This window comes from Juglans regia, chromosome 5 (genome assembly GCF_001411555.2).
Source record: "Juglans regia cultivar Chandler chromosome 5, Walnut 2.0, whole genome shotgun sequence".
NCBI classification, from domain to species: Eukaryota; Viridiplantae; Streptophyta; class Magnoliopsida; order Fagales; family Juglandaceae; genus Juglans; species Juglans regia.
The window spans coordinates 20350921-20423009 of NC_049905.1; the positions used below are offsets into that span (position 1 = coordinate 20350921).

General features: G+C 33.5%; 6 protein-coding genes and 1 pseudogene across 10 annotated transcripts; 5 read left to right on the plus strand and 2 right to left on the minus strand.

Moving 5' to 3' along the window:
- The first annotated feature begins 4053 nt into the window (after positions 1–4053).
- LOC108981176 (putative disease resistance protein At3g14460) lies at positions 4054–7283 on the plus strand. Its single transcript, XM_035690091.1, has 3 exons — positions 4054–5151; positions 5334–5700; positions 5845–7283. Exons 1-3 carry the CDS (start codon positions 4054–4056, stop codon positions 7281–7283), a joined length of 2904 nt encoding a protein of 967 aa, XP_035545984.1.
- A 15148-nt stretch (positions 7284–22431) lies between these two features.
- Positions 22432–26541, plus strand: LOC108981177 (putative disease resistance RPP13-like protein 1). The gene has a single exon (XM_018952265.2). It carries the CDS (start codon positions 22512–22514, stop codon positions 26391–26393), a length of 3882 nt encoding a protein of 1293 aa, XP_018807810.2. The 5' UTR covers positions 22432–22511; the 3' UTR covers positions 26394–26541.
- A 162-nt stretch (positions 26542–26703) lies between these two features.
- Positions 26704–33041, minus strand: LOC108981179 (annotated as a pseudogene).
- A 15922-nt stretch (positions 33042–48963) lies between these two features.
- LOC109011271 (glucan endo-1,3-beta-glucosidase-like) lies at positions 48964–50837 on the plus strand. The gene is made up of 2 exons (XM_018992389.2): positions 48964–49267; positions 49709–50837. The coding sequence occupies exons 1-2, from the start codon at positions 49177–49179 to the stop codon at positions 50665–50667; spliced, it is 1050 nt and encodes a 349-aa protein (XP_018847934.1). The 5' UTR covers positions 48964–49176; the 3' UTR covers positions 50668–50837.
- A 910-nt stretch (positions 50838–51747) lies between these two features.
- Positions 51748–54020, minus strand: LOC108996796. Of its 3 annotated transcripts, XM_035690402.1 has the most exons (4): positions 53861–54020; positions 53677–53763; positions 53072–53114; positions 51748–52099 (listed from the first exon to the last, which is right to left on the minus strand). In XM_035690402.1, exons 2-4 carry the CDS (start codon positions 53713–53715, stop codon positions 51864–51866), a joined length of 318 nt encoding a protein of 105 aa, XP_035546295.1. In that variant the 5' UTR covers positions 53716–53763; positions 53861–54020; the 3' UTR covers positions 51748–51863. The 3 variants fall into 3 exon arrangements, with proteins under 3 accessions (XP_035546295.1, XP_035546294.1, XP_035546293.1); XM_035690401.1 differs by having other exon boundaries at positions 51748–52096; positions 53677–54020; XM_035690400.1 differs by having other exon boundaries at positions 53677–54020.
- Positions 54021–58885: 4865 nt separating this feature from the next.
- On the plus strand, positions 58886–60699 carry LOC118348395 (glucan endo-1,3-beta-glucosidase-like). Of its 3 annotated transcripts, none has more exons than XR_004801490.1 (3): positions 58886–59097; positions 59540–60548; positions 60581–60699. XR_004801490.1 is itself a non-coding variant. In XM_035689952.1 (3 exons), the coding sequence occupies exons 1-2, from the start codon at positions 59007–59009 to the stop codon at positions 60493–60495; spliced, it is 1047 nt and encodes a 348-aa protein (XP_035545845.1). In that variant the 5' UTR covers positions 58886–59006; the 3' UTR covers positions 60496–60542; positions 60581–60699. The 3 variants fall into 3 exon arrangements, 2 of the variants coding, with proteins under 2 accessions (XP_035545845.1, XP_035545844.1); XM_035689952.1 differs by having other exon boundaries at positions 59540–60542; XM_035689951.1 differs by having other exon boundaries at positions 59540–60699.
- A 4671-nt stretch (positions 60700–65370) lies between these two features.
- Positions 65371–69317, plus strand: LOC118348460 (glucan endo-1,3-beta-glucosidase, acidic-like). The gene is made up of 2 exons (XM_035690092.1): positions 65371–65467; positions 68884–69317. Exons 1-2 carry the CDS (start codon positions 65371–65373, stop codon positions 69315–69317), a joined length of 531 nt encoding a protein of 176 aa, XP_035545985.1.
- The last annotated feature ends 2772 nt before the right edge of the window (positions 69318–72089 follow it).

Below are 72089 nucleotides of genomic sequence, written 5' to 3' on the forward strand. Positions count from 1 at the left end.
GATAGCTCAAATGCTTCATCAAACTCCGGAGCCCAAGCAAACGGCCTATATGGCCTATATGGAATCCCAATCACATCACAAGATTCTCGGGAAAGGGCTTTGTTAAAATCTCCTTCGGATGACATGCGAACGAAAACATGCCTAGGATGTTGCATTGCAGAAACCGCTGGCATGGATGAGAGACCCCACCTGCTAGGGATGAATGCCCTCACTGCATCAAGAGAAGGTCTTTGCCTCAAGAACTTTAAAACCATGGAAAAGCGAAAGGGTTCAGTCGTCATCTCAACCTCCTCTACTGAAAACATAAACATACTTCACCATTGATAACTTTCGGTTGACGGAATGGAACTGCTACCTCAGGCAACGGCTGAGGCACCGTAGAGATCACATCAACAAACGAACGAGGCTAGCCAGCCGGAGGCAGCAGAGTAACAGCGACCGCCATGCAGGCAACATAAAACCTAGGGCGCAGAAAAAATTTCTAAACCCTAGTAGAGCGTTTTCGTATAAGGAAAGTTTTTTGTTCCAATCCACTACTTATTAATTAAATAAAATAAATTATTTTGAGTATTTTAAATAATAATGCGATGCAAGCATGCACTCAATTAAATTGAATTATGAAAAATGTTACTCATCATCTTAATTCTCATCATTCTTTGATGTGGTATTATATGATTAGATATTATTTAATATATTTCATTTGTAAACCTATCATCTAATACCATATCATGGGATAATGAGTGAATGATAAGAATATAGATGATCATGAATATAATTCTTTTTGTATAAAATATTAATTATATTGATTAGTGATGCCATAAGATATTTTGTAGTTAATGTTTAATGGAACTAAACTTATTAATTATTTTAAGTTTTATTAAATAACATATCACTGATTTGTGCTTAGTTGACAAGGTCGGTCCAATGGCTTTTAAAGAAAGAAACTACATATCAGTCATTATTCACTCTCACACTTTATATCTATCGTATGTTTTTCATAGGGTGTGAGGGTTTTTTCATAGGATATGGGGTGTAGAAGTGAATAGTGACTAATGAAAAGAATTTTTCTACTCATAAAATTATATTACTGGTCATTGACGTGACCGGGTGTAATTGGGTGGTGTTGGACCGTTACTGTAGGAAGGATGTTTCAATCTTTTATATTGACATATCACATTTGATAAACGAAAAAAATTAAAAATTAAAAAATTATAGATGTAATTATGTGAAGATGATGAATATTTTTTTTTTCCTTAAACATAGTGCGATGAAAGTTTAGAATGTCAGTTATTTTCAAACCAGTTGAAAATTCACTGCATGTATTATCGTGATTAGTGTTTTTTTAACAAGAATTATTCATGAGAAATCAAAAAAAGGAAAAGAAAAATTATCATCAACTCATGCTCCTCTACTACTCCTATAGTATATATTTGGTTTATTTGTATCTCTATTCTCTTTCCAAAATTTCCTTTTAGATTGAAAATATCAACTATACCGTTTAACGGTTGAGAAATTATATTTGCAGTTATACAGTGCATAATCGTCGCACACTCCTTTTAAAAAAGTGGAGTAAACATGAGAGACCCACATAAAAAAATTAATTTTTTAATAATAAACCTCATTATTTTTTCAAATGAGTGTGCGGCACTTATATAATCCATGTCTATATCTAGCAATATTACTCTTTCTGGCTACCAACGTGATGCACGCCCCCTTGTAGCAAATTCAAAGGCCGCCAATATACACCTTCAAGCCTAACACCGGCACGTGCAAAGAGTATACACGCTATAAAATGGACTCTAGTGCCTCAGATCTGCTAGATACAACCTTCATCGACCCTCCACTATCGACACATAAGCCCCATGCACCAATACAATGCCGCGTGGCACATCTTAACACACACAAAAAAATTTTTATTTTAAATTTACCTAATATTTTTTTTTAAAATACACATTTTAATACTTCAAATATCATCTCTCAAATGACAATTTTGGAAGCACAACTCCTTGTACCAAGTGGCTCTGTGCTTCCTTTGCTATAAAGGAATGGACAGACGAAATTGCAATAAGAAATTGAAGTAAAAGTTTGGAGTATTGATAGATCATGGAGACATTGAATACATTTTGCCAAAAGGAATCCTTGACTCATTGGCATTAGCTAGCTGATGATGCTCAACAAGGATTTGTCGGCCTATCGCTCTCAAGCCGGATTATAGTTAAATTATCTAAATAAATAAATAAACGGTTGAGAGGGGACGACAATGCATTAATGCTCCACATGCGAGCTTGGCCCACTGAAAAGGACGACCATTCCCAACTTGAATTTCCAGTCTTTTTTCATTTTAAATTCTATTTTTTTATTAGAGAAATATTTTTGATATTAGTGTTGGGATATTTTCTTCAGAAACTATAGCTATATTTAAATGTTGAATTGAGTTCAATTGAATTATATTTTTTATAAATAGAATGAAGTTGAGTAGTGAAGAGAATTGTGTGAGGTCCATCTAAATTGAGTTTAAAATATGTCTGAATATTAAAATGAGTTTAATACTTTTTATAAGAAATTGAAAAAGATTATGGATCTCACGTATAAAGATATTTTAAGTTGAAAAAGGTTGTAGATCCCACGTATAAGAAGGTTTTGAATTGGGATTAGTTTAATAATTTGAGAGTTAAATTTTTAGATATTAGATTGATCAGCTTAAAATTAGACTGAACTCAATTGAGTTTAGAAACCAAACACAGAATTTGTAGCTAAGGATTGTGACGTAATTTTTGCTAATTAAAATTTAGATTATATGTCCATTAAAACTTCTACGTTAGATTAAGCATCGGTATATAAATTTGTTAAGTTACAATAAGTTAAAGGAATTTTATATTATTTCTCATTCCTTTGTGAATATATTATATGTATATTTTAATATTTTGTATTTCAAAATGAATTTAATTTAGGTTGATAGATGGATTTTATGTATTTTAATATACAGATGGTTGGAAATTATGAAAATAAAAAATAAATGTATTTAAAAAATAAATATTGCATTACGAAGTAGATTAAAAAAATAGTATTATTTTATAATTTTAGAAAATGAGATGACTAATCCAATGGCTCAAGTTTTGAAAAAAAGCCAAAAAATTATTTTCCAGCTGGACAATGATATAATGACAATTATTTCACAATTTTATCCCAATTTTTTTTCATTGATAATGAGATATGACGTACATGGACCAAATTAGCCCTTACTTTGTGCAGAGATGAGGGTCCAGTAATGGCTCTTAAATAACTGGGGTCATTGACTTGACCTGGTGGCGTTGGAACAATGCAGTAGGCAGTTTCCTCCACATATAGTACTCATTGCCGAATATTGCGTGCAACCACATTTTACTATCTGCTCTTTGCAATCTCACCTTCCAGCTTTCTTTTGCTTTTTCCCCTTTCAAAGAACAAAACATGGCCGAATTAGTGGGAGGAACACTTCTCTCTGCCTTCCTTCAAGTATTATTTGATAGGATGGCATCTCGCGAGTTTGTTGAGTTCTTACGGGGACGAAAACCCAGTGATGAACTCTTGTACAAGTTGAAGAATGTATTGCTATCTGTGGGAGCAGTTCTCGAAGATGCCGAGGACAAACAAGTTACCAATTTTAGTGTGAAAATGTGGCTTCATGAGCTAAAGGATGCAGTCTATGATGCAGAGGATGTCTTGGATAAAATTGCAACTAAAGCCTTAAAATCCAAATTGGATACGGAATTTGGAACCAATATTGCAAGTAAGGTACGAAACTCCATCCAAACATCTCTTTCTTTTAAGAAGATAGAAGAAAGGATAAAAGGGGTACTTGGGAGATTAGAAAGTCTAGCAAGTCAACAGAATGTCATGGGTCTAGTACAAGCTAGTACCGTCAAAAGGAAATCATCTGAAAGATTGCCCACTACTTCTTTGGTAGAAGATTCAGATATTTGTGGTAGAAATGATGATAAGGATGAAATAATTAATAAGTTACTTCCTGATGATGCTAGTGACAATAAGATAGGTGTGATTGCCATAGTCGGCATGGGGGGACTAGGCAAGTCCACCCTTGCTCAGCTTGTATACAATGACAAAAAGGTCCAAAAGCATTTTGACCTTGTAGCATGGGTTTGTGTTTCAGAGGAATTTGATGTGTTTAAATTAACGAAAACAATTCTGGAATCAGTGGTGGCTTCTTGGACGACATGTAACATTCAAGATCTAAATCAGCTTCAACTTAAACTAAAGGAGAAATTGATGGGAAAGAAATTCCTATTGATCTTGGATGATGTTTGGAATAGGAGTTACACTGAATGTGAGATATTAAGTAACTCCTTTAAATCTGGGGCACAAGGAAGTAGGATCATCATAACAACGCGCGATGTTGAAGTTGCATCAGCCATGCGTGCTTTTGAAATCCATCATCTAAAGGAGTTACAAGACGAGGATTGTTGGAAACTATTTGCGAGACATGCATTTCTGCATGATGCTAACTCCTATATGCATTCAAAGTTTGAAGAGTTAGGTCGACAAATTGTTAAAAAATGTAAAGGGCTACCTTTAGCAATAAAAACAATTGGGGCCCTACTGCGATCCAAAGTTGATGTTAGTGACTGGGATAAGGTTTTGAATAGTGAGATTTGGAGTTTGTCAAATGAAATTCTTCCTGCTCTAAGATTAAGCTATAAACACCTTCCCTCATATATAAAACTGTGTTTTGCTTACTGTTCGATATTTCCAAAAGACCATCCCTTCAAGAAAGATGAATTAGTTTTATTATGGATGGCAGAAGGTCTTCTCCACGAAATTGAAAACAAAACAATGGAAGAAGTTGGTAATGATTACTTTGTCACTCTTGTATCAAGATCATTATTTCAGAAGTCGAGTGAAGATGAACTATGCTTTGTGATGCATGATCTCATCAACGACTTGGCAAAATTTGTGTCTGGTGAATTTACATTTAGGTTGGAGGTTGATAGCCGTTCTCAGCTAAATATTAACAAGACTCGTCATGTGTCGTGTGCTAAAGTTTCTTATGAGAACTTTAAGAAGTTCGAGGGTCTTCAAGAAGCTACGCAATTGCGTACATTTTTGGCATTAGAATCGTCAAGAGCTTGTTACTACGCAACTAAAAATTGTTGCGTGATTTATTGCCAATGTTAAGTTGTTTGCGGGTGCTCTCCCTATCTAATTACTGGGAGATGTGCGAGTTGCTGGATTCAATTGGAAAAATTACACAGTTATGTTATTTGGACATTTCTCATACGACAATTAGAAGGTTGCCTGATTCTTTATGTAAGTTGTACAATTTGCAAACATTGAAGTTATATGATTGTCGAGATCTTGAAACATTGCCAAGAGACATGCAAAAACTAGTTAATTTACGCCATCTTGATTTGACTGGAACTCGCTTCATAATCGAGATGCCGATACATATGGGCAAACTAAAATTTCTCCAGACATTAACCAAGTTTGTCGTTAGCAAACGCACTGGATGTAGCATTAGAGAATTGGGAGAGCTTGAAAATCTTCGAGGAGCATTTTCTATCTTGTATCTTGAAAATGTCGAATCTTTCAAAGATGCAGAAGGTGCATGCTTGAGGAATAAAATGGATCTTAAAGAGTTGGCATTAAACTGGAAAAAAGGTTCAACTATTGAGATTTCAGAAAGTCAAAGAGATGTACTCAACGGTCTGCAACCACATAGAAACCTGAAAAGTCTCACTATAAATGACTACATGGGTGGAAGTTTTCCAAATTGGGTAGGGGATCATTCCTTCCCTTATGTAACGTCTATTCATTAGGAAAACTGTAAATATTGTTTCAGCTTACCAGCACTTGGGCACCTACCCTCTTTACAAAACCTCTCTATTGTTGGTTTTGATGGAATTGTAGCAGTGGGTGAAGAGTTTTACGGAAGTACTGGTTCTTCTTCTATTAAGCCGTTTGGGGCATTAAAAGTTTTGAGATTTGGGCAGATGTTGAATTGGGAGAAATGGATTTCCTTTGGTGCTGAAAATATAGGAGCTTTCCATCGTCTCGAGAAGCTTTCTATTTGGGGATGCTCAAAGCTAACGGGAGATTTGCCCATTCACCTTCATTCTTTGGGTTTCCTTGAGATTATAGATTGTCCCAATATGCTGGCTTCACTCCCAAGGACTTCGGCTATATGTCAATTGAAGCTAACAAATTGTGGGGAGGATATATTAAGGGAACTGCCAATTCATGTTACAAAGAAGGTCGTAATTGGAGGATTTGATGCAGTGGATATGGGTGACTTTTTCTCACATATGTCTCTTCCAGTAGGTGGTCTACCATCTACATTAAAAACTCTTGAAATAAACTATTGCAAGAAGTTGGGGCTCCCAAAAAACTTGGACTATTCATGCCTTGATGTGTTGAACTTGATCAGTTGTGATTCTCCCCGGTCCTTTCCAATGGATTTATTCCCAAATGTTAAGGATCTGAAAATCGGAATTTGTGGGAATCTAGAATATCTTACAGTTGCAGAACAAGTACATCAACATGATTTAGTGGCCTTGTCGTCTCTAATTATCGAAGAGTGTCCTAATTTTGTGTCATTTCCGAGAGGAGGATTGCACACCACCAACCTTGGGAGCTTACGGATCAGTAATTGTGAGAGCTTGAGATCGCTACCTGACAAGATGCACATGCTCCTTCCATCTCTTACTGAATTTTCTATACGAGAGTGTACAAATATTGAGACGTTTCCAGAAGGGGGCTTGCCTTCCAGTCTGAATGAACTTTATATTAGGTATTGTGAGAAACTCGTTGATAGTCAGATGGGGTGGAGTTTGCAAAATCTTGCCTCTCTTACAGATTTGGAAATTATAGGCGGATCGAAATTAGATGTGGTGTCTTTTCCAGAGATCGGATGGCTTCCCACAAATTTGACGACTCTTAAAATTTCTGAATTCCCAAATTTGACATTGTTCAACAAGAATGGATTTGAGAACATCACCTCTCTAAAACGTTTGTCAATCGACTACTGTCCAAAGCTAGAGAGCATGCCAGAAGAGGTGCTTCAATGCCTCTCCTCACTTAAAATTTTGTCTATCTGGAACTGTCCAAATCTGGAGTACCGCATGTTAGAAGAGGAGCTTCAACACCTCACTTCCCTTTCTGTTCTAGAGATCAAAAATTGTCCTTTATTAACGAAGAGAAGGTGGTGGGAAAGAAGAAAAGGAAAAGAATGGCGGCGCAAGCTTGCTCACATCCCCATCAAATTAGTTGACCGGGAATTGATTGACTGAGCCAACCAAAAGTCTATGATCAGAACATGGGTACGTGAAGTATTTACTCTTTTATACCATTTTGATCTCGTATGTTTAGCTTTGCTTAGACCCAGTTTTTTATGAATCACACAATACATAGAGAGAGCATTAGTAAAGATCATGAGTTGCCAACCACTATATGAACGATAGAAGTATTAAATTATTTTTTTATGCTAATTTTTAAAAAATAAACTAAAAAAATATGCGGCACTTACACAAATCATAATTGTAAATATCAGGAAAGTGCTATTGAGATGTTAAGAAATTAAGCAATAAATTAGTTGATTTCGTAAATAGTTGAATAATTTTATATATATATATATATATATTTAGTGCCAACTTCAATGAACTCCCAAGAACTACTTACAATTAATAGTTCAATAATTGAATATACAGTGCTATTACATAAGTTGGGAATTAAAACATGACATCTTAGAATTCTCTCCTATACCTACTCAAATCTTACTTCAAACTATATATTTTTCATGTTCTTCCCAGTGTACACACAAGTACTATTAGGCCCACAGCAAGAGAAATCAAATAGCAAAAAATAAACGCCTTTAGGAAAGAGCGATGGATTAGGTAAATATTTTACTTTCTTAGAGTGTGTAAGCCGCATGTATTAGGTAAATATTTCACTAGATCTGGATGTCAAATGCACATGTCTATTATCTTACCACGAGCCAAAACCATCGCATGTGACACCCCGTATTTTAGTGTATTTTAATTGAATGGGTATTTTAATTAATTTAAATATTGGTTCTCTTATTTTAAATTTATCGGATCTCTCGTTGGTTTATTTTTATGATTTTTAATTTGTGAAAATTATTTTGATATGCTTTCTTAATATTAATTATTGTTTTGCATTTAAATTGCTCTTTAATTTAAATTAGTCATTTGTAGGCTTTAAAATTATTGTGTTGTTGGATTTTTATTATTATTTTATTTTAGCTAATTACTGCGTTTTAATTATTTTATTCAACTTAATGTTTTGAAATTCTTTTCATTTGATCAATTTTGTGATCCAAGTTGTGAGGACGGGACCTCATTTCTTTCCCGCCCGTTACCGACACCACCCCTCCCATTCTCTTCCCTTCCGGCAGTTGACCACCCCCACTCTATTTTTAGCTCCTCCCTCACCGCCGTCATCCCCACGCGCAACTCCAAGCCACAGCACCCTTATTGCTCTAGCGCTGTCGTCGCGCCACCGTTGGCCACCATATTTTCACCACAACATCGGCGGCCTCCCAGCTATCTAACCCACCCATCCTTAGCCCCGATCCGCCACCGGTGAAGCTCCTCCATCTCCATTTTCGATTTGAGCTTTGTGGACTCCAGCTGCCACCCACGGCCAACGACCACCACTACTAGCCCCACCAATACCTCTAAGTCCTTCCCTAGTAATCCCAAGTCTTCGTTTGTCCCCGTTCAAAAGTTGGGTTTTTGAGACCCACGACCCTTGTCCATTTTGCACTCTTACATTATTGTGCCACCACTTCTAGCACCTTCGTGATCCTTCAAAGATTATATTATAGCGTTGTAAGTATTTTTTCAAAAAATTTTTGAGATTTAAATGTATTTCTATACTAACTCATATTTATTGTGAACTGGTTGGTTGTGCCGGACTGAGTCCGAGGAGTAAGGGGTTCGGTTGGATTGGTGGATAGAGTTATTGTGTGAGAGGATTATGCTGGGATTTGTCGACTGTTGGATATTTGTGTCGTGTCATGTACATTGCATAATTGCACGCATGTTCGTGTTTGTAAATGAAAATGAGATTTTCGTATAATTGCATACATGTTCATGTGTATATTTGAAAACTGGATTTTTATGTGAGAAATGGTTATTGGGTGCGTGTGTATCACGACCCCAAGCCGAGATGGGGCATCATCTGGGTGGATCTCCTCTGGTCACTTGAGAGCAAAATATACTGAGTGACGTCCCCTGGGTTGTCGTTGGGCGACAACGGCATTGGACGGGATGGTAACGCTCTCGTGCCGACTCCGTGGCCCCTCTTGCTGGCGGAGGTTAGGGGATGCTTGGCCACAAATATGTTGGGCGCGGAACTGGGCATCGCTCGTTACGAAGTCACTCAAACGGTCGTTACCAATGGTGTGACGAAGCGAGTCAGGCTGTGCATATGATCATTAGGAGAGATCATGGTGCATACGGTTAAATTGGATATTGGGTCATTTTCTGGGAAAATTGTGGTTTTTGATAAATTGATATGTGGACCATTTTATGGGAAATGGTGGATTTCTACATGGGCCGTTTTCTGGGAGAATGACAAGTTTTGGGCCTAATCCATATTTCATCATATGCATGCAAAAATGTTGGTTGCATTAATGCATTTTTATTTCTTGGGTTGCTTGGTTGATTACATACTGAGACTTATAATCTCACGGTATTCGATACCCTCTGGTACCGTTTTATGGTATTGTAGATTTTTATGTAGATAATGCTGATGTTGAGGTTGAGGATGTGACTCCGCCAGAGGAGTGATTTGGGATTACTCGCTCGTGTTTTGGATTTGTTTCCCGCTTGTTGAAACATGTATTTTGGTATTATAATGTTTTATGGGATAACTGTTTTTTTTTTTAAGCTTTGGTCTCGATTCTCGAGTTTCCGTACGTGGGGGTCGGGGGCGCCACATCGCAACCTTTGTGACTGTCCACACACCTCCCGAAAAAACTACCAAATGACTGCTATCATCAAGCTGTGTTACAAAGATCAGGTTTTCTTCAATTCGAGAGTGTCTAACTTTTTGCTAAGTCCACACATACCTATGATATGCAAATCTCACTCCCACTACCTACAGTTTGCCGGAGCTGAACTTATTAATTAACTAAGTTTTATTAAATAATATGTTAGTGATTTGTGTAGATCAGATGACCACGTCGGTTCAATACTCATAAATTACTGGTCATTGATTTGTGTAATCGGGTGTATAAAAGAATATGTTCATCATTTTACGTTTTTCAAAATTATAGTGATTAGTTTTTTTTTACAAGAATTATTCATGAGGGATCAGAAATTAAAAAGAAAATTAACTCTCTAGCTAACTTCTCTCTACAGACTGATCTTCCAAGGATCTCTCTCCTCCTCACTCTCATCCACTCCTTGCTCCTCTACTACTCCTATAGTATATATTTGATTTATTTTTATGTTTATTTTGGATGAAATAGTAATTAGATTTTTTAAATTTTAAAAATTTTTAATTCCTTAAATAATATGTTCCGTAAATTCGACTAAGGAATCCTGTGAAAGAACTTCCGTGCTTATGGAACTTCTATCTGATTGGCCTTTGTGGTTAATTACTTTTGTTGTTAAACTACCTTAATATATAATTTTTTATATATATATAAGATTAATTTCCATATAAGTGCTCCTAGTTCTCTTCGTACAGAAATAAACTGTGGCCATGTTTAGATACAGAAACGGTTTTATTTTAGCTCATCTCATCTCATTATTACAAATTTTTTAAATTCTTACACAAAATATAATAAATAATTTAATTTTTTTAAATCTTAAAATAATAATAATATTAAAAAATAATATTCTAACAATATTTTATTCAACTTTCATTTAAAATCATCTTATCTAATCTCAATATCTAAACTATTTCTTAGTAAGAAAAACGAGTGTTTTTTATTTTTCTTATTTGTTTGTGATCGAGGCTCATAAATTTTATATTGATAAATTTTATGTAATCGGTTGGTGTTGGACCGTTGGTGCAGGAAAGGTTTTAATTTAATTTTATATAGATAAATTTTTTTTCTTGGGAAAGGTATTATTAGATCATGACTGCTAGTTGTCCCATGGATCGCTATAGATTGACAATCGATCCAAATACAATTTTTTTTTTATTAAATGATTAAGGAAGTGTTTTCTAATAATATTGTATTATTTTAAAAAACTTTTAAGGATATAAAAAAAAATGAATAAAAAAAATCAAATAACTTTATCGGGAGAATTTGTCGGGCAACACTCTCGGTGGGTGCAACATGACTCTTAGATCATATATATATATATATAGGACAATGCAAGGGTGCCTACCAAATGTTCCCACTAAATGTGTACACTAGTTCAAATGAGTTTTTTATTTTTATTTTCTTTTTTTTTAAGCATTTTTTAAACATCTTTAACCATTAAAAAAATATAAAATTTTAAATATAAATTTGCTAATAGTCAGTTCCTTAACCATTAAAAAAATAAAAAAATATATGAGTGGACATATTTGGTGGACATATTTGATAATCATATTATCATTTTCAATATATATTCTTAGACATATTGCGATGAAAGTTCATAATGTCACTTATTTTCGAATCAATTGAATATTCACTATATTATTATGAATGTTGCGCGACATAACCAATGTGATTACTTCTGGCATTCTAACTGAGCCATGTAAGTTGAGCAGCATGTTAAAATTTTAGGAGTATTTTAGTTATAATAAAGTCATACTACGATTGGGTATTATGAAATAGTTTTTACCTTAACATTTTTTATTATGCAAGTGAAGGTTGTGAGAAAGTTATTTAAGGTTACACTTAGGCCTCCTTTGGAATACATTTCAGCTCATCTAATTTCAAAATTTCTGAGAATTTCCTTCCCAATTATCACTGATCACAAAAATACATTTCAATTTCAAATCTTTAACTTTTTCATCTAAATAAAATACAAAAAAACAATTCAAGTCTTTTAAATTCTAAAATAAAAATTATATTAAAAAAATTATATTCTAATAATATTTTAACTTTATAATCTTTTTATTCAATTTTTTCTCTCTCGTTTTTCAAAACTCAATAAAACATCACAACACAAATCATTTTACCACTATTCACAAATCATTTTACTACCATTAACAAATTTTTCATCTCATCTTATTCTCCAAACAAGGTCGTACTTGGGGATTAAATAGTGAGAAAATCAAAATAAAAAATGGTGAAGTACTCATATTATTACCATCAAATAATCAAGAAAAGTTTTACTAATCTGCCTTTTAATTGCCATCATGGTTACATCGTGACAATCATAGCAATCACCTAACAAAAAAATATGTTATATAGATTATATCTGTAAAGCAATTTATCTATACTGCAAGAAAAGAGACACAACTAAAATGAGTGAAAAAGTGGGCAGTGTGGTGGGCGTGCTAATTTCACCCCGATAGAAAAGGGTGGGACTAAGGTGTAATTTTACTTGCCCCTTCCATGTGCTAAGCAACCCCAGGCCTTTCCATCTCAGACAATGGTGCAAAAATTGTTTTGATATTTACAAACTTAAGTAACAAAATAATCAGTGGATTGTTTGTTCCCATAAATTTCTTGATGCTCAAACAAATGCACTAAACAGAACAATAATGGTATATTTCTCTGAACTTAGCATGTTTTGGGAATTAATGTGTATATATATATATCATTTATTTGATTGGCTGCAAATTAAATGGTATGAATGAAAAGAGAATCTCATGCATATGTAGCAGCTCAATTATATTTTAAATGGGCTTGAAGTATGTACATAAAATGAGAGTAAATTGTAGGATGAATAAAAGGAGCTCAATTGATTGGTTGCAAATTAAATGGAATGAATAAAAGGAGAATCTTAGACATATGTAGGAACTCAATTACAATATAAATGAGCCTGAAGTATGTACATAAAATGAGAGTGAACTGTATCTTCTATCACCATTAGAAATTCAGTTTTCAATATCGCTCTAATCCTATGTTTTAATGCAACTCGACCACGATCCAGGAAGTAGTTTGTGAGACAATGACCCAAATTCTAAGAGGAAAAATACTACGTGGACGAGGTGGGGGCTTATGGAGGTTTGGACCTTCGTCAGTTAGAGAAGAGTCACAATCACCACCACCAAATGCATGGACAATGAGAGACCACATGACTGACTCCTCCTCGGATGACCCAACTCAACCACCGATGTGGTTTTTGGAAATTGAATTTCTGGATCCGATGGTAGAGATAGGTACCTCCAATAGCTTCATACTTCTAAAAAGCAACTTCGCTTAATGGTTTCTAGATTTTTTTAACCTATCAATCAATCTACTATATGGTGTGCCTTTGTTCTTAGACACAATATATAGTGTTGACATATTTGTTTTGAGATGGAGCTTTTAGTATCCGTGAGTAAGAAACATGGTCGTAGACAGTCAAGGAGCACAAAATTTGACAACCTTTGCAAGATTGAACCGATTCCTTTGCTCATCAAGGACGAAGATACTAAAATCTCACGCAAGAATACGACTACATTTGTTTGAAGGGTCACATGGATAGTAAAACATCATGCTGACATGAGCTTCCATCGTTGGAATGATGTGCCCGATAATGAAAATGAGGAGTTGTGTAGTTGCATCCGAGTACGGAAAGCTCATTTCTTGCTATTATATGAATGTCCATTATGAACATAATTAGACATTTAATAATTCCTTTTTTATAATCCAACCCTCTAGGTTGATTTTATAATACAATGGGAAAAGAAAAACCATCGCAAGACAATTACAAACCAATTATGAAATTGATTCAATTTCTCCCACTATGAGTGAAATTACCCAAGTACCCCTATAACAGCGAAAATATTTACAAATTCACTCAACAAATTGGTTAGTCGTCCAACATGCAATTAATTTATTAATTAAGCAATAACATAAAATAAACAAAGTGCGTAATACCAAGATTGGTATCAACTTGAAACCCTTTAAAGAACTCTTTAAAGGTAAAATCTTATGGGACAGCCAAAACCAGAAAAGTCAATTTTATTATTTAAAAATCAATTACAAGTAAAACTCAATTACAAAATCTTTATCAATTGACACTCGTACTTAACTAGACAAATGACCCATTTGTCTTCTACCGCAGTAGCAGCCAGAACCTCTGACAATCTTTAAACATTGACTTTTCTCCTGAAACTCCGGTGGCTGAATTCAATCACCTCAACTCCAACATGGAGTATGCACACACTCAAAAAGAGAGATAAAACACTAGATTTCTCACACTCAAGTACCACTCTCTGAGAGAAATAGTACGAAAATTCTCCAAGGAATTTTCTCACCAAAATATGCACTAGAAAATGCCCTAAAAAATATGCAGATCTGAATCTCTACCGATCCTAACCAATAGGATCCCTTAAATAAACAATCTAAAAATCAATTCCAATTGCAGTAGGATTTTACTGACGGAACAAATCTGATTGGAGTTTAATCCGCAGTAGGACTCTACTGACGGAATGAGTCTGGTAGGAATTTGATCTGCAGTAGGACTCTGCTGATAAAAGGGCTCTGCTGGGAACGAGTTTGCTAACGCATATGTTGACACTTGGTGCTAAATCTTCTCATCAGATATAGTTTCCAATCAACCGGATAATTTCAAACCCCTTGAACTTCGGATACACACTCTCATTACTTATCTAAGATATTATCTAATAACTGCTTAATTCAAATTAAATGGTCTTAGATAAAGATAAAATATTTACATTCATCTAATCTCAACAATCTCCCAACTTAAATAAATCTCTATCGTCCTAGTCATCTAATCATAATCAACCACTTTTACATTTACAATGAGCTACATGTCCACAATGGTTATGAAAGTCATAAAGGAGCACTGGTAGGAGGAACCCTACTTGGTGGATCAAGCGGTCTGCTGAAAGTTATACATGAGATGGAGAAGTATGGAGTCCAAGGTAATGATGATGTCTTAATGATTTAAGTCTTGAATTCACGATTTAAGCTTCTGCCTCTTACAGTTTTACTAATATCAAATTGCCAAGAAATCGAGTTGTTTCTTGAAGGGGGCATGCCTTCTAATCTTGAGAGACTTTGCGTCATAAATTGTGAAAAACTCGCTGCCAATCGGGTGGGATGGGGTTTGCAAAATTGTACTTCCCTTGTATCATTTGTATTCAAGGGCAAATCAGAAAATGTTGTCTTTTCCAGAGGCAAGGTTGCTTCCCGCAAGTCTGACCAATCTTCATATCCTTGATTTCCAAATTTGAGATCGTTAGACAAGAAAGGGATTCAATACGTCACCTCTCTTAGTAACTTAGAGATCAGAGACTGCCCTAAGCTGAAGAGCATGTCAGAAGAGGGGCTGCTCCCCTTGATTTATGTTCTTTTAATTACAAACTGCCCTTTGTTGAACAAACAGTGGCAAAAGAGAAAAGGAAAAGAATAACACAATATTGTTCACATCCCCTGCAAATTTGTTGAAGAAGATTTGATGGACTGAACCAAAAAGTCTAGCGAAACATTTGTCAATCTCAGTTATAATATCAACTTCTACACGAGTGAGGGTACGTGTTCATTTCAACCAGCCAATTCTATAGCTTGTGAAATTCATAATTCTGATGACTGTTTTTATAACTCTCTGTTCTATATATAAAGTTCATTTGGAAGCTCAAAAATGGTACAAAAATCCTATTATCAATTTACATTGGTGAATGTAGTAACGTTAATGGTTTCAATGCAGTAATTTTGGTTAATTTCTTTTGGTGCTTAGTCAAATCTAAATAACTCAAGTAGTGGCTGAGAAGAAACAAAGTAATTTTGGTTCCAAGTCGATGTCAGAGGGACCAGAGTAAATTGATATTTGAAATTATCACCAACATTGGGACTCAAGACCATGACCATTTACACCGAAGGTTTTGACTTGTGATGATCAATTTGCCAAAATCCAATGGATCAGCAATTGCTTCATCTCATCTCTAGTTTGATTGAAGTTAATAATTTAATGTTGCTCGAGTCACTTCTTGGGGGTAAAAAAAGAAAAGAGAAGTTGCTCTTAATTTGCAAGATGTTTTGGGTTGCTTGTCAGGCAGTGGCATATATGCACATTTTAGTGTGGATTAGTAGGAGTTTTTCCTTTCCTATATATTATTTTTAGTTAATGTGAATTAGTGTTTTCACAACCCATATCAAAGCACATCTTTGGATTTCAGGATACCTGAAAGAATATATAAACCAAGGTGAGATACACAACAGGCAACAACTTCAGCCTTTGTAGAAGTCAAATTCCAAAAGCTCTCTAGTGATTAAGGAAGTGTTTTAGAACTATCTTCATATTTATGCTATCAAGTGTTTTATGCTTCCTGAGTTTAAATGAACATTTCATGTACATGCATCTTGCAATCCCCCTTTCATTTTCATTGATATCTTTAGCATTTTTGTTTTATAATGATTTGAAGGTGTCATCGAATATTTTTGTAAGACTCCGATACAAAGATTTCTGCTAGTATGTTGTACTTGATAATACATGCTTACAGGTTTTGTATTTTGATTGCCACTTCAGATCATCAAATGGCCGGCTTATCTATAAAGTTATTTCAAGCCCAAAGAAATTTCCAAACAGTGGATATGTCCCATTTCTCTGCCAAAAGGAATTATAAAAATGTAATATCACAAGTTGACATGGCTTCATGTGATCTACCAAATCTACTTCATAATAGAAATAACTTTACAACCTGGCGAACCACATGAAGTCACCTTAGTTTGCGGAATTACTTTTGTGTAAACTTTTTGTGGCTAAAGCATTTCTCTAAAATTATGACTTCAATTTCTCAAAACCTCAACTTCACTTGGTTGTGAGTAAGTTATTTGAGCTTACACTTAGGTTTCGTTTGGAAATAAATTTCATCTCATCCCATTTTAAAATTTCTCATACTTTCGTACTCAAATACAAATACTTTTCAATTTCTAATTTTTAACTTTATCATCTAATCATTACAATTTTTTCAAACTTCCAAACAAAATACAAAAAAAAATTCAATTTTATCAAATTTTAATAATATTTGAAATGCATAATACCCATAGTGTTTATAATAAACGCTGGTTTCTGATTCATTTAATTGATTGGTTGCATATTAAATGGAATGAATAAAAGGAGAAACTCATACATATGTAGGAGCTCAATTACAATTTTTTCCCACGAAGAATGTATTTTTCACGTTAACAAATTCAACGTATATGAATTTCTTTTACTGTGATTCATTGGCATTCGCTAATAGATTATTAGCGCCATCAAAACCAAATAATTTGCAGCAACAAAATTATTTGCAACAATAAAAACGGCGCCGGCAATAATAGTTTTTATGGAAATATTTTTACATTTACGGCACCGCTACTTAGCCGCAAATGTGATTTTTTACCACTCGGTCTTTTTTGCGGCAAAAATATAACACATTTGTGAAGACCGATGTCGCTACAGATATTTATGATTTGCGGCAACATATCTATTTGCAACACTAAAAAGGGAGCAATAGGATTAGAATACTTCATTTACGGCAATATGTTTAAATTGTGGCACCAATGCTCAGCCCCAAATGTGATTTTTTTCCTACCATCTACTCCATCATTTGGGTTGAAATTGTAACACATTTGTGGCGACAAAATTCGCCACAAATATTTATGACAAAATTGTAACGCAATTGGCCACATGATGGTCTATCTTCATGTGTAATTACCTGCCTCACAATCTTAACAAGCTAAAACAAAATAAAGGGAAACTGTTCTCAGAAAGATGGTAGGCTAAATACAAGAAGCATTAGTTTGGTGATCAGAAGACATCTCCTTCCAACTCTTTCACCCAATTCAAATGAGTGTGATGAGATATTTAGAAAGGGGATAGGAAAAACAGAACAAAAAACTGTAATTGGAGTTCCATTCACTACCTCAAATATCAAATGCTCATGCTGCACTCCCGACCTTAAGTAAATATCTCACATTCTAAGAAATAGTTTCAGAGAAATTAAATCAAATGATAACTACAGAAAATTATCATTACGATCTAAAACTGCTGACAACTACTACGAAATGCAAGTGATGAAAGGATGATTGATATTTTGGAATGCAAACTTGAAGAACAATCGGTCAGTTATAAGGGAATGGAAAAGGATCATATCATCACCCATGACTTTGCATTTTTCCTTCTTTTTTCAAGCTATCATCACCCTTGGCTAGGTTCTTTTTCTTTTCTTTTTTTACTTTTTTAATTTATTGAAGGCTTTCAAAAGGGGGGAGGTGTGAACACATACAAGACCAGAATAAAAAGTATTTTCAATATCTAGGCATCTCTATCAAATCACTGATTTCCTTCTTCAACAGATGACTTGAGTCGACAAAGCCCAAACAAGTTTCTTTTTACCAGGTGGAACTTCACCAAAGAAGGGCATTTTGAGGTTACCCCTAGGGAGTAAACCTGAAAGAATGATGTACAAAGTAATCCAAGGAACCTCTTAATGAGGAATCAAACACAGGATCTTTGAGTCCACAACTCAACCCATCCTTGCCTTTGAACACTAGGCTGCACGCTACAGACAAGTAAGTGCAAGAATGCCCAGACATGTAATTACCATAAGTTTCAAAATATCAGCAATCGCGGAAATGAATAACATCAATCCATTCAGAACAGCATTGAGCAAACTATAAATTTTTTTACATGTACAGACGAAAGAAGCACAATCTAAGCTCAATATGAAACTCTTAATGCTCTGTTTCTACCAAAGTTTAAACCATCTCAACTCAACTCATCTCATTTAATCTAACATTTAATCTAACAATGTTGAAATCAACAAAAAAACAAAAGAAGCACAAGCTTTTTAAGTCTTTTTGCGTATTTAAGGAAGCTCAATATGACAATTACCCATATTTTTATTTCCTAGCATCCCAGATTTTTAGTAAGTCTTTTTATATATTTGAGGAAGCGGAATATTAACAAGTAAATTGGCAACAGGATTAAAACAAAGAAAAACATACGAAGGATCTCATGTGTTGACTAAACATAGATGCATGTACCTTAGGGCTTAGTGCGTTCGTGCGTGTGTGGGGAAATATTAGAATTAATTAGATCTCTAAATTTCCATACTCAAGATCACATGCTAGTTGAAACTCTTAATGCCCTTTTCCTATCTCAACTCATATCTTCTCATCTCATCTAATAATATTTAAAAATTTTAATAATATTAAAAAATTATATTATAATAATATTTGAAAAATAATAGTTACAGTTGTGAGTGTGCAAGCGTCGTGTAATCACTTTGAAAAAAGTGAATAAATACAAAACTCTCATGAAAACAAAATTAATTTTGTAATAGTGGACCACATTCTTTTTCAAAACGACTATTACATGGCGCTTGCACACTTCACGACTATTCGTAGCATTACTAATAATATTTTTATCAACTTTTATCTCATCTCATCTCATTTATATAACCACGAGTAAATCTTGCTTGAATTGACCGGTGGTTATCGTTAATTACTATCTGTTCATCGTTCTCTTCCATCATGTAATGCCAACCTCTAAGCATATATATAATTAAGGACATAATTTGGATATCAAATTCCGTACCAATTCCGTGACCTCTTGTCTGGCGAGGTTAGAGGATGCTTGACCATATACTCGTTGGGCGCGGAATTAGGCATCACTCGTTATGAAGTCTCATGCACGGATGTTACCCATGGTGTGACGATGAGAGCTAGGGTGTGCGGACGGTCCATAGGGGAGACCGTGGTGCATGCATAATTTCATAATAAAGGTTATGACTGGGTTAAATGGATTTTTTGGCGTGAGTGATTAAAAGTGTATTTTTGGAAAAAAAGAATGTGGTTTTGTTTTTCTGCATATTTTTCTGTATGGGGACGTGTGATTATATTAATGTGTATTAAATCTCTTGAATGTTGTTTTGGTTAATTACTTGCTGAGATGTCATAATCTCATTGTGATGTTTTACCCTACGGTTTCGTCTTATGGTGTCGTAGAATCTGACCCAGAGCCCGAGTATAAACCTAAGGGCCGACTCCGCCAGAGGCTTGAGTTGCTAAGTTATTGTTCAGCATTATGGGATTTGTTTCTCTTATGTTATTTCCTGTCTTTAATTTATCTTTCGAATGACTGTATAATCCTTGTAAAGTTACTTTACTATTTTTGAACAATTATGGTACTTAATAAAGAAAGACCTTTTATTTCTCCGCTGCGAATATTATTTTGTACACTTATTGCATGACGTACACACTCTGAGCACTGGTCGTTTGGGTGCATAATTCGTATGGTCATCATCCCGATGTCATGAACTCCACAAGAATAACACGTGAGGTCGAGGGCGCCACATTATATTACTGGTCATTGAAATTATAAAATTATATTACTGGTCATTGATGTGATTGGGTGTAATCGGGTGGTGTTAGACTATTGCCGTAGGAAGGACGTTTCAATCTTTTATATTGATATATCACATGTTGTTAAAAGAAAAAAATAAAAATTTAAAAAATTATATATAATGTATGATGTGAATACGATGAATATTTTTTTTTTTCTTAAACATGGTGCAATGAAAGTTCAAATATCAATTATTTTCGAACCAATTGAATATTCATTGTATTATATCGTAATTAGTGTTTTTTTAACAATAATTATTCATGTAGGATCAGAAAAAAAAAAAAATTATCATCCGTATATATTTGGTTTATTTTTATGTCTAATTTCTTTCTCAATTTTCTTTTCAAGTTGACAATATCAAATTACAATTTCATGATCGAGACATGATATTTACAGTTATAAAATATATAAGTGCCGCGTAATCTTTTTAAAAAATGAAGTTAACAAGAGATCCACATAAAAAAAAAAAAAAAAAATTAGATTGTGTAAGTATTGTATTTTTTTTTTTTTTAAAAGTGAGGTCTGTTATTAAAAAAAATTAAAATTATATCTTGCAATATTACCCTTTTTCGCTACCAACGTGTTGCACGCCGCCTGTAGCAAATTCAGAGGCCGCCAATATACATCTTCAAGCCTAACATCGGCACGTACGTACAAATAGTATACGCATTATAAAGTGAACTTTGGTGCCTCAGATCTGCTAGATACAACCTTCATTCGACCCCCTCCACTATTGACACATAAGCTCATGCACCGATACAATGCCGCGGGGCACATCTTTACACACAATCTTTTAGTTTGAAAAAAAAAAAAATTTGACTTTTTAGTTAAGAAAATAATTTTTCTATAGATCTTAAATTTACTTAATATTTTTTTAAAAAAAATAAATCTTTTAATACTTCAAATATAATCTCTCAAAAGATAATATTGGAAGCACAACTCCTTATACCAAGTGGCTATGAAACTAATTTAAAAGGAATGGACAGATGAAATTAAAATAAGAAATTGAATCAAAGTTGGAGTATTGATAGATGGAGACATTGAATACAATGTTGCCGCCAAAAGGACTCCTTGGCAATAGATGATGCTGCTCAACAAGGATTTGTTGGCCTATCGCTCTCAAGCCTGATTATAATTAATTAAATTATCTAAATAAATAAATAAACGGTTGAGAGGGGACGTCAATGCATTAATGCTTGTATTCTGCCCACCACATGCGAGCTTGGCCCAATGAAAAGGACGACCATTCCCAACCTGAATTTCCATTTTTTTTTTAAATTCTATTTTTTTGTTTATAGAAATATCATTCATATTAGATTAAACATTGGTATATAAATTTGATTTTGACGTAATTTTAGCTAAAATGTCCCTTAAAACTTCCACCTTAGATTAAACATTGGTATATAAATTTGATTATGAGCTACAGCAATTCAATAAATGTGTTAACTTACAGTAATTAAGTTTAAGGAATTTTATATTATTTCTCATTCTTCTGTGAATATATTATGTGTTTATTTTAATATTTTGTATTTGAAAATGAAGTTAATTTAGGTTGATAGATGGATTTTATGTATTTTAATATATAGATGGTTGGAAATTATGAAAATAAAAAATAAAATGGATTTAAAAAATAAATATTGCATTAACTAAGTAGATTAAAAAAATATTATTATTTTATAATTTTAGAAAATGAGATGTCTAATCCAATAATTCAAGTTTTGAAAAAAAGCCAAAACATATTTTCCAGCTGAAAAATGATATAATTACAATTATTTCAGAATTTATCCCAATTTTTTTTTTCATTAATAATATGACATGGACCACATTAGCCATAACTTTGTGCAGATATGAGGTTCCAATAATGGCTCTTAAACAACTGGGGTCATTGACTTGACCTGGTGCAATCAGGATCAATGCAGTAGGCTGTTTCCTCCACATATAGTATTCATTGCCAAATATTGCAGCTTGCAACCACATTTTACTCTCTGCTCTTTGCAATCTTACCTTTCTTCATTTGCTTTTTCCCCTTTCAAAGAACAAAACATGGCCGAATTAGTGGGAGGAGCACTTCTCTCTGCCTTCCTTCAAGTATTATTTGATAGGATGGCATCCCGCGAGTTTATTGATTTCCTAAGGGGACGAAAACCTAGTGAGGAACTCTTGTACAAGTTGAAGAATGTATTGCTATCTGTGGGAGCGGTGCTCGAAGATGCCGAGGACAAACAAGTTACCAATTCTAGTGTGAAAATGTGGCATAATGACCTGAAGGATGCTGTCTATGATGCAGAGGATGTCTTGGATAAGATTGCAACTAAAGCCTTACAATCCAAATTAGATGCAGAATTTGGAACCACTCCAAGTAAGGTACGAAACTACATCCAAACTTCTCGTTTTTTCAAGAAGATAGAAGAAAGGATAAAAGTGGTACTTGGCAGATTAGAAAATCTAGCAAGTCAACAGAATGTCATGGGTCTAGTACAAGCTAGTACTGTCGGAAGGAAAGCATCTGAAAGATTGCCCACTACTTCTTTGGTAGACGATTCAGAAATTTGTGGTAGAAATGATGATAAGGATGAAATAATTAATAAGTTACTTCCTGATAATGCTAGTGACAATAAGATAGGTGTGATTGCCATAGTCGGCATGGGGGGATTGGGCAAGACCACCCTTGCTCAGCTTGTATACAATGACAACAGAGTTCAAGAGCATTTTGACCTTGTAGCATGGGTTTGTGTTTCAGAGGAATTTGATATGTTTAATGTAATGAAAACGATTCTCGAAGCAATAACTTCTTCGACCAGTGATATTAAAGATCTAAATCGGCTTCAACTTCAAGTAAAGGAAAGATTGAACGGAAAGAAATTCCTATTAATTTTGGATGATGTTTGGAATAGGAATTACAGTGATTGGGAGATATTAAGCAACCCCTTGAAATCTGGAGCAAAAGGAAGTAGGATCATTGTAACAACGCGTGATATCGATGTTGCATCAACCATGCGTGCTTTTGCAACCCATCATCTAAGGAAGTTACAAGAGGACGATTGTTGGTCACTATTTGCAAGACATGCATTTCATGATGCTAACTCCTATACAAATTCAGACTTTGAAGAGTTAGGTCGACAAATTGTTGAAAAATGTAAAGGTCTACCTTTAGCAATCAAGGTAATTGGGGCCCTCTTGCGATCCAAAGATGATGTTAGTGAATGGGATAAGGTTTTGAATAGTGAGATTTGGAGTTTGTCAAATGAAATTCTTCCTGCTCTAAGATTAAGTTATAAACACCTTCCCTCGTATATAAAACGGAGCTTTGCTTACTGTTCAATATTTCCGAAAGACCATCCCTTCAAGAAAGATGAATTAGTTTTATTATGGATGGCAGAAGGTTTTCTCCACGAAACTGAAAAAAGAACAATGGAAGCAGTTGGTAATTATTACTTTGAAACTCTTGTATCAAGATCATTATTTCAGAAGTCGAATGAAGATGAGCTATGTTTTGTGATGCATGATCTCATCAATGACTTGGCAAAATTTGTGTCTGGCGAATTTACATTTAGGTTGGAGGTTGATAGCCGTTCTCATCGAAATGTTAACAAGACTCGTCATGTGTCGTATGCTAGAGATACGTATGAAAATTTTAACAAGTTCGAGGCTCTTCAAGAATCTACGCAATTGCGTACATTTTTGGCATTACAATCGTATAAAATTTGTTTCTCCATAACTAAAAAGTTGTTGCATGATTTATTGCCAATGTTAAGTTGTTTACGGGTGCTCACCCTATCTAAGTACTGGAATATGCGCGTTTTGCCTGAATCAATTGGAAAAATTACACAGTTGCGTTATTTGGACATTTCTTGTATGAGACTTAAACGGTTGCCTGATTCTTTATGCAAGTTGTACAATTTGCAAACACTGAAGTTATCTCACTGTCCAGATCTTGAAACATTGCCAAGAGACATGCAAAAACTCGTTAATTTACGCCATCTTGATTTGACTGAAACTCCCTGCATAATGGAGATGCCGATGCATACGGGCAAACTAAAATGTCTCCAGACATTAACCAAGTTTGTCGTTAGCAAACGCACTGGTTGTAGCATTAGAGAATTGGGAAAACTTGCAAATCTTCGAGGAGCACTTTCTATCTTGGGTCTTGAAAATGTTGAATCTTTCACCGATGCACAAGGTGCATGCTTGAGGAATAAAATGGACCTTAAAGAGTTGGCATTAAACTGGAAAGAATGTTCAAATACTGAAAATTCAGAAAGTCAAAGAGATGTACTCAACGGTCTGCAACCACATAGAAACCTGAAAAGTCTCACTATAAATTACTACATGGGTGAAAGTTTTCCAAATTGGGCAGGGGATCATTCCTTCCCTTATATAACGTCTATTCATTTGAGAAACTGTAAATATTGTTGCAGCTTACCAGCACTTGGGCAGCTACCCTCTTTACAAAACCTCTCTATTGTTGGTTTCGATGGAATTGTAGCAGTGGGTGAAGAGTTTTACGGAAGTACTGGTTCTTCTTCTATTAAGCCGTTTGGGGCATTAAAAGTTTTGAGATTTTTGCAGATGTTGAATTGGGAGAAATGGATTTCTTGTGCTGAAAATGAAGGAGGAGTTTTCCATCGTCTCGAGGAGCTTTATATTGTCGAATGCTCAAAGCTAACAGGAGATTTGCCCATTCACCTTCCTTCTTTGGGTATCCTTGAGATTATAGACTGTCCGAAGATGCTGGCTTCACTCCCAAGGGCTCCGGCTATATGTCAATTGAAGCTAGCAAATTGTAGGGAGGATATATTAAGGGAACTGCCAATTCATGTTATGAAGGAGCTCAGAATTGGAGAATTTGATGCTGTGGATATGGGTGACTTTTTCTTGCATATGTCTCTTCCAGTGGGTGGTCTACCCTCTACCTTAAAAACTGTTGAAATAAACAATTGTAAGAAGTTAGGGCTCCCAATAAACTTGGACTATTCATGCCTTGAAGTTTTGAAGTTGTTCAGTTGTGATTCTCTCCGGTCCATTCCAATGGATTTATTCCTAAATGTTAAGCATATGATAATCCGAAGTTGTAGGGATCTAGAATCTCTTACAGTTGCAGAACAACATCAACATGATTTAGTGGCCTTGTCGTCTCTAACTATCGACTCTTGTCCTAATTTTGTGTCATTTCCGAGAGGAGGATTGCACGCCACCAACCTTGGATTCTTAGAGATCAATTCTTGTGAGAGTTTGAGATTGCTACCTGAAAAGATGCAGATGCTCCTTCCATCTCTTACTCGATTTCATATACAACGGTGTACAAATATTGAGACGCTTCCAGAAGAGGGCTTGCCTTCAAGTCTGAATGAACTTTATATTAAGTATTGTGAGAAACTCGTTGAGAGTCGGATGGGATGGAGTTTGCAAAATCTTGCCTCTCTTGCAGATTTGCAAATAATAGGTGGATCAAAATTAGATGTGGTGTCTTTTCCGGAGAAGGGGTTGCTTCCCACAAATCTGATTATTCTTCGGATTTCTGGATTCCCAAATTTGATGATGTTGGACAAGAATGGGTTTGAGAACCTCACCTCTCTTAAATATTTGTATATCTATAACTGCCCAAAGCTGGAGTGCATGCCAGAAGAGGGGCTTCAACACCTCACCTCACTTGTGTATTTGTCAATCTCCAACTGTCCAAAGCTGGAGTGCATCTCAAAAGAGGGGCTTCAACACCTCACCTCACTTGAATATTTGTCAATCACGGACTGTCCAAAGCTGGAGTACTGCAAGTTAGAAGAGTGGCTTCAACACCTCACTTCCCTTTCCGTTCTAAAGATCAGTAATTGTCTTTCATTAACGAAGAGAAGAAAAGGAATAAAAGAATGGCGACGCAAGCTTGCTCACATCCCCAACAAAATAGTTGACGGAGAATTGATTGAGTGAGCTAAGCCAACCAAAAGTCTATATATGATCAAAACAAGGATACGTTAGGTATTTACTCTTTGATAGATGTTATAGCATTTTGATCTCGTATGTTTAGCTTAATTTGCTTAGACCCAGTTTTTGATGAATCACACACTAATAAGTTACGAGTTTAGGGAGTTTGGATTTGCTCCAAATTGTAATGTTTCAAAGTGATAAAGACATGAAGTGAATTCTACAATATCTATCAAACAATTCTGTCATAACAAATGAAGATTATAAAACCCACTTCGTGTGTCTTGTAATCAAAGACACGGGATGGAAAATTCAAAAGGCAAAAAGACACTGGGAAAGGAAAATTTTATAAAGAACATCATTTTCACATTGCCAACATCAATCTATCAATGGATGGAAATTTCAGAAAAAACGAAAATTATATGTGGGCAGTCCTTCCTTTATACAAGAAGATATAGAAAAATAATTCTACATTTACGGGGGCTATTTGTATGTAATTGAACATATATTCATAGCAACTGTACGCTATCCTCATACAGTGTCCTTTGAATATGTGCCAGCAAGGAGAGCTGCTCCAATGCCTGGTCCATCTTCGATTATATTAAGAATGACATGTGGAACAATGTCTTCCCCCAATATTTCCCGCAAAGCTTCATGCAGGTATTCCCTAAACATTGTATAACTTGTATACAAACTCCCTTGAATAGCAACTACTGTTCTTCTCATTTTAACATCAGTTCTAGTCCTTCCACTTGTGATGCCACCACTTCCATCCCGGCCTATCTTTTTCAAGATTCCCCCGATACCAGCAGCTGCCAATCTAGCAGCTCTACGGGTCACCGCATTGCATAACTTTACAATGAGCTTTCTAACCTTTAAAGGGACATCAGGAATCTGAAATGAAAAAGCCTACCGAGTAAACAAGTCATTCTTCCAAGGAAACAGAAACACTAAATTGATTAGTGGCATCTACCTCCAGAACATCTTTCAAGATTCTTGCTACTTCTATCAATTCAGGGGAGTCATCTTCATGCATGGCAGAAATCATTCGCGTCCTAAAATTGAAAAGGGGGATACCATGAAAATCTATAGCATTCAAAAGGCCTGTTAAACTGCATTACAAGCGTGACAATATCGTATATATTTTTCAGTAGAAATGCTTGGTCTACAAAGGGATCTTACAAAAAGAAATAATTTACAAAATGATGTGGCTTAATATGATATATTTGATTGTATTTTTCAGATAATGATTCAAATATTATGTTGAGATGGCCCCTTTTTCAAGTTATTGCAATTGCCCACATGTTCTACCTACATAAGTGTTACCTGCCTCACAATCTTAAAAAGCTAAAACAAAATAAAAGGAAACCATTCTCAGAATGATGACAGGCTAATAAATACAAGTATTAGTTTGGTCAGAAGCCATCTCCTTCCAACTCATTCAACTAATTCAAAAGAGTGTGATGAGAATCATGAGATATTTATAAAGGGGAAAAACAAAACAAAAAACAGTAATTGGAGTTCCATTCACCACCTTAAATATCTCATGCTCATTCTACGAACTAGTTTCTTTCTTTCTTAATTTTTTTTTAAAAAAAACTAGTTTCAGAAATGATCAAATGACAACTACAGAAAACTTTCATTATAAACTAAAACTGCCATCGACTACAACGAAATGCAAGTGACAAAAGGATGATTGATATTTTGGAATGGAAACTTGAGGAACAATAGGTCATTCGCAAGGGAATGGAAAAGGATATTGGTGATGAAGTGTGCCAAACCCAAGAAAGATCATGTATCATCACCCATGGCTTTGTTTTTTCCCCATCTTTTTTCTTATTCATTGAAATAATCTGGAGAAAATAAGAGAAGAGAAAGACAAAGGAGAGGAAAGTTGTTTCTATCATCACCCTTGGCTACGCTTTTTTTTAACCTTTTTTTTTTTATTGAAGGCTTTCAAATGGAGGGAGGTGAAAACACACAAGACCAGAATAAAAATATTTCCAATACCCAGGCATCTCTATCAAATCAGTGATTTCTTTCTTCAACAGATGACTTGAGTCACAGCCCAGAAAGATAAAGGTTATCACCATTGGCTTCATTCTTTTTTTCATATAACTTTTATTCATTGAAGGCTTTCAGAAGGGGTAGGAGTGAGCACATACATGAGTAGCAGATCATGTGCAGAATTAAAATATGTCAAGCATCAAGGCATCTATATTCATGCAAGATAATTTTATGTCTCGCATGCTTGTGCAACAGTTTCCATCCCACTAAATCTGTCTTCAGCTCCTCGGATTCGAGGATTTGTTCCAACTCACAGGCTTTACGGCATTCAATTAAATCACTGTCATCTGTGAATAAAGGCAACAGAAAAAAAAAAAAAAGCCCAGACAAGTTTCCTTTTACTATGGAACTTCACCAAAGTAGGGCCCTTTGGGCTTACCCGTAGGAAGTAAACCTGCAAGAATCATGTAATAACTAATCCAAGGAAACTCCTAGTGAGGAATCAAACACAGGATCTTTGAGTCTACAACTCATCCCAAACCTGCCTATGACCACTAGGCTGCACCCTGACAAGTGCAAGAATGCCCAGACACGTAATTACCATAAGGTTCAAAAACTAGTTATTCCTTTTGAAACGGACAAAGAAACAAAGCATCAGCAATCATGGAGATTAATAACATCAATCCATTCAGAACAGCATTGAGCAAACTATAAAATTTTTCACACGCACAGACAAAAGAAGCACAGTCTAAGCTCAATACCCATATGGTATAGCTCAGGTAGGTCAACATTTTATTTCCTATCATCCAAAATTTTTAATAGTCCTTTCGTATATTTGAGGAAGCTGAATATGCATGTTTACATAGCATTACAAGTCAATTGGTAACATGACAAAAACAAAGAAAAACATAAGAAGGATCTATATGACAACACGTACCATAGCGTGTTTGTGCATGTGTTTTTTTTGGGGGGGGTGTTGGTTTGAGAGAGAAAGAGCACCTAAAAATAAATGGCACTGATAATCTGGAAGGAACAGTTCCAAATATTTCCCACTCTTGTGACATTCTCAGAAGCACTCTCCTCACAACCTCACCAAGATACATTCCTGATATCATTTTCTCAAAACCCTGCATCCAAAAAGATTAGGTTTGAGTTAATCCCAAAACAGTAAGCAACAAAAAGGGTAAGCAATCGAACCTTACCTGGTCATTTGGACTAGATCTATGGGAATCTAAGTCCGTGTCATAAGAAGTTCTCGGCAAAGGAGATGACCAGAAATTTCCCCATTCCATATTGATGACCTGATCAGAAGAAAGATGACTCAACATGAACAAGAATATACAAAGTAAATCAACTTGTCAGATGAAGAGTCAGATGATGTCTGCATAGAAACAAAAGAAAGGATACCATGCCTCCAGAAGTTGTGAGAAGCCCTTGACACTTGATGATAGCATCTGTCCGCTCCCAGTAGCAGGCATTTGTACCTGTACCAAATATCACTGCAGCACCAGTGTCGTCATCGTGATAATGTCCAAGTGTAATGTTCCCACAGTATCATTGACCTAATTAGAAAGATGAATGAAATCATGTTCAAAAAACCAGTCACTCGCACAACCATGGTAGTCAATAAAAACAAGCCAATCACATGTCTGGCTGCACGCATGTCAATCTTATGCATGTCTCCAGAAGTTGAAAACAGTCAGTACATCACCATTTAGGGTGTCATAACAACCATAGCTACAGCCACAATTAGCTATTACTATTGATTGGCTACAAACCTTTTTATGATATAGTCACTATTGACTATATCATAACGAGCACAACTTATTAAAAAGGAGAAAAAGAATGCAACATAATGAGGTCATTAATGCTCAATATCCTTTGTGCAAAATATTACAGACATGTTATCGCATTTTCGTTCAAGTTATTACTCAGGCATGTCATCACATCCAACAATTTAAAATTTTTCACTCATTACACCAATTAATTAAATGCCATTTGATCCTCAATGCACGGTTAAGAGACCAATACGACATAAATTAGTCAAGGATGCTCAGGGAGTACTCACCAGTACTGCTACCTGCATATTCAGTCTTTGTCGGCTCATTGCTTGTTCTAAGCATTCTGTCACCTCCCTTGGAACCTGACAACCAGATAAAAAAATATACATATTTCAATATGTCACTAAAACAAATTATGAGAAATGCAGTATAATGTTCATATAGGATTATGCTAAAATTTGATATTGAAAGAACTGTTAAGACCACAGCTTAATTTGGCAAGAAGAGCCTAGCATATTCTCAATCAAAATTTAGCTTGACTTGAAACTACTACCATTCCAATTCCTGAATCAACAGAAGCATCTAGGCAATCAACTTTCACAAAGTTTCCCATGATTATGGATCACTGTGAAAAGTACATGAAATTAACCTGACTAACCATGTCTTCAATGTGAAACCCTTTTGTCCATTTAATCAGAATGCCCGATGAAACAGATCTTTGCTTCACTGGAAAAGGGAATGTAAATCCAAGTTTCCCTCTTCCGCTAACTAGAGTTTTTGAACCATCTTCTCCTCTATCAACAAACTCCTTTATTGCTGAAGCAATTAAATCAAAGAGGTTCTACAGGAAATAAAAGCACATAGTAGAATAACATCAACACATCATAATATTTCATAGTAGTTCTAAATATAGATACAATATTTGAGTTACAAAGTCAATGACCTCACTAGTGCTGGTCATCAGATGTGAGGGAATGGCTTGTTGTTCCACATGCGGTTCCAGGATTGAGGACCTTCGACCTCCTAGCTGAACCCGCAAGACCCTAAAATTAGTATCCCCAACATCTAGTGCATAATAAGTTCCTTTCTCACTCCTGATGAAAAAGGTAATGTCAATTTTACCATGGTATTAAATGCAAGATCTTGACAGCGATGGGAACAATATGGTCATTGCATGCATCATGACAAACAAAACCAATGCAGACATGGAAGCAATAAAATCATGTTTTATTACGCCTTCAAACATGAATCCTGAACCAAAGTTTTTTTATTGTAACTGAATCCTGAACCAAAATTATGTCTTAGTTGAAGTTAAATGGCACCTATAAACATCAGAGAACTCAGGGCAAGACAAAGCCCCAAATTGCAATTTGATCGAATGAAAGGCTAGTGCACGATCAGTGTGGCTTTTGGAATCTAATGCAGCATTCCTATGAAACTTCTCTCACATTTACGGACATGTATTTTTTCAAATTTTTCTGTAAACCATATTCTTAGATTTTCCAAACAAAACATTCCCATGTATAGTGGACGAATTAATCACAATTTTGGAATGTCAAACCGACATATACAACTATATTGAGTATATATCTAGATTGGTATGGTGAACGACTTCAAAACATCCCAATCTTAAAAGCCATGTAGAAGTATCTCCTAAAAGAACCAACCAAATACATCAAGAAGACCGGAAATAGAGTAAAAGGATAGCAAAAAGACCTGCACTTCTTTGAAAACAAAAACAAAAAAAAAAAATCCAGATAGATGGAGAATTTTGAATAAAAGAGCAGCAGAAAAAATAAAACGAAACAACAAAAAATGACAAATTCGCAACGAAACCAAGACAAAAGTTCAAACATAGGAGAAAGTGACAATACAACACCACTGAAGTGAACTTGGGAGGGAAAGCAAAGAACATATAATGTCACAGGAATTGAGCTACTCGATCGATGAACAACAAAATTATTACAAAGAAATAGTGACAAAACTGTTACGGGAATCAAATAGAGACGGACTTCGATACAATAAAAGTAAAAGGGAATCATAGAGAAATAAAAAGCCCAAAAAGAAACACAAAAGTGTAAAAAGATAACAAAAAGATCAAAACAACAGTTAGACCAAAGCGATGAAAGAACAATTATCAAATTCCAAAAAAAAAAATCTTGTCAAAAAGGATAGAAAGATTCAAGAAAGACTAAGAAAGAGACCATTCAATCCTAAACCAAATAACAGCGATCAAAAAAGATAGCCAAATAAGATTATGTGATTACCCATTGGGGAGACGATCGACGAAGGTGAGCAACATTTTGAGCTTGGAGCCACCCTCGGAGGCTAGGCCAGCGTGCATCTCCACGGCCATGGCGTCCACCACCTGCTTAAGCTTCCCAACCGGGGTCGCGCACCTTTCCTCCAGCTCCGCCAGCACCCCCAACACTCTCCTCCACTTCCTCCTGCTCCTCACTCTTCTCCCCACCACCACCGACGCAACCGCGCACGCCGCCACCGCCACCGTCACCGCCAACCCCAACACCATTAACCTCCCCATCCACCGCCTCCGATCACTCACACCATCCAGATGTGGCGCCTTTTGGCCTCCCTCGTATGACTTCCCCAAAACCACGTCGTCTCGACATGCGCACGCGGAGACAGCTCCCGCCGCCCTTTACCTTTCTTTGCCAGACTATCAAACCTCAGTCAAGACGACAACGTTGCTCGGTATCTTTCTTTCGACGTGCCTGAAAGCTCTCCTGAAGTACACCGGACAGTTTATCCGGCGTAGTTTGTCGGCGAGAGTCGCCCGCGAAGCTGTCTAGATGGATGACCAGCTTGAGAGAGAGAGAGAGAGAGAGGGAGGAGAGAGAGAGACGAGGCTTTGTACTAAAGTTGCAACGTTGGAAAGCGAGGTTGAGGGATACTTATAGAGGGTAACACAATGACGGATTTGCCCCCATAAAATTTCTCTAATGTGAGATTTATTAGACTTTATAGTACTGTTTTTGTTTTTTTTAAATGATAGTTATTGTAAAAGTGTCGGGTAATTATTTTTAAAAGTAAATAAATAAATATGAAATTTAAATAATAAATAATAAAATTTTTTTTTAAATGACTGTAAGACGATTGTATATAATATATTTTTTTTTTTTAACCATTACCAATGGGATTAACTTTTTCGCTTTTTGTGCTAAATTGCCTGAATTTCTCTATAGTGAAATTATGTTATTGGGTATAATTCTTTTTCATTTTTTATCACTCATAATTATCTGAAATTCATTTATTATTCTTGGTTAATAAATATCATTTATCATCAATTTAATCATCAGCGTCCTCTAGTGATTAAAACATTAAGATGATAGTGAGAACGCTCTCCTATTATTTATTATTTTATACCTATTTTTTATTATTATTCGTAAAATATTTAAAATCACTTTACTATTATTGATGTTTTGGTAGTTGATTGAGAAATACTTTTATCTATAAAAAGACTACATAAAATTAAATTTACAAATTAATATAATTTTATGCAGTACGTTAAATTGTAAAACAAATCTAACATATTATATAAAATCATGTCAGTTTATAAATTTTCTTTTATGAAATATTTTTGTGACTATAACACTTCTCGTGTTGATTAACACTTAATGCTAAAAAATAGTAAATGAGATCCATTATTAATAAATGATATTTGGAATTAAAGTTATCATTAAGGATGATAAATATCAATTTAATCAATTTTCTATTATTATTTTAAGTGGTTTCCGAATGGAATTGTATATTAATGATAATTAAGGAATTTGGATATGAAGATTGAGCTTACTTTGAATCATAAAGGAATTAATATAATTATATTAATTGCAACTTCTTAATGGTGCAAGAAAATAATTTTTTTTTTAAATGATAGGGTTACTACTCTCCTACTACTCATTTATTATTTTTTTTGTATTTAATTTTTTATTTTACTTAATGGTTAAGGAAGTGACTATTAGTAAATTTATATATATTTTTAATTTTTTCTTAATAATTAAGAATGTTAAAAAAATACTTAAAATAAAATGATAAAAAAAATAAATACACTATAAATAATAAATGAATAGTAAGTAGGTAAGTAACCCTATCACTATTTTTTTTTTTCCCCCGAAAAGTCTTCTAATTAAGATGATTGGTCCGTGCTAGTTAGGAAATACTTATCTGGCTTTAAATGGAAGGATTAGACCCATGACCTTTCCGCTCGTTAATACAATAATGTAGAAACAAAAAAAAAAATTTTTTGATACTATAATTAATATATAAGCGTCACTCAAAACTAAATTCATAAATTCATATTCCAATTACATTATTATTTCGAATCACAAAATTTCCAAATTTATTAAAAGAAAATCAGCTCTAATATTAACATATCTCAATTTATCTTGAGAAGTGTTGCAGATACAAATAGATTATATAAAAATAAATTTATAAATTGATGTAATTTTGTGTAATTCGTTAAACATACTTTACGATAAAAATAATTTTATAATCTAAAGTATCTTATTAAAATACGTCATTTTGTATATTTATTTTTATATAATTTCTTTATATTTAAAGAAATTTTTATTTATCATTAATAGTTCTATGGCATATAATATTTCGTGAAGATGTGGTACTTAAGATGAACATCCCCGTACTCCGATTTCCAAAGAAGGAGAGGATAGATTTATTCACGAAGTCCTCCAATTTGGCTTTTTAAAAAGCAAAATAAGGAAAGGGTAGAAAAGGCACTGAAAAGTGAATAAGGAAATAAGCCCACGTTTTTTAAAAACAAAAAAGAAAGAAGGAAAGAAAAAGAAAAAAAACAAATTAAACGGCGACGGTAGCTGCGTATCAACGGCCGTACAGCCAGCTGTGTCCCGCTAAGTTACAGCTGTGCTCACAAGTAAAAAGCCCACACCCTCTCCCGACTCCCTCCCTCCCTCGCACTGCCAATACCTTACACCCTTTTTTATTTTATTTATATTTGGCCAGCTCTAACTATTATCACGTGCAAGACAATGCACACGTGTAAAAATACGTACGACGACTTTGTATATTTGGGTGTTTTTTTTTTTTTTAATTTATAAACAGTAAATATCGAAGTTTTACCTTCCACGTCCCCCTAGCTAACCTTATGCATGCATGCATGCATGTGTTTATATGCGTCGTCGACCCACAGACTTTTGTTTTATCAGCACAAACAATTGCATCCAATTAGGTTTTATTTAATCTGATCCTTAATGTTGTTCTAGGCATATGTTGTCCACAAAAGGGTGTCGATCTGCATATCTTGCAAAATTTCAAAGGAAACAACCCCAGTTGAGAGATGGGATTGTCGTATGATGATCAAGTTAATTAATATACACCATAAATGTGACGTAATTTTTGTAATGCTTCAATAGAAGACCTCCAATCACATAATTTATACTCTAAAAGAATTAGTCAATAATACAATCGGAACTTCATTAGAATGGGGATAGAACCAAAAAATCTGGTTTAGAGGGCCAAGTTACAAAAAAATAATTTGGTGGGGCTAAATACTAATTTTCATATAATTTACTTTATAAAAACACATTTTAAAATTTAATTTCAATCAAATTTTGAAAATTTTAGGGGGACCTTAGTAGTTTCGCACTTGCATTGGAACCTTATAAATAGTAAGAACTTCTTCTTCTCAAGTAATGTGAGATCTCATACACCACCTACATTTATCCTTATCATATGGGGTATCATAATATATCCTCTTAAATTCTCGACGTCCTCGTCAGCCAGTCCGACAAGGTATCACAATCTCCTTTTCAAGAACTTTTCATTTTCAAACAATGTGAAATCTTATACACCACCTACACTTATTCTTATCATATGAGATATCATAGTTTTCCTTTAATTTGTAAACTCAAAGAGAAACAGTTTAGTTAAGTAGTTCATATGATACGATATGTTTTATTGAAATTTGAATAAAATATTATTATAATATAATTTTTTAATATAACTTTTTTTTTTAGATTTGAAAAAATTAAATTATTTATTATATTTTGTGTAAAAATTTAAAAAAATTATAATAATTATATGAGATAAAATGAAATAATTTAATTTAATGTAACCAAACTAATATGGTATGAAAGTTGCATGCCAAGTTTTTGTTCTACCTACATTTCTTTTATGTGTGCCACGTGTTTGTCATTGGGTTAGACGGTCACTATTATGGATGAATAATTCTATTTAAATGTTTTATAACACACATATAGCATTATTTGATTTGAAAAAATCAATTTTAAAATTTAAATCTTAGAATTTAAATTATGTCATAATGCTTTGAGTAAACTACTCATTTCATCATGTGTGATATGAGGTTGACTATGATGTGACAAAAAAAAAGTGAGAAGTTATCATCTGCGTTTAATTTTGAAATACATACCGTAGCTAGGCCGTTGCTTTGCTCTATTATTGAGTATAATTATTAAGAAAATCTTATTATTAGAATATTTTCATGTTAATTATAATTAATTTCATAATTTAAATAAACAGAAAATATAAATATATATTTATATATACATAAATTGCTTTTTTTTGAAAGACAAAATGAAAAAAAAAAAGAAAAAAGGAAAATGGCATTAATCAGAAGACGCGGAGAGAGAGGGTGGATGGCGTATCATCAGTTCGTAGTACGTTTACGTGGATTCAGTAATTGATCCGGACGTGTCCGGACACATACTTCATTTTAAAGCCCTCGTAATAAATGATCCAAGCCGTACATCTTTCAACTGCTTACCTTGACAACGAAACTTTCCAATTTTCTTTATCCATTGATTTTCGTTTTCTTATTTAGTTTTTTTAAATCCTTCAAACACGTTTTTTTTTATTTTTTGAGAAATGTTTTGGTCTCGAATTCGGATCTAAAAAAATATCTCGAATGAGATTGTTTTTTTTTTCTTTTACCGAATGATTAAAAAAATATTTTTAAATAATATTGTAAATTTTTTATTTTTTTTAAATATTTATGATAATTAAAAAAATACATAAAAAAAAAATTACACCATTCTAAACATTTTTTAGGTTCCGAATTGGGAACCGTAGCAGTACTCTTTTTTATTACACAAAACATGCTTTTCAAGTAGAAAAGTGATGTGCATCGTGAAAATATTGAATTTTTAACGTCGATCACAAACATTTTTTTTTTTTTTGGAATAAATGTATAAGATTCTCACGTTATAAAACTATATTAATAACTTTCCTTAGACCTTATAATTACAAAAAAAAACTCTATAAAACCTTTATATGATTGCATGGTATAAACATAACTAATAATTTGTCTAAGGTTCAAATATATTATAAGTCTTGCATCATTTGTAAAACAGTACGTCTAACTATAAAAAAATCTAAAAAAAAAAATCAATTTTTTGAAATAGGGTCTACTTTTTTTAATAATAAACATGTGCAAGACTTGCTCACTTAAGGTAGATAAACTTCGGATTGGTTTGTATAGTAAATTGAAATATTTTATGAATAATAGTGAGATATTTGAGTTGAGATAAGATGAGTTAGAAATTATTTAAGTTAAAATATTTTATGAGTTTTGAAAAACTAGAGAAAAAATTAAATTAAAATATTATAAAATTAAAATATTGTCAGAGTATAATGTTTTAATATAATTTTTTTTTTATATTTGAAAAAATTAAATTACTTTTTATGTTTTATTTTAAAGTTTGAAAAATTTATAATAATTAGGTAATGATTAGATGAAAAAATTAAATATTTGAAATTAAAAAGTATATATTTATGTTTGTAGTATTTGGATACTGAGATGAGATGTAACGAAATGAAAACATCTTTATATCCAAATCAGACCTTAAAGTATTTCACATTATAATTTAGATAATTATTTATTTTTATTAAATCTTTTGAAATGTGATGGATGGTAGCTCAATCACTCAATCATATATAAAAACATATTGTCTTTATTTTCGTAATAAATGAAAACCATGCGTTCAAACGCTCCTTGAGACATGAAACTACTTTGTTTCAAAGTTCAAACACATGTGAGTAATCTTTTTGGAATATTCGTGCAATAATAGATCTATTTTGTCTTTCCGTCTCGGCGGTATCATTTCTTTGTCATCTCTTTTGACTTTATTTGACCAATGAAAACCAAACCCTTAAATATTATTAAATTATCAAAAAGTAGTCCTAAACCATTCAAATTAGCCAAAGACCGACGTGTCTCTTAATTTGTCTCTACTTTTAGAGCGTGCCAATCTCGAACCACCTCTTCCTCACACCAACTACTACTTTGCTGAATATTCTTAATTTTTATTTTTCATCTTTATTTATTATATTCAAAAGCATTAGGAATAGTACAACAAAGAACAAAAATAAATAAATAAACATAATAAATACCATGTGCTATTTATTTACCAATAAAATAATTTGAATTTTTTTAAAATAAAAATTTAATTTTTTTTTGGTGTGGAATTAAGCAACTACAAAGCAAGTGGGCTTCATTATTAATTAAACTATGCAATATAAACAAAAATGCCTAGTAAGATACTTTGGCTGTTTATATAGCATGGTGGACATGCTGACTAGCTGCCCTAAAAATGATGACGATCATATGACATTGATTTCTTTTGGGGACATCCAATGAGAGGTAACATAGGAGAAATATAGGTATAAACTAATTAACCCTAAGTGGGTGTTTGCGTGCAAAGAAAATAAAAAAAGAAAGGTGTGTTTGCGTGCAAAACATGTCGAGGTTAGATAATAAATCCTAGGGTTTAATCTTACTTTAAAATTTAATCTTAAAGTGACACATGAGATCTACACCTTCGACTTTATTTATTTTTTATTATTTCATTTATTTTTTTTTTCATCTTAAAGTTACGTTAGAGCAATAGCATTGGCTTGGCGGTTATTTCTCATTGCAACAAAAGATTAATTAGCTAATTTGAGACAAAAAAATCGTCTGTATTGAATTAGTCATCAGTCAAATATTTTGATTATTAATTATAGTAATTCAACATATATGTCTTCAACTAATATAGTCTTAATTTTTTCTAGCTCTCTGTCTCTCTCAAGTATTTTAATTGAAGAAATTATACAAAAATGAATATTTTAATAATATAAATATAAAAAAATAGCTCATCTAGTGTGGGGTGTATTTCATATAGATTGATCATGAGTAGTAAAAGTGATTTATTTAAGTTAAATTTGGATATAACTATGCCCAATCCAATGCCAATACTCAACATGATTGAGATATTTCCACATCAATTTGAATTGCTTTTATTTACATGTGTTTGAGAAATGATCTGACTTTTAAGGATTGGTTGTTTAAAGGATGGATCATCTGTCTTTCTCTATTTTATTTTTCTTGGTGCAAGATATATGTTGACCACTCATTCTCAATGATTTTGAGCAGCACATGAGCACCAACCATGTTTGACCATAAAAAATTCCTAAGCCTACAAAAACATCATGTTCTTAATTAGTAGGTCAAGAGGCTTTACCCCTAACGGCTATGCAATATGTTATTAGGATGTCTGTAATTAAGTACCTTAAAACAAAACAAAACAAAATGAACTAATAATAATCCCTATGATCAGAATGAATTATGAACCATTTTCAAGCTCATAAGGGACTGACTATAGGGTGAAATTATTCTGATAATGCAAAAAGCTAAACAAAAGCGAACTCCAATTTCATTAATATTTTTTAAAAATTTTTAGATTGAATAATACTAGATATAATTTTTAGACGTTCAAGTTTCCAAACTTGGGCTGAAACTTAGGTCCAAGTTTTTGGACGTTTAGTTCTAAACGGGACCTAAGTAAGACTTAAGACTTAGGTCTCGTTTAGAACTTGGCCTGAATTGAGCAATCTAATTTTGACCTAAGTCTAATATTCAAACACTCAAAATTCAAATTAATAAACTCACTCATCTCAATTCAAAACTTTCCTATTGTGAGATTCACAATTTTTTTCAACTCAACACTTATACACGCATGATCTATAATTTTTTTTAACTTTTTATAAATACATCTAAATTCATCTTAAAATCTAAACATATATAAACTCATCTTAAATAGATCCCATAAAATTTACTCAATTATTTTAACTCATTATTATTTATAAAAAATTCAATTCATTTCAACTTAATTCAATAATATACAAACAGATCTTAAAATATGATTTATCCCTTTAGGTTTTATCAATTCGGAGGGGGGACATCTCTGACTTGTCCATGGCCAATCAGAGTATAGCATTTTTGAGTCCAAATCAAGTGGTGCTTCTTTTGTCTTTATCGCAATGTAAGCAAACATATTGTAGGTGACGAACCTATGTGACATGATTTTGATTAGATACCAAAAAAGTTGCAGGCTCAGCCACCCATATGTTTCTTTACTTTACTATCTTCTTTTGGTCAACAAAATCATATTTCAACCTACTGTTTTGATATTCTCATACTATGTTGCTTCTCGCCATCATACAGTAGCTAGGTTTTGAAATATCTTTACACCTTTTCAAAGAGGTAAAAACTTTTGAATTTTATATTATCAGTGTAACTGATTTTGTCAAAAATAACTATACTAATAATTTTTTGGCAAATAGATTTTAAAGAAATAGAAATGATAGTTACAGTTATGAGTGCATAAATACGATATAATTATTTAAAAATAAATAAATAAATATGAAATACGCATGAAAATAATAATAATTTTTTAATAATAGATCTCACTTTTCTTTGAAGTTACTGCACGATACTTATATACTTTACTACTATATATATCATTACTGCCATCTGAATGAGGTGGGGGCATGCTTGTGGCGGTGGGCCAAAAATATATTTGTCTTTTTTATTAAAGTAGTATATATATCATTTTATGTTATTTATTTATCGTTCGATTATGTTCCTAATATTAATTTATAACTTACTAATTATTAATGCATCTTTATTTATTTATTTTTTATTTTTTATAGAGCATCTTTGTTTTTTCAAATCAAGGGACATGGTCTAAGTGGCAGTACACTAAAATTATAAGGTTGGTCTTGCTTATATGGAGTAGTATTAAAGTTGCAAATTTAGGTGAATATTTCATGCCCTTTACGACTATAATAAAGGACTTTCACGGCAGAATAAGGAAGAAGATATTTAAAAGGCCGACCACAGTATCATAGACGGCCTTCTCTTTAGGCAAGAAGATTGAAGACTGCATGATTGAGGATAAAAGGTAGACAAAGTTTCTTGACATCATTTACTACCATAACTCAGCTCTTAATGCATGTGTTCTAGATTTAGAAGCTCATAGCTTAAGAATCCAAAGATACCGAGACGATTTTTTTTGTCGCAAAAAGTCATTTTTGTCGCATCACATGCATATATATTATATTTTTGGCGACAAGAAACTTGGTCAAGAAAAAATAATTATGTTGTAATGTATTTTCTTTACAATTAGGGAAAATATAAGAATTATTGGTGGAAATTTATGATGAAGGGGGAGGACAACAATATCAACATGTAAACCACATAAGTAGATGTACATGATATGAGCCACATTCAATGAGATATGATTTCTGTGTTTTTCTCGGGAAAGAAAGAAAGGAAAAAAAAAAAAAAAGACTTTCCTAGAAAATTTTTACAGATTAACATGCCGACCAAAAGAGCCCACTTTGGTATCTCATGAAGATATTTGTGTCTCGAGGGACATACCAAAATTTCCAGTTGTTTTCATCATTTTGGCCACAACTCCTACTCTTCAAGTCAAGTCTCCCTTCCTTATGCAGCGCACATAGTGTGGTAGCTAAGAAGATATTTCACTAATTTGACATGAAATGCCAAGTCACTTTCAAGCCATCTTATGACTCAGTCCTGCCCTAAAGTATGAAAGAAAGGCTGAATCACCCACTTGATCTATCCCACTGCCTCTTTTCTTGAATAATTAAGATCATGACCACTACTTTTGTACTATTCAATTGATTTTTAGGTAGTTTAAATCCAGTAATTGAGGAACATAATCTCGAGTGCTAGAGTACAACTTGGATGATAAGAAGCGAATTCCTCTAAAATTAATGATCAATACTAGAGAAGACATTTAAATCTTTTATGACATTCGACATTACATCACCTATGCCTGTTTGGAAAACGATAACAAAGAATGTTATTATGTATGAAGAGTGCCACAGTCATAAAAAAAAAAAATCATAAAAATAAATTCACAAATTAACATATATTCAGATCAATAAAAATAACTTTACAATTTAACGTAACACATCAAGTCACATCAGCTTGTAAGTTTTATTTTGTAAAATATTTTGTCGCGCGCTAAAACATTTTTGATTATATAAAGTTGATAAATACGTACAATTCTTACATAAAGTTTCAAATTTCATCCTTGTATGGGTAGGCATATATACATACACATATCCTGGAAAATATCTTACATATGAACAAGAGAGAAAAAGAAAACTTAAGTTGAGGTGACATAGGTGGTAGATGAAGGGATAGGAATGGTTCCTGAGATATTGGTGGGAAGATACCTGAATTCTACAGCGGTATCCATTAAATATGTATTGATATTTCAAACCATAATGTAAAAAATATAAAAAAAATAAAAGTTAGGGGAACTAATTTTAATAAATCTTTGAATAAGAAGATTTTAGGAGCCCCACTTGATTTCCTCTCTCGTGGACCATTCTTTCGACAAGATATCTTGGACGTTTTCATGTTAAGAAATGGATCATTTTGACAAGACCTCTATAAACCATATATATTTTATTTGAATTGGAAAGGAAAGAAATATTAATTACGTACGTCATTTTTGTTTTTATTTTTTTAATTTCTAAAAATTGATTTTGTCGTGAACTTCTTCATTATACATGAAATTTGACTTTCTACTTTTTTTTTCATAATAATATAATTTTAAAATATGAAAGTTTTATACATTTTATTTTTAAAAAATAAAATCTATTATCAAAAAATAACTTTTTATATGAGCCTCTAATTTATTTATTTTTAAAAAAAGTATCCAAGATTTACGACCTTAATTAAATAATAAACATTAAAATTTACAATAAAATTTACTACTATATTTATAAAATAATTAAACAAAATAATATCACAAATTTATACGATTTTAATTGATTTATTAGATTTATTTTATAATTTAAAAAAATTATTTTAATTTATAAAATTATTTTTAAATAATATATTTGTGATTAGAGTATTTTTCTAAAAACAAGTACTAGGTATTTATATATTGTTAGAAGTTATATTAACATCATTATTTGTAACCGTTGATCGTAGAAAAATGCCTTTTCAGAGCTTTGAACTTTTATCATCAATTAAATTGAATTCAGCTAACCTCGGGGTTCTCAAAAACACCCACAGATGTCGCTGTCCAACCAACCCACCTCGACGCGCACGTTTCTAATATCACAGTGTGTGTACAGCTAGATGGGACCACCTCAGTTGTCCTTCCGACACGTGTCCCACAACCCCCCCGTTTTGACAGCTCACTACCCAGTATAATTGAGGGACCACGACCGGACCCGTCAATGCCTTTCACTCTTCCGGTTTTGCCCCTCCGCTGCCCGGCCTTTTCATTTCCTCTCATACGGTTTTCCGCGTGCCACGTCGGATCAGGCTTGTTGCAGTCACGTGAGAGGACACGTCGGCAAATCTGGGACCCATGATGGGCATGATATCTGGTTCGGAGCATCACTTTGTTGGGAGTGAGATCGAGCCGTTCGTTGCGAAAAATGTTTTGACCAACTCAGCCCCACCGCCATTTCTTTTTCGGCCATGAAATATTGAATTGAATCCTTTTGCCCCTTTTTACTTTCGGCACCTCCTCCTTCCCTACCTCTCCAACGTGTTGTACCCATGAGTTTCTAACCGACCATGTTGTTTATATTCATTAACCTTTGCTAAAATTATATAGATTTTTTTTTAATTTAAAATTCCAATTAATCTCGGATCACATTAGTTGACGGAACGTGACGCATTTTAAGTAATTTTACATATCAACTGTTTAAATAGACAGTCATTTAAAATATTTCACACCAATAAACATGTTTAAGAAGGGGATGTTATCTCGTTTGTTTTCGTAAATAAGATGAGATAAAAGTTAAAAAGTTAAAAAAAATATTATTAGAATATATTTTTTTAATGTTATTTTTATTTTAAGATTTGAAAAAATTAAATTGTTTATTTTATTTTATATAAAAATATAAAAAAATTATAATATTTAAATGAAATGAGATGAGATTAACCTCAAAATCAAGCCTAAATCTATTGCCATATTCAATTACTATTATAGTCCATATGGCATCACTTTTGGACACAAGCTCTCTTGGGTATTAAGCATAAGTTCCATATATATATATATATAATAATTAGCATGTGAATATGATTTTGTTGGGCCTGTGATCAGCCCATCAAAAGCTACAACATTCATTCCAAATAAGGGAGACCAGTGGGGGGCCCACTACTGATTATTATGTATTTTCACGTTTTGTCCCAAGTAATTTAAGTCGTAATATATTGATTCGAGAGAATTGACTCTTTAAGCTTTTCATGTGCAGAATCAAAGCTGAACAAAAACAGTATGACATCGTCATCAGAATCCTTCACTTTCATACAAAAAGCATACAGAAAAGGTGTGTCCATAAATTTATGCTTACACTTGTTATAGGCTAAGCCCAGAGAGAGAGAGAGAGAGAGAGAGAGGAGAAATTAATAAGGAGTAGATTAATTGGGCAGCAAGGTGTACCCCATCACCAATTACATCACCTAGTAAATAGAGCCACTTATCCCTCCCAAAAAAATCTAACTTTTTTAATAAATAAATAAATAAATGGCCCTCAAACTAAGATTGTATTTGGACAGTGATGTATTTTGAGATATTTTATAAATAATAATAAAAAATTAATAAAAAAATAATGATAGAATATTAAATAGTAATAAAAAGTAATGTAAGGTAAATAAAAAATAATAATAAAATAAAAAATAATAATGAAGTATCCAAACTAGGCCTAATAAAATATGAAGAATCATATGGGCCTCTTGTTAGGTCCAATTTTACATTAGCACATGGGCCTCTTGTTGTTAGGTCCAAGCTCACCTTGTTGCCATGATCCTGTTGCCAAAACAAAATCTTTGTAATTTCTTTTATTTATTTGTGTGTGTGAATATATTGGCCTTTGAATTGCATCGGCAAACAAACACCAGTAACATAAACCCCAGGGTCGGTCCCCCACTCACTCCAATAGTGCCCATGGCCCACTTGGCCCAGAAACAATTCCCGTGTCTAAAAATAATTAAAAATACATTTTTAGATCCAAATTATAAATTTAAATTTGTAAATATGACAATTTAAAAACTAATAAAATAGTTTTTAAATTTGTTAGAGCGTCCTCAATGGATTAGCCAAATCTAAATGACAGTTTTGATTAATATAAAATGAATTTAGTTTTTAACTATTCCATTCACATAAATCTTTACATTGGAATAACTATTTTTTCATTATATAACAATAAAATAATATAAGATGAATTTGAATTTGGTTATTCATATCCAATCTCCACATTAGATTATCTATTTATTCATTATATAGTAATGAGTAATTAATAATTAAAAAAATATTTAATTTTTTTAATTATTAATTTTTTTAATTTTTTCATATTTTACTATTCTACCTATTATATGTTAATTAGTAATCATATTCTAATTAAATTATAGATTAAAAGATATATTTTTCCAATCGTCCATCTATAATTTTACGAGGTGAAATAACGAAAGCAAGCAGAGAAGTGAAAAGTGGAAAAAAAGAATATTGAGGGAAAGAAAATGGTTGCGTGAGAAATTATATCAAGAGGAGAGAGAGAGAGTTCCAAACAAATAATAAAATAAACATTTGTTCATTGAATAATTACAAGCAAATTTGACTTTATTTTTAGAAATAATGTAGCTAAAAGTCTTTCAGCGTGATTTTGCCTTAATCCATTGCAACCAGCTTTTCATATGTAATAGCTAAATGAGACTTTATTTTATATTTACGTATTCCGTTGAGACTACTCTTAATGCATATTATACATAAGTTAATGTAGCTTAATGTGGTTTTTATATAGGAAGTCAAGGTAATACAAGAATCTCATTTAAACAATACGGATCCCTTATCTACCATGTCCCCGCGGACTCCAATAAATTTAAGTTTTACTATTTTAAAAGTTTTACAATGACCATATTAAAGAATTCATATTTTGTCACCAAACAAAATTAGGATAAAAATTAGTGTCTATTACACAAACCAAACATGTCCTAGCAATACGAAATGAACACCAATGATCAGCTAGAGATCTTGATCATAATCAGCGACATGTTATTGTAAACCTGTAATTAATTATCTTTTTATCTTCTTCCTGATGAGAACCAAAGTTGGTTCAAGTACTAAGGTAAACGTTGTAAAGACAATAATACAAACAATTAAATGATCCACATCTTCTCATTAGCTTAAATTTTTAGGGTAAGTGGTGATTTCACATGGTATGAAAATCTTGAGTATGTTCGAACCCTAACTTTACACTTTATCTCATTTAATTAAATATTTCACGATTTGAGCTTACTCATTAAAGATGAGTTTGACCCACATGTGATGAAAGTGTTAAGAATATAATACAAATACTTAAATCTACATCTTCTCGTTAGTTTAAGCTATTAGGAAAATTGGTAATTTTATATGGTATCAAAGCAGAGATCTTGAGCTCAAACCCTGACGATCTTTTAATTAAATATTCCACTTTCAAACCCTGATGATACGCTCTATCCATTTAATTAAATATGTTACTCATATCATGGTAACATCGATTCTGGTTCTGAATTATCAGAAAAAAAATGGTGATAATCTCTCTAAAACACATGGGCTTGGGAAAGTTGTGGTGCATGCATGCACAAAAAACTAATTATGTTTCTGCACTTTGTTGACAGAGAGCTAACTTGCGTATTTCACTGATCAAACTCTATTTTTAGCACAAATTGCGCTGAAATTCTAGATTATTTTGGTCACAAATTGCCTTAAGGCAGATTACTGTAAATAGAACCAAAGAAATGGTAAGAAAATTTAGACAAACTTCTATCACTTTTGCTACATTAATTCTTTATTTTATGCTCTGATCAATTTTTGACTTTCCAACTTACAAATTCCAATAGTATATTCATTAAGGGCGGCAGAAGAAAATTTTGGCCCTCAACAAACGGTTCTAATTAATTTAGCCTTACTCTTCTCATTTTCACGCACTATATTTATTTTTATTTTATTAATTTTTTAATTTTATTCTTCTTAAATTAATTGAGTTATTTTATTCATCATCTATACACCACACATTTCATGATAAAAGAAAAAAAAAATTAAAAATTAAAAACTTATATGTGGTGCGTGGTACGAAGATGATGAATTTTTTCTAATTGAGTATGGCTAATGTGTGATTGTTCTTCTTTGATCTTTGTAATTGTTTCTAAGATATTTTAATAATGAAAAATTATATTCATCATTTTCACACACTTAATATCATACTTTTTTTATTCTTTTTTTTTTATTAAATATGTAGTATATGGATGATAAGTAGAAGAATTCAATTAGTTTAAGAAAAATAAAATTAAAAAAAAATTAAAAATATGATGTCATAGATGAAAAAAATCTTGGCGTCCGCCAAGTATTTGAAATGACGTGGATAAGAAGTACACATGCATTGTTTTTCCTAGTCTTTGATTTTCCGTCTTGACTACGGAACTTTTCTTGATGGTCCAAGATATTAAACGTGTAATGATGGCCTTAAAAATTGCAATTCAACAAAACCCGAATATCCAATAGTCTTCAAATTTGAGAACTGTTACATAGACAATGAAAGAAATAAGTTTACAAACCGATTTAATTTAACGTGATAATTCAAATTTTATTTTATAATAAAAAGTATTTTATAATTTAATATATCGTATCAAGTCACATCAGTTTATAAAATTATATTATAAAATCTTTTTATAGATAAAGTATTGTTTCTCTAAACTGTAGAAAATATAAGATCTAAAATTATAAACTATATTTTCCATTGCAATCTCAAATATGAAGTGCGTAAAAGAAAAAGGAAAAAAATAGTCGAGGAGATGCAAGTTTGAGCCAATTTCCTCTCTTGTATATTAGTACAACCACATTCAATGGATTGTTAGGTACATGTATAGAATTGAAAAGCTTTGAATTAGTCGACGCTGCTCTTGATCTTGAATATATGCTATCTTTGCAGGCTTATACACACACACACAAACAAGGTTTACAAGTCAGACAGATCATTTTAATTCCCAGTTGGATCTTATTTTTGGGTTCGATGAATATACCGCACAATCAAACAGCTAGCGCGCTCGATCATCATCCACGACGCCTGAAAAAGGTTCCTGGCCTCTGAAAGACCTTGTAGAAACTAGAAGTTAATACTTGTCGAAACTTGACTTTTCTGGGAGAAACGGGTTGAGTACGCAGTCTTCTCGATTGAATGTATACATAGTTCTGGACCGTCTCTAAACATTCAAATTAATGGTTCGAATTCAATCCTTGACCTGGACAGGTTAGGCTACATAAAATGGATGCATCTCGAAGACCAAGACTTTTCTGTTGCTGATATACACAAACAAATGTAACATAAAGACTTTTTACTTGAGTGCTACGTACGTCTGTGGATAAGAATCCTGATCGGGGTTTCTTTTCTTTGTTTTTGTTTTCCTGCAAGAGATGGTAGTTGTCAGAAATTATGCATTGATGTCAATGGCGTGATTGATGGTGAAGAGGTCATTGGAAAATGGTATAGGACATCGTCTAAAACCGTACCCAAAAATTCTAAGGCACTAACCTATATATAAATGAAGGCGTATGTGAGAGAAGGTATTGCAAGGATATCAGTGTTAACTGTTAAGCCATAGATTTGGTACTTCAATTTCTTGTTTCTTAATTACTCAAATGGGTTTCTTGGATGCAAAAGATTGCAAAGCTTTTATGGCTCCCATATTGCTGCTACTTGGTTTTTTCTTATCTGGCCTAGAACTAACAGGTGCTCTATTACTCTCTCTCTCTCTATCTCTCTCTGCATATTGCATTGCCTAATCTTTTGATGTTGAGCTCTAAATTGGTTTGAGATGTGAGAATCCAAGAAGCTCTAGCTTCTCTGTCTGTCTCAGACTTCACCTTTTATCAGTCCTCATTTGACTATATGATCCAAAAAGGCCTGCTTGAACTAAGAATTTAGTGTCATTTTTTCTCTTTTTTTGAGTAGTTGTGCATGGTAGCAACCGGGTTTGGCTTTCTGCAACTGTTTTCGAGTGATGGAATCAGTATAGTTCATAGAATTATATTCTGCAAGTACTTTAGACCAATATGGTTACTTATCATTTTAATACTTCGTTCCTAAAATCATTGTTTAGGAACATTTTAACTTGCCAATACCTAATTAAGCTAAAAACTCATCATATTTTGGCCCAATTTTGATATGCAGGCGCACAATCTGTCGGTGTATGCTATGGAAGAAATGGAAACAATCTCCCATCTGAAGCAGATGTTATAAATCTATACAAAAGTAATGGCATTGGAAGGATGCGGATTTATGAACCAAATCAACCAACTCTGAACGCCCTTAGAGGATCAAACATTGAGGTAATCATCGGCATCCTCAACACCAACCTTCAAGCCCTCACTGATGCTGCGGCAGCAACAGACTGGGTCCAGAACAACGTAAGAAACTTCTGGCCTGATGTCAAATTCCGATACATTGCTGTCGGGAACGAAGTACGTCCAAATGATGCTGAAGTGGGATTTGTTTTAACTGCCATGCAAAACATACGCAATGCAATTGCAGCTGCAAATTTACAGGACCAAATCAAGGTGTCAACATCCATTGACACAACTTTGGTGGAAAATGCATATCCTCCATCACAAGGCTCCTTCACTGGAGCTGCATCTTCATTTATAAAGCCAATCATCGATTTCCTCGTTAGCAATGGAGCACCACTTCTAGTCAATGTGTATCCCTACTTTGCCTATACCGAGAACCCTCAAAGCATTTCCATTCCATATGCCCTGTTTACTTCTCCAGGGGTTGTGGTCACAGACCCAGAAGGTAATCGTGGGTACCAGAATCTTTTTGATGCATTGTTAGATGCTCAGTACTCTGCTCTTGAGAAAGCTGGTGCACCTAATCTGCAAATCGTTGTATCAGAGAGCGGTTGGCCATCAGAAGGGGGTAATGCAGCAAGCGTAGAAAATGCAGGCACTTTCTACAAGAATTTGATTAATCATGTGAAGAATGGGACTCCAAAGAGGCCTGGACAAGCAATAGAAACTTACTTGTTTGCCATGTTTGATGAAAACCTGAAGAATGTTCCTCCAGAAATTGAGAGACATTTTGGTCTCTTCTCCCCGAACCAACAACCCAAGTACCAAATCAGTTTCGGTTAATCAGAACAGTTTTGGCGATGCCAATTTATATATATATATATATATATATATATATATATTGCTCTAAATAACAGTGCCTTGATGCTATGTATTCAATAATCTAAATGTTCCTTTCCACAATTACTCTTTTAATGAATAAATAAGTTATCTACTACATGCCCACGAGTTCATATCTTTGTGCAGTATCTTGACAAAAATAAAAATGAAAAACAGACAGATCAAAAAGATACTATTAAGTTATGAACTTCTAATTTTGTGTAGAATCACTATTTGTCTTAAAAGTTTAAACGGATTGGAAGAGGAAGATTTAATTATTTGTATTATATTCTTACACGTTGCATGAACAGAAGTCCTGTAGGCTTGCCTGGTGGCCGATATCCTACCACCAAGTTGAGGCATGGTCTCCCTAAATCACTCTCCATTCATGTGAAATAGATAGTATTATTTAGCGTAAAACAGAGAATATTTTAGTCAATTTACTTATCAATACGATGTGAAATGACTAATATGGTGGGATCCTATTCCTTCTCGAACACAGCTTTAGGATTATCCAAACCTTATTATAAATCCCTTTCATAAAAGTAACATATAAAGTGGATTAATTGACCTTGGAACATGATACATCTGATATATAAATGAATATTCATCTTATTTACAAATCAAGTGGCTGATGGTGGTTACATGCATGCTAGATACATGTGTTATATACCCACGTCTAGGATCTTAATTAATCCCTTTTATATCATATGTATATGAAATAGTGATACCAAGGATCGATCCATTAATCTACCTTGTTTGTTGGGTTTATCCGAATTTCACATCAAACCTGACAACTGACATATCATGTATTTAGAATTTGAGAAGTGCTACAGTCGTAAAGAGATTTCACAAAAATAAATTTACAATTTGACGTGACTTCATGTGAAACATTAAATCTATTTTATAATAAAAGTTACTTTACTATCTAATGTACCACTTTAAACCACATCAATTTGTGAAATCCTTGTGGCTAAAGCATTTCTCTTTCAAGATTTTAGCAGCCAAAGAGACACATGCAGGGATTAGCATCATAGATTGATATTACCTCCAATAACATCCATTAATTTTTGCAACCAAGTTTATGAAAATCACTGGATGATCATCAGCATCGATCTATTAATTTGAAACTAATTAAGATGCATGCTTGCTGCCTTTGTTTACTTATAATATATCTTCCTAGACTTGTCGGCCAACAATGCTTCATGTTCCTCTCTTATGCTGTTGTATTTCTTGATCAAGCTCTTCAGCACTTCCATTTGCTCCTCTGGAACTTTTTTCTTTCCTAATTCCAGACGATGCTTAGTTGCTTCAATTTGTCTTTTTAGCTCTTGAATCTTAAAGTTTTTCTGCTCGAGCTCTTTCCTTAGGGCCTCCAACTCCGATGCATTTCCTGCTAATATATGCATAAATTTCTACGCGTTGGAAGTTAAAAATGTCACGGGCAAAAAGTTTTCAGTAGTCCCTATCTTTTAATTTGGAGAGACTTAATTCATATAATTCGACACAAAAGAATTAAAAGTAATAACGTGTGGAGTTTATTAGGTAACGATTTTATATGTAGTAAGGGTGGGTGGTGGCTCACTCGCACATAGGAGTGTAGTCGGTCTAGTCCAATTCGGTTCGAGTGAGTCACGGATTGAAAATTTAGGTCCATCAGTTTTACAGGACCATACAGTTAGCTGTCAATCTAGTCAGTCCAATTCCATCTATGACCATTTTTTTCATTGTACATATATATGGTTAATGAAATAAAGTGATTTATTTAAAATTTTATATATAGTTAATGAATATTAAATAATTTCATTATACTTATGGTCAATTGTGATCCCATGAATAAAAATTATATAATTAACTTATACAACTATAATATAAAATATTATATTATATATACAGAAAATATTTATATATATATATATATATTTGATCAGTCTCGACCCGATCTGGTCCGGACCAAACCATGCAGTCATGCTCCATCCACGTGTCCACTAGGGGATAGGCAAGCAACCCGCCCACCCAATGTGAGTGTGCGCAGGCCACATATACTTATATTTGAATAGTGAGAAGTGTTGAGAAGTGTTTGTGAATAGTAGTGAAAAAGTAATAATAAAATATTTGAATAGTAGTAAAAAATAGGTGAAAAGTAATGAATAGTAGAAAAGTAGGTAAAAAGTAATAATAAAATAAAGAATAGTAGTGAGAGTACTTGAGGTACTCTCACTTGCCAAACACACCCTTGTATACCTCTAGGGGGCAGGCATGCAACATGTTTGTCTAGGTAGATATGTGTGCCTTTGTCTCTTTTCTTCTCGTAAAACAAGTAGGATTAAAAATTAAAATAGAATGGGAAGAAAGATGAAAAGAGTACCTGAAGAAGTACTTGAACCATCACCATGCATGAGTTTTAGTTTCTGACGATAAGATTAAAGAAAAAAGTTCAATCAGAAGCACAATGTATATATGATATCTTTGGAGAGGTTTATATAACTTAATGTGAGTATATAAAGAAAGGAAAACTCATAAAATAATAAAAATATTATCGGGATGTCATGTATTATTAATAGAATAATATTATATATATTTACAATTTTACTTACAAGACTTATTTTAATAGTTTTTTTTTTAATTTTTAATTTTATTAATTTTCAATTGATATGTGAAAAAGTAATTTTTTTTGTGAGTTTTCTTAACATTTTTTTTTTTTAATTGACAGAGGCGTGTCCTCCGTCGTGTCAAGCTGGCTATTTCCGATGGCCACGTGTGTTTGGCATGTCAACCTACCTAGGGACCTCCGTTTAGACAACTCATGATACCATTAAAATATAGAAATTAACATTAAAGAGAGGAAAAAAGACAGACAAAAGAGAAGGCATAGGATTGAGGAAAGAAAACAGAGATGAACGCATTTCTGAAATCAATCGAAGTTTAAAAAATCCGATCACCAACACTACTAAGATAATTTGCTGACCTTACCTTGTTACTTTCCCCTCCAGGCACAGCACCCTCTTCCATCTCTCTCTCTCTCTCTCTCTCTCTCTGTGGTGGCACCTGCAATGCGATCTGTGAAGTATGGTCATGAGTCATGACCATAAAAGTTGAAGGAGTTATACACGAAATGAGCTGAAATATAGCCTGGTGGCAATACTACAAAACGTACCTTGTAGCTAAGCAAGCCAAGACAAAAGCCATGATGATGGTGATGATGATGCAGGGCATCTTTCTCTGGTGGAAAAGGGATCTCCTCTGTTAATTTTGGTGCATGGATTTGCTAACAATTGATGGGGGAATCTCTTTCTCTTTTACTCACTCGACCTCCCTTCTTCTATCTCCATTATCCAGTCGGGCAATCAGAATATATCTGCTGCATGCACCATGTTTTTCGACAGACATGCTTGCATATGTCTGATTCAACTTTGGGTCATTACTACTTTGTTTCATTTGGGGAAAAAGCAAGGCCATTTCTGGGACTTTGGAACCACCAATTTGTGAACTTGAAAGGGCTATTGAGAATAGATTTTTCATATAAAAAAAAAAACAGAATAAAAAATGATTGGCAAAGACCCAAAGCAATGGATGACTTTCAGGCAAAGAGCCTTGGCAAAAAACAGGAGCAACTCTTCATGAGGATCATTGCAGCGGACCATACCATGAATTATCAAAGACCCACTTTTGCCTTCGTCTTGTAAATGCAGTTTAGCTGAAAATGGGTTAAGATGCCACTTTTTCCCATTTCAGCATTCATGATTTTGAGTGAAATATACTAACAGCTCTCTCCTTTCCTCCCAAAGCCGATTGTTTTGAAGCCCTTCAAATCCTCCCCTCTTTCCCCCTTTTTATAATCAAAAACCCTATGTGCTGTTGGTTTTTGTGTATTATTTTGGGCGCTTCATTCATGTGATTAATTACGTTATTTTTGTTAATATAAAATAACTGTTTAGATCAATCATATCATACAATAAATATGCAAAAGTAGCTGAATGTGACAGAACCCTTTTTTAATAGAGTTATGGGTCTTTGGGAGCTTCATTTGGGTTTGAAGAAGACCTCTCTATGCTTTGAACTGAATTTGGGTTACAATTTTTGAGCTGCAACCCAATCCAACCTAAGCTTGAATAACCCCAGCCCAAAATCGTGAAAGTCCGAATTGGACTCGGGGCCGGTCAACGTTTGTAGTAGAAGCCAAAGATTTGGACATCAATTTATATACAGTTATCTACCATTCAACTCTGGTCTTCCTCCTTCAAACATGTTGCCCAATGTCACTCCAAACCCAAACATTAGTTTAAGCTTATAATAGAAAACAATTGAAACCTGATCAAACAATCCTGATATTGAGGACAGCATGAAGAAGAAATTTCGTAGCTCGTACACTGGCAACACTTTATTTCGAGTTATGCTATATACCACACTCGTATTTTATCATATTAGTACAATGAGATAAAAATAAGATGAGAATATAGTATATATCATTTTTTTTTTTACAATAATTTGATCCAGGTTCTAGGGTATCTCACATCCAATGGTAAGATACCCTAGTTGTGTGTTTGGATGTTGAAATGAGTTGAGTTGAGATGATAAAATATTATTAGAATATTATTTTTTAATATTATTATTATTTTAGAATTTGAAAAAGTGGAATTATTTATTATATTTTGTGTTGAGATTTGAAAAAATTGTAATGATAAATTGAGATGAGTTGAGAGTGGTTTAAGTTCCAAACGCACCCAAGTGGAGGGTCAATTTGAGACAGTTTCTGTTGAAGCCAGCAGCAATTGGGCTCCATATAGGAGCAAAAGTTAAAATCTGTCAGAACACAAGGGAGCCTCCACAAAACAAAAATACAAGAACAAACATTTCAATAAGCTGAAAGTGAAAGATACCCTTAAACCCATTATAGTGTCAGAACCCATGTGCCAAAGAGCGACCCTTCCCCAACATGTGGGCCTAAAACAAGATGAGACAAAGAGTTCCTATAGTAAAGCATGGATTGAATAAGAGTTTGAGACCCAAAAATAAATTATAAATTGAACCTACAAATTCAAGTAACAATAACAAAAAACTGGATTTCTTAGCTTCGTACGCAAGAGTTAAAAACACATCTTTTAACCCTTATTTGATGCGATCTTGTATGATGATCTGCTGCCCCCAAACAGAGAAAGAGGTGGGGGAGGGGGGGGAAGCAAGAGAATTCATTTTCCTCTAAACTGTCTGTGGTGGCTAACAAAACAACCTGTACATACACGTTCAATTGTCTTGGCACAAACTTGAATTCTACTAAAGTGTCTAACAAGAAAAAAGATGGTAAAAAGGAAAAATGTGTACTCAACATGCAAGAGCTCAAGAAAATAGCTCGGGCCAATAGCTTTGGATATCCTTATATTATAAAAAAGAACAATTCTGTCTGCTCCAACTTGTGTGGTCCAGAAACACAGAGGAACGGTACGTTAAAAAAGAAGGAAAATCTAACCTCTGTAAGATTTTATTGTTTAAACTAGAAATGAGCCCCTCTGCCTATATGACAATTTGATTTGGATGATAAATTTTAATCTTACTATTTAAGTTGTAGATGTACACACACTAGCATGAAAATAGAATAACTCTCTCGAAATACCACTCACCAAGTCACTATGGACTAGAAAACAAATTGGAATGATCAAAATACCCCAAATCTTTATTATGTTTGTGATATATAGTTCATATACTGCTAAAAGTGTCACCATTAAGGTTGTAGAATGTAATTTACCCAAAACAAAACTCATATCCACATCAGATTGTCCATGCATTGCTAATCCAGTTAGCATCCAAACCAGAACAACTACCAATGCACCAAACCCAAGAGGCCAGCCAATCCCAATTGACGCAGACTCCACAGCACACATGGGGCCGGTCAGCGTTTGCATTAGTTTAAGCTTATAATAGAAAACAATTGAAACCTGATTAAACAATCCTGATATTGAGGACAGCATGAAGAAGAAATTTTGTAGCTATATACCTCACTCATATTTTATTCTCACCCCATGAACTATTGAATTAATATTGTCCATGAACTATTTTTTGGAGTGAGAAAAACAAGTTCGGGGTAGTATCATACTAGTACAATGAGGTAAAAGTAAGGGGAGGAAATACTAAAGGAAAATCCACAAGCTATCATAACTTTATACAGTACGTCACATTATAAAATTATTTTTTATATAAAATAGATCTGACGCATTATATGAAGTCAATTTATAAGTTTATTTTTGTATAATTTCTTTGTATTTATAATAATTTTTAAAAATAAGACGAGAGTATAGTATAAAACCAAAAAAATGGTAAGAAAATTTAGACAAACTTCAATCACTTTTGCTACATTAATGCTGCATTTATGCTATGATCAATTTTTGACTTTCCTACTTACAAATTCCTATAGAATATTCATTGAGGGGGCGGAAGAAAAATTTGACCTTCAACAAACGGGGTTAATTAATTGAGCTTTCCTACTCTATATTTATTTTTATTTTATTAATATTTTTATTTTATTCCTCTTAAATTAATTGAGTTCTTCTATTCATCATTTATACACCACACATTTAATAAGAAAAAAAATTAAAAATTAAAAAATTATATGTGATGTGTAGTGTGAGGATGATGGGTTTTTTTCTAATTGAGTAATACTCTATGCAGTCATGAGGAGTGCAAGTATTGTGCACTCATTTAGAAAACGAGTCAGGTTTACCATTAAAAATTAATTTTTTCATGTGCGTTCCATATTTACTAACTTTTTTTCAAAAGAAGTTCACGCACTCTGACTGTAAATATAATTTCTCATTTCTTCTAAAACAAAAAATTTTAACCTAAAATTAATCAGGTTTTGGATTTTTCAAATTTTCTACAAATTATAATTTTAACATTATTTCCCTTTTAGACTTTGTTGGTTAAATAATTATTTGGAAATTCATAATAATGTGTGATTGTTCTTCTTTGATCTTGTTTAATTGTTTCTAAGATATTATAATAATGAAAAATTTTATTTATCATCTACATATATCATACACCACACATCATACTTTATTTTTATTTATTTATTTTCTTAAATATGTAGTATATGAATGATGACGAGAAAAATTCAATTAATTGAAGAAAAAGTCATCATGAGATGGAAAAAATCTTGGCTTGGTCCGTCCAAGTATTTGAGAAGTTGTGGATAAGAAGCACACATGCATTGCTTGTCCTAGTCTTTGATTTTCCGTCTTGACAACGAAACTCTTCTTCATGGTCCAAGTTATTAAACGTGTAAGATGGTCTTAAAAATTATATCGAACAAAACCCGAATATAAAATCTTTTTGTAGATAAAGTATTGTTTCATTAAACTGCAGAAAATATAAGGTCTAAAACTATAAACTATATTTTTGATCGCAATCTCAAATATGAACTGCGTAAAAGAAAAAGGAAAAAAATAGTCGAGGAGATGCAAGTTCGAGCCAGTTTCCTCTCGTCTATTAGTACTACCACATTCAATGGATTGTTAGGTGTATGTGTAGAATTTAAAAGCTTTGAATTAGTCGACGCTGCTCTTGATCATGAATATATGCTATCATTGCAAGCTTATACACAGCCACACACACACACAAGGTTTACAAGTCAGACAGATCATTTAATTCCCAGTTGGATCTTATTTTTGGGTTCGATGAATATACCGCACGATCAAACAGCTAGTGCGCTCGATCATCATCCACGACGCCTGAAAAACGTACCTGGCCTTCTGCAAGACCTTGTAGAAGCTAGAAGTTAATTAACAATTGTCGAAACTTGACTTTTCTGGGAGAAACGGCCGGGTTGAGTACGCAGTCTTGTCGATTGAATATATACATATAGTTCTGGACCGTCACAAAACATTCAAATTAATGGTTCGAATTCATTCCACAGCCATTCTTGTCCCCCATTTGGGACCGGTTAGGCTGCATAAAATGGATGCATCTTGAAGACCAAGACTTTTCTGTAGCTGATATAGACAAATAAATGTAACATAAAGACTTTTTATTTGAGTCCCACGTACGTCTGTGGTTAAGAATCCTGAAATTTTTTGTTTTCCTGCAAGAGATGGCAGTTGTCACAAATTATGCATTGATGTCAATGGAGTGATTGACGGTGAAGAGGTCATTGGAAAATGGTATAGGACATTGTCTAAACCCAACAATTCTAAGGCACTAACTAGCCTATATATAAATGAAGGCGTATGTGAGAGATGGTATTGCAAAGATATCAGTGTTAACTGTTAAGCCATAGATTTGGTACTTCAATTTCTTGTTTCTTAATTACTCAAATGGGTTTCTTGGATGCAAAAGATTGCAAAGCTTTTATGGCTCCCATATTGCTGCTACTTGGTTTTTTCTTATCTGGCCTAGAACTAACAGGTGCTCTAATACTCTCTCTCTCTCTCTGTGTCCGTGCATATTGCATTGCCTAATCTTTTGATGTTGAGCTCTAAATTGGTTTGAGATGTGAGAATCCAAGAAGCTCTAGCTTCTCTGTCTGTCTCAGACTTCACCTTTTATCAGTCGTCATATGACTATTTTGATCCAAAAAGGCCTGTTTGAACTAAGAATTTACTGTAATTTTTTCTCTTTTCTTGAGTAGTTGTGCATGGTAGCAACCGGGTTTGGCTTTCTGCAAATGTTTCCGAGTGATGGAATCAGTATAGTTCATAGAATTATATTCTGCAAGTACTTTAGACCAAAATGGTTACTTATCATTTTAATACTTTGTTCCTAAAATCAATGTTTAGGAACATTTTAACTTGCCAATACCTAATTAAGCTAAAAACTCATCATATTTTGGCCCAATTTTGATATGCAGGCGCACAATCTGTCGGTGTATGCTATGGAAGAAATGGCGACAATCTCCCATCTGAAGCAGATGTTATAAATCTATACAAAAGCAATGGCATTGGAAGGATGCGGATCTATGAACCAAATCAACCAACTCTGAACGCCCTTAGAGGATCAAACATTGAGCTAATCATCGGCATCCTCAACAATAACCTTCAAGCCCTCACTGATGCTGCGGCAGCAACAGACTGGGTCCAGAACAACGTAAGAAACTTCTGGCCTGATGTCAAATTCCGATACATTGCTGTCGGGAACGAAGTACATCCAAATGATGCTGAAGTGGGATTTGTTTTACCTGCCATGCAAAACATACGCAATGCAATTGCATCTGCAAATTTACAGGACCAAATCAAGGTGTCAACATCCATTGACACAACTTTGGTGGAAAATGCATATCCTCCATCACAAGGCTCCTTCACTGGAGCTGCATCTTCATTTATAAAGCCAATCATCGATTTCCTCGTTAGCAATGGAGCACCACTTCTAGTCAATGTGTATCCCTACTTTGCCTATACCCTGAACCCTCAAGACATTTCCCTTCAATATGCCTTGTTTACTTCTTCAGGGGTTGTGGTCACAGACCCAGAAGGTAATCGTGGGTACCAGAACCTTTTTGATGCATTGTTGGATGCTCAGTACTCTGCTCTTGAGAAAGCTGGTGCACCTAATCTGCAAATCGTTGTATCAGAGAGTGGTTGGCCATCAGAAGGGGGTGATGCAGCAAGCGTAGAAAATGCAGCCACTTTCTACAAGAATTTGATTAATCATGTGAAGAATGGGACTCCAAAGAGGCCTGGACAAGCAATAGAAACTTATTTGTTTGCCATGTTTGATGAAAACCAGAAGAATCCTCCAGGAATTGAGAGACATTTTGGTCTCTTCTCCCCGAGCCAACAACCCAAGTACCAAATCAGTTTCGGTTAATCAGAACAGTTTTGGCGATGCCAATATATATATATATATATATATATATATATATATATATATATATATATATATATATATTTACATATATATTGCTCTAAATAACAGTGCCTTCATGCTATGTATTCAATAATCTAAATGTTCCGTTCCACAATTACTCTTTTAATGAATAAATAAGTTATCTACTACATGCCCACGAGTTCATATCTTTGTGCAGTATCTTGACAAAATAAAAATAAAAAACGGACAGATCAAAAAGATATTATGAAGTAGTAGAATCACTATTTGTCTTAAAAGTTTAAATGGATTGAAAGAGGTAGATTTAATTATTTGTATTATATTACATGAACAGAAGTCCTATAGGATTGCCTATTGGCCAATATCCTACCACCAAGTTCGTTCAAGTACTAAGGTAAACGTTGTAAAGAATATAATACAAATAATTAAATGATCTACATCTTCTCATTAGCTTAAACTAATTTTGGGATAAGTGATGAATTCACATGGTATCAGAATCTTTAGTCCCTAACTTTACACTATCCCATTTAATTAAATATTCAACGATTTGAGTCCACTCATTGAGGTGGAGCCTGACCCGCACGTGATGAGTGTTAAGAATATAATATAGAGTAATGCTACGTACAGTTCCCATATAGGGACTGCAATGCAAGCCTAGGCAATTTTATCTTTAAAATTTTTTTGAATTACAAAAATATCCCTTTTAAAATGATGTTTTTTCTCATTTAATAAAAGGCCTGCACATATAGTATCCAAGTGGAGACTGCAAATATAATTTCTCTATAATATAAATACTTAAATCTATATATTCTTATTAGTTTAAACTTTTAGGACAAGCGATGATTTCACCTGGTATCATAGCAGAGGTCTTGAGCTCGAACTCTGACGATATACTTTATCTCATTTAATTAAATATTTCACTTTCAAACCTTGATGATACGCTATATCCATTTAATTAAATATTCTATTTATATCATGGTAACGTCGATTCTGGTTCTGAATTATCAGGAAAAAAATGGTGATAATCTCTCTAAAACACATGGAGTTAGGAAAGTTGTGGTGCATGCATGCACCAAAAAACTAATTACGTGCCTTCTGCACTTTGCTGACCGAGAGATAGCTTGCGTATTTCACTGATCAAACTCTATGTTTGGCACTAACTGCGCTGAAATTCTAGATTATTTTGCACAGGCCTACTAAGTAAGGCAGATTAAATACAACCATGGCTCCAAAGATTGCTAGGAGTACTATTCAACAATATTACTGTAAATAAAGCCTGAGAAATGGTAAGAAAATTTAGACAAACTTCTCTCACTTTTGCTACATTAATGCTTCATTTATGCTCTGATCAATTTTAGACTTTCCAACTTACAAATTCCAATAGAATATTCATTTGAGCCTTACTACTCGTGATATTCATATTTATTTTTAATTTATTAATTTATGGCCCTTTTTAATGGAAAAAATAATCTCTTCCAACTTACACAGCAACATGAGTTTAGTTTCTTATCTGCAAATACAACATATATCTCTCTAGCTCTCAATAAAAATGATCCCACTCATATCAACCAATGAATAAGTTCCCTACCATGTGCACGGCTTTTTCATATAAACATTTATATATATATATATATATATATTAATATTAATTTAACAATCCCAGCTTGGGCAATTGGCCAAGTTAATTGATCCCCACCATCACACTATCGATCGAACCTTTTAATTAATTAATGTACCAGTCTTTAACCGACTTTTCAGAACTATATATATATATATATATATATATATATATATATATTATATGTATGCTAATACTGCATACATTGATTATCATCATGTACTGCAATTAATTATATATGCATTATCTGCATCTATATATATAATGATCTATTTAAGGACATTTTGATTAATTGCAAAATAACAGAATACTTTGGCTACTATAAATTTCCATAAAAATCAGTCATGATTTTGAGACTTAAGACAAAGTCCATCAGAAAACTAAGGCCAACTTAAAAACGAGTTAATTTTTTTTTTTTTATAGATAGAAAAAAAAAAAAAAAGGAGTTCATTCAGTTTGAATTTACAAATATAAGCATTTTTTAATTATAAATAAACCAAGATTTATTAAAAACATAACCATTTAAACCAATCGGATTAAAACAAAAACCCATTAACCACCCGAAACAATAAACGGGAAACATCATACTAAGGGCAAAATGGTAATAGTACACCTCATCTATTAGTAGGGCTGTAAATGAACCAGTTTGTTCAATAGCCTACTCGGTACTCACTCAGTTAAACTCAAATCGAACTTGACTCGTAAAAAACTCGTAAAAGTAGATACCCACTCGAATTGTAAAAGACACATACCTGACAAAACTCGACTCAACTCTATTAAGACTCATTAAGGCTCGCTCGTTTATGTTCGAGTCAACTCGTTAGCTCGAGTTGATTAAAACTTAGTCATATATTGATAAATATATACATACACCTATGTATATATACATATATATATATATGTAGTAACTAATAATATAAGCAAACCACTTTTATAATTAAATATATAATATATAATCTAATTACTTATGTCTATATAATGAATATACTTCATAAGTATATTTTATAATTTGTATAATAATTAGTCGATAAAACTTAATAATTTAATATACTAGTATGTGTGAACCATATATGAAATAAATATATGCTATCATATTAAGTGTATGTACTAATAATATATCTAGGCATATAATATATTGTTATTTTGGATAAATATCAACTAGTTAGATATTAATTATTTATAAATTTTATAAAATTTTTTAGTTCAATAGAGATTCTACTTGTTAGTTGTATAATTTTAATATTAGATTTTTATTTATTTATTTATTAATTATTAAATCTTATTCAAAAAATAAAAAAATCTACAATTCAAGCTCAAACTCGTTTGAGGGACTAGCTCAAGCTCGAGCTCGAGCTCGAGTTAAGTGTTTAGCTTATCGAGTCGAGCTTGAACAAAGAATAAAAAAAAATCTCAAGTTTGAGTATTTTGAGTCGAGTCAAGTTGAACTCGGCAAGCCAAAAACCGACTCGGCTCTATTACAGCCCTATCTATTAGGTTAACCTGGATATAAATATAGGACAAAATAAGAAGAGAACTAGGAAGTGGTGGCAGAGGCTTACTTATAGAGTAAAGACCGATCGAGGTAAGCTTGGAGCAGCTGAAAAGCAGGCTTGGGTTTGTGGCGGAGATGTCGTTGAGCTGAACGGCTGAGCACAAGAGAGTGATGAGCGAGAGAGAGTGAGACGGAGGGAGAGCTCGGCGTGAGAGAGAACGAAAACATACCGAGAGACAAAGAGGAGGCGTGTGATGGCTAGGGGTGGCTTGGAGTGGCTTGTGATGAACTTAATGCAGGTGGTAATGGCGTGGAGAAGCTGATGGCTTGTGGAGGAGTCGTGCCAAACGGAAGGGTTGTGCTCTGTTTTCGGGGGCCAAAACAGAGATGATTCTAGCTTACAAAGGAGGCCTCTGGAGGCGCTGGGCGATTCGTGAGGTGGAGTAGTGGCACACAGCTAGGTGGGCTTCCGTTTATGCAGCGACGTGAGGCTTGGGGGATGGTGGTGCAGGAGCCGTGTGGAGGAGCTGAGTGGTCTCGTGGGATGAGGAGATGTCGTATGTTAGGCTATGGCTGTGGCAATGTGCTGGGCTCGATTGTGGCAGTGGCAGTGCTGCAGTAGCCGTGCGGAGGAGCTGATATGAATCCGCGGGAAATGAATCTCTTGAACCCAAAATCAATTTGAAAATTCACCCAAACCAAAATCAAATCAATGGATGGAGAATCTAAGACCAGTTGAGAACTCGTTTCAAGAACTTAGATTATATTAAAATTTAGATCTGTTGAAAAACCCGTCTCAAAAATCCAGATTAGAAGGTGGAACGCTACAAAATTTTGATTTACCTTTGATAAGTTCAAAAGTTCATTTAAGAATAAAAGGAGATAAACTCAACTCACAATAAATAAATTTATCAAATTTCATAAACTAATTAAAATGAGGCTAGAAAGAGTATTTAAACCAAAACTTAATTAAAATCCTAACCAAAATAAAGACTTTTCTTCCAAAACTACTCATGAATGAATAGTATCACAGCTACAATACCACGGCTATAGTAACTCAGCTACAGTACTTCTTTAGACTCTAGTTCTTAAAAAGTAACTTTCTAAATAAGTCATTGGTCAAAATACAAGGCTTTCCCAAAAATCCTAGCTTAAAAAAAATAAAATATATGTAGGCCAAGCATCCTCAAGCCTAATTATTCTAGACTAATTCCTATAACTAATAAAATAAGTCCCTTTAATGAAATAAACAAGTCCAAGGTCTTCAATCACATAATCATAATAATATGCTCTAATTTATATTGCACTCTTTCATAGCTTGTATGACGTGGATGATCATTGGATTTCCTTCTCTCAAGCTCATCTTGAATATTCGACTCTTGCTAGACTCATTCCAAGTGAATTGTACCAATCATTACATTGCTTCATTGATCTTCTTAATTCTTGATATTGTAATTGGCCTATCTGAAACTTGCAAAGTATCTTTAAGTTGAACTGAGTTGAATTTAGATGATAAAATATTGTTAGAATATTATTTTTTAATATTATTATTTTAAGATTTGAAAAAGTTGAATTATTTATTATATTTTACGTTAAAATTTAAAAATTTATAATAATAAGTTGAGATGAGTTTAGGAATTAAATCAAGTGTAAAGATTATGCCCACCTTGATTTCCACAAGGAGCTGAGTGGCAGTGGTGCAGGAGCCGTGCGGAGGAGCTGAGTGGTCTCGTGGGATGAGCAGGAGATGCCGTATGCTGGGCTCGATCGTGGCAGTGGCAACGCCGTATGTTCTATGTACGAAGCAAACTCGGGAAGCTCGTCCGCGCAAGGGAGAGCAGAAGGTAGGAAAATAAAAAGAAATTTTATTTGAAATATTTAAATGGGACTGCATGTGCAAGTCTTTTATTAAATATAAAAAAATATAATTATAATAAGGATATTATTATAATTTTAAAAAAATTTAAAAATAAAATTAACTAGACTTACAATATAATTCCAATTTAAAGACTATACGTAATATTGCTCGAAAATAAAAAAAAATTAAAAAATTAAACATAATGATTCATTAAAAGAGAAAAAAACAACTGGGAAGCAAATTAAACAGGGTAGAAATTAAACATAAGAGAACTCCCAATGGATATTCTATAATGCATTTTTCTTCAAAATATAAAGAAATGTTCTTAAAGTTGTCTTTCATTGAATCTTCTATTTTTTAAAAAATTTACATTTTATTACAGGGAAGCCTCTACATCTGGAGGAAGCTGTTCATGCTTGTAAACTTTTTTAATTAATTACCCACGTATCTAGAGAAACCTGATGGAAATCACAAGTGTTGGAATATGCTTGCCTGTTGATAATTTCACAAATCGTCAGATTGCTCTAAGCAAGTACTGTTGGAATGGTGATATTTTTAATAATGTGGATATCAATTATTTATGGTGATATTTTAATAAAATTGAGTCTTACATATCACTTATTCAATAAAATGACAATTATCGATAATAGATATTCTCATAATATACTTTGAAGATATTTTCATTATATAATCTATTTTTTGAATTAATTTCTATTTTGGTTTAACTTATAAATTTAGATTAATATAAAATAATACATAATTATATGATATTGTATATAGGGAGATATTATAAATATCAAAAGATATGAGTATATTATTGGTAGTTAGATAAAATATTTGAAATGAATAAAAAAGATTAAAAAGTATAATATTTAAATGATACGAAGAAAAAATAGATAAACTGACGTATGGTATATTGTAAAAGTTAATATGTAAAATAGAAAAAGTAGATTTTGGTAATGTATTTTAAAGGATAGGATGAAGAAACTATTGAGAGTGCTCTAATGATTAACTAAAAGAGGAAAAACAACTAGGGAAGCTCGTCCGCACATGGGAGAGTAGTAGGTAGATAACCGCAATTAATTTATTCAATGTGTTCCAAAGTATTATTGGTGGCGTTTAAATAAATGCTGCCAATTTATATGATGTGCCAGTAATAGTCATGTAGTGGTATTTAAATAAACGTCGTTAATTTATTTAATGTATCGCCAACATAATATTGGTGGCATTTAAATAAAGGCCGCCAATTTATATGATGCGCCGCCAATGTAATAGCAATGGCGTTTATTGTAACGCCACTATATTAATTAGTGGTGACGTTTATCTAAACACCATTAAGTTATTCAATGTGTCGTCAACATACTATTGATGACATTTAAATACATGCCGCTAATTTATATGATGTGCCGGCAAAATAGTAAAAGCGACGTTTGCGGTAACGCCACTATTTTATGCAATGGAATGACAACAAACTAATAGCGGCGTTTCGATAATATCGTTAATTTAAAAAAGCAGGTAGTATTTAACGAGGTGCCGCTAAATTGTATACAAACGCCACTAATAAAATTTTCAAGTATCAGCATATAAAAAAATACAGATATATGAAAATAGCGACCACCCATTATCAACAGCTAGTTATGCCAGCAACACCGACGTTTTGTTGGACAGGTGCCGACGCTTACCGAGCGCCGAGAATCCTTGGTTTTTTTATAGTGTGATTATTCAAAAATATTACTGTAAATAAAGCCAAAGAAATGGTAAGAAAATTTAGACAAGCTTCTATCACTTTTGCTACATTAATGCTGCATTTATGCTCGGATCAGTTTTTGACTTTCCAACTTACAAATTCCAATAGAATATTCATTAAGGGGGGCAGAAGAAAGTTTTGGCCTTCAACAAACGTGGTTAATTAATTAAGCTTTATTATTCATCATCTCTATATATTATATTTATATTAATTTTATTAATTTTATTCTTTCTAAAATAATTAAATTTTTCTATTCATTATCTATATACCACATATTTGATAAGAGAAAAAAAATTAAAAAATTATGTGTTGTGTGATGTGTGGATGATGGATTTTTTTTAATTGAATAATACTATATACAGTCATAAAATATATAAGTATTGTGTACTTATTTAGAAAAAGAGTCAGGTTCACTATTAAAAATTTAATTTTTTCATATGTATTTCATATTTATTTACTTTTTTATAAAATGAGTCCGTGCACTCTATAACTATAGATATGATTTCTTCTTTTTTTTCTAAAACAAAGAATTTTAACCTAAAATAATCAGGTTTTGGATTTTTCAAATTTTCTACAAATTATAATTTTAATATTATTTCCCTTTTAGATTTTGTTGGTTAAATAATTATTTGGAAATTCATAGTAATGTGTGATTGTTTTCCTTTGATCTTGTTTAATTGTTTCTAAGATATTTTAATAATGAAAAATTCTATTCATCATCTCTACACACCACACATCACACTTTTTTTCCTTGATATATATATATATATATAGTATATGAATGATGATTAGAAAAATTCAATGAAAAATTCATCATGAGATGGAAAAAATCTTGGCTTGGTCCGTCCAAGTATTTGAAAAGTTGTGGATAAGATCAAGTACACATGACAGTGTTTGTCCTAGTCTTTGAGAGCATTAATTTTGAATTGATCATCTTATTCTTTAAATTTTAACTAATATATACTTTTTTCATTTTTAACTAATCATTCAAAATTTAAAGTCTACATTAGATTAGTTATCACACTTTCTATAATAATAATTTTCTTTATAATTAATTTTTATTTTTTAATTACTTGTTTATTATATTTTCATAATTTTCAATAACTTCCAACAATTATATTCATTTCCATTACAATCTCAAACATGGACTGCGCAAAAGAAAAAAAAAAAAAATTGCCCATTTCCTCTCTTGTCTATTGGATTGTTAGGTACATGTATAGGATTGAAAAGCTATGAATTAGTCGACGCTGCTCTTGATCATGAATGTATGCTATCTTTGCAGGCTTATACACAGCCACACACACATACAAGGTTTACATGTCAGACAGATCATTTAATTCCTAGTTGGATCTTATTTTTGCGATGAAGAGTATACAGTATATACCGCACAATCAAACAGCTAGCGCGCTCGATCATCATCCACGACGCCTGAAAAACACATCAGAACATCTCAACTTATTCCGAACGGAAAACTCTTCTCGAATTAAAACAGTGTATTGATGCTATCAGGGCTGTTTTGATGTGTTCTCATATACGATAAAATGCCTTACCGACAGTTACTTTTTATTTTTTTAAGGGACTGTTTCTATTACACGGATGTAATGATTGTTTATAAACTTTTTGCTTTTTGCTTTTTGCACGGTTGCTTTCTCAAGACATTTCCCTTCAATATGCCTTGTTTACTTCTCCAGGGGTTGTGTTCACAGACCCAGAAGGTAATCGTGAGTACCAGAACCTTTTTGATGCATTGTTGGATGCTCAGTACTCTGCTCTTGAGAAAGCTGGTGCACCTAATCTGCAAATCGTTGTATCAGAGAGCGGTTGGCCATCAGAAGGGGGTGATGCAGCAAGCGTAGAAAATGCAGGCACTTTCTACAAGAATTTGATTAATCATGTGAAGAATGGGACTCCAAAGAGGCCTGGACAAGCAATAGAAACTTATTTGTTTGCCATGTTTGATGAAAACCAGAAGAATCCTCCAGGAATTGAGAGACATTTTGGTCTCTTCTCCCCGAGCCAACAACCCAAGTACCAAATCAGTTTCGGTAAATCAGAACAGTTTTGGCGATGCCAATATATATTGCTCTAAATAACCGTGTCTTGATGCTATGTATTCAATAATCTAAATGTTCCGTTTCACAATTACTCTTTTAATGAATAAATAAGTTGTCTACTACATGCCCACGAGTTCATATCTTTGTGCAGTATCTTGACAAAAATAAAAATAAAAAACAGACAGATCAAAAAGATACTATGAAGTTATGAACTACTAATTTTGTGTAGAATCATTATTTGTCTTAAAAGTTTAAACAGATTGGAAGAGGTAGATTTAACTGTAACGCCCCAGTTCTACACGGGTCGGAGAGTTACTTCCTAACACTTAAACTCACATTTCAACAATATAAAAAAAAGACTCCAAATTCCCAATATCATATAGAAAATTCGATTCAATATAATTTCCTCAATATAACCAATTTTCTAAAATGTCAAGTCATCATAATACAATAAAATTTCTTAATAAAAATCGATAATACTCATAAAAAACTTTCTATGCTTAAACCACTATACTTAATTCATCTCACCCAATGCCTCATAATCTTGATCCTCAGTTGAACCATCAAAATATTTTAAAAATATTATGGAGATAAATGGTGAGTTATCAACAACTCAATAAGTAGAGAATATATACTAGCATGTAGATATGAGCATTTATAAAGTTCGGTATGCAGAACAAATAATTTACTTTCAGAATGCAGAAACAACATATTTAATTTCGAAATGCATAAACAAAACTTGGTACAAAACATTGGAGCAAAATTTTCAGAAAAACAACTTATTCTCAAAAAGAAAATCATTCGGCATTTCCAAACTAAAACATTATATTCATATCATTTCATAGCATCACATCGGGACAAATACCATGTTTAACCCCCGTGGTAGGGTTATAAACCACGATTATACCAGTAGCTGGGCCGTATATCATGTTTCACCCCATGGTAGGGTTATAAACCACCATTATACCCGTGGCTGGGTTTTAACAAAAAACAGAACATATATCATCGGAATCAGATCACAATCATATACAGAATCAGAACTTCATGCGAAGGTTTCAGATGACATACCATATCAAAACAAAACACTGAATAGCTTTAGATCACTTCACATGTTCGAAATAAACAGAATCAAAATATTTTCATTTATTCATAACAATAACTTTTAGATTTTCATATTCGCTCTTTTGCATAGTTCAGAAATAAGATGTACAAAATTAGCTCATGTCTACACCAGTCATGACAGAAAAATAATTTCTCTTATATTGAATTTATGCATATGCAGAATAAACATTTGAGGTTATTTTCAGATCATTTCTTTTCAAAAACAAATATGCTTATTTTCAAATTCAACCTCATTTCATTTCTTTTATGCAAAATTAGTATATAAACCCCGCTTACCTGGACTTTTTAGCTTTTCAAAAATTTTCCTCAACAATGCCGAACAAATATAAATCATTACCTATAAAAAAATAATCATGTAAATTTCATAAATTTCTACATCCTTCGTAATTAAACCAAAAAAAATATTTAAATAATCTACTTTAATTCCTCAAACCCTAACATCTTTGAAACCTTAAGATCTCATTACTCTAAAAATTCTAATTTTCCCATCAACTCTCCAAATTATGACTGTGATTATACTGTAAAATATCTCCAACAGTCACACATCTAAACTCTCTAAGTTTAATCGCAACAATAACATCATAATTAAGAAACTCTGTGTTACCAATTAGGGCCTATATGTAATTTACTATTTAGGGCTTAAAAATCTAACAACAGAAAAACATAAAATTAAAAATTAAAAAAAAAAAGGGAGAGACTAGAGGTCTTACGAGCAGAGTGTGCATGCGACGTGAGTCGTGGGTTCGACCGTGGACCTCCGGCGTGGGTGAGCGGCGATGGATGTTTTGGTTGGCAGAGTACGAAAATGATAGAGAGGGAGAGAGAGAGTAAGCTGAGAGAATACGGTGAAAAAAAAATGAGGGAGAGACGGAGAGACTACGGCTTGCGGAAGGGGAGAGATAGCTCACCGTGGGATAGCGAGGAGGCGTGCGACCGGTCGGGAGCTAAGTGCGGTGACTTCCGACGTGTAACGTGACTGAAAAATCGAGGGGCACGGGAAGAGTGAGAGGCCGACGGAGGGGAGCTCAATGGAGAACTTTGGCAAGAATCTGCTCTGTTTTTGGCTGCATACAACATATGAGTATGGGGCTTGGTGGTGCACAACAACAAATAGGAGGAGCTGTGCAGTGGCTACGGTTTCGCGTGGCTGGGCAGCGGCTAAGCAGGAGTGTTATGATGCAAACGTTGAACGTGGTTAAGTCGTTGCTGTGGGAGGTTTGTGCATCAACTGTAGGCTGTGACCGTGAGGGAAAGATGTGGGTTGTTGGATTCGACGATGGTGGTGATGGTGCGACGGCGGTTTGCTTGGCTTAGAACAGAGGGTTGCAACTGGAGGTGTTTCAGGGCAGAGCTCGGAGGCCTCGACCGTATGAGGTGGTGTCTTGCATGATCACAGTAGATTCATCCATGGACTGACCGTGCGTGGGCTGGGAGATGCGAGGCAACTTGCCATTTTAGGGACTTGGTGGTTATGAAAGATGAAACAAAGTATCAGAGGGTGGGAAAACCGGGTTGTGTGCGTGAGTTTGGTGCTGCATGGACGTGGAGACATGAGGGAGATAACGTGCAGCAGCCCTAACTTATCAAACTGATGAACTGCTATACGTGAGTATATAAACATCTATTACACAATTGTTGTCGTAAATGTAATGGGATAGGAATGTTCATCCCGTGGAGAAAACAGA

Coding starts and splice junctions, on each gene's coding strand:
- LOC108981177 (XM_018952265.2), top strand. CDS start 22,512: ATGGCCGAATTAGTGGGAGGAGCACTTCTCTCTGCCTTCCTTCAAGTA.
- LOC109011271 (XM_018992389.2), top strand. CDS start 49,177: ATGGGTTTCTTGGATGCAAAAGATTGCAAAGCTTTTATGGCTCCCATA. Junction 49,268..49,708: donor ATCTGGCCTAGAACTAACAG/GTGCTCTATTAC, acceptor TTTGATATGCAG/GCGCACAATCTGTCGGTGTA.
- LOC118348460 (XM_035690092.1), top strand. CDS start 65,371: ATGCCGTATGCTGGGCTCGATCGTGGCAGTGGCAACGCCGTATGTTCT. Junction 65,468..68,883: donor CGCGCAAGGGAGAGCAGAAG/GTAGGAAAATAA, acceptor TGCTTTCTCAAG/ACATTTCCCTTCAATATGCC.
- LOC108981176 (XM_035690091.1), top strand. CDS start 4,054: ATGGGGGGACTAGGCAAGTCCACCCTTGCTCAGCTTGTATACAATGAC. Junction 5,152..5,333: donor ACGCAACTAAAAATTGTTGC/GTGATTTATTGC, acceptor CAAACATTGAAG/TTATATGATTGTCGAGATCT. Junction 5,701..5,844: donor TCAAAGAGATGTACTCAACG/GTCTGCAACCAC, acceptor TCAGCTTACCAG/CACTTGGGCACCTACCCTCT.
- LOC118348395 (XM_035689951.1), top strand. CDS start 59,007: ATGGGTTTCTTGGATGCAAAAGATTGCAAAGCTTTTATGGCTCCCATA. Junction 59,098..59,539: donor ATCTGGCCTAGAACTAACAG/GTGCTCTAATAC, acceptor TTTGATATGCAG/GCGCACAATCTGTCGGTGTA.
- LOC108996796 (XM_035690400.1), bottom strand. CDS start 53,793: ATGGTCATGACTCATGACCATACTTCACAGATCGCATTGCAGGTGCCA. Junction 53,115..53,676: donor CTGGAGGGGAAAGTAACAAG/GTAAGGTCAGCA, acceptor TCTTATCGTCAG/AAACTAAAACTCATGCATGG. Junction 52,100..53,071: donor TGGTTCAAGTACTTCTTCAG/GTACTCTTTTCA, acceptor TGCATATATTAG/CAGGAAATGCATCGGAGTTG.